At 39.6% G+C, this 60,948-nt stretch overlaps 1 protein-coding gene across 1 annotated transcript; it reads right to left on the minus strand.

Moving 5' to 3' along the window:
• Nucleotides 1-25,601: 25,601 nt before the first annotated feature.
• Nucleotides 25,602-60,101, minus strand: TTK (TTK protein kinase). The gene is made up of 22 exons (XM_039379128.1): nucleotides 60,067-60,101; nucleotides 51,178-51,322; nucleotides 50,707-50,932; nucleotides 46,413-46,519; nucleotides 42,594-42,737; nucleotides 41,064-41,172; nucleotides 40,862-40,937; nucleotides 40,680-40,780; nucleotides 40,044-40,143; nucleotides 39,202-39,298; nucleotides 36,358-36,521; nucleotides 36,123-36,259; nucleotides 34,483-34,609; nucleotides 33,272-33,364; nucleotides 31,366-31,523; nucleotides 31,124-31,275; nucleotides 29,795-29,919; nucleotides 29,397-29,477; nucleotides 27,289-27,465; nucleotides 26,640-26,730; nucleotides 26,327-26,424; nucleotides 25,602-25,862 (listed from the first exon to the last, which is right to left on the minus strand). Exons 2-22 carry the CDS (start codon nucleotides 51,320-51,322, stop codon nucleotides 25,773-25,775), a joined length of 2,598 nt encoding a protein of 865 aa, XP_039235062.1. The 5' UTR covers nucleotides 60,067-60,101; the 3' UTR covers nucleotides 25,602-25,772.
• Between the last annotated feature and the right edge of the window lie 847 nt (nucleotides 60,102-60,948).

Genomic DNA, 60,948 nt, shown 5'->3' on the forward strand with positions numbered 1-60,948 from the left:
AAATAAAGAAAGAAAAAGAAAGAAAGAAAGAAAGAAAGAAAGAAGAAAGAAAGAAAGAAAGGAAGGAATCTCAAAATCTGGATTTTCTAAAATCTCAGAGTATTTAAAAACTGATAGAAAAATCTACATGGTTTGGGTTTGATTCTTCATAATTGGTTACTGATTATGACCCATGGAGCCTGTATGTACAAATCTCCAAGTGTTCACCCAATCCCAGAGAGATTCTTCATCAAATATCTCCTCACCACAGTTTGCACAGAAGAGCCCCATTTCTTCTATCTGTCTTTGACCATGACCCCACTGTGATTGCTGTGACTTTGTTCTACTATAGCCCTGTCAAGGAGTTACCTGCTCCATTCTCTCACAGCTGGTTTCCCTTCTGATCTGAAGTAAGGCTGGGAAGAGTTCAGACATACTTGTGGTAGGGTCTTATTGCAGATCTATTTCCTTACTATTTCTTACTGTTTCCCAAAGGGGCAAGGACAGAGCAGTTCCCACATCCGGGAACTAGGATATCAGGGAGTCCCTGGACCCCAGAGGAGTAACAAAACACATTCTATTTTTGGAGCTTAAACATCTTTGTAAAAGCTGTACATCCAAGTCTATGAAAATCTTCAATTGCATGAGCTTGAATTACTTCAGATTTTTAGAAATTCTCTGGTACTAAACATAACTGATAGTCAATCTGTCAAACATTTACCTAACAGGCACCACTGAAAACCAGTAAGGGCAAGAGTTTGCCAACCTTTAGGCAATTATTTCCTTAAGAGTAGGTTGTTCTGACTAAAGTGGGAAGGAAGAAAAGATGTTGAGTTATACATACATATTGTAAATTGTAAACTAAATTCTATCTCTGAGGCTCTGTTGTCAAGATACTTTGGGGAAAGAGCTGGCTTTCTGATAACCTGCAGAAGTGAAGAAGGAAGACTGAAAACCTTGCCAAAGAGCAGTATGGTTTTGAACAAACAGGCTTGGGAAATTAAGGCTAAGGAAATGAATTTCAAGTGCTCAACCCCTAAGTAAAGTAGTCACAGTGTCTCTGTGTAGAGAGAGTTAGGATGCTGAGAGGGTAGAAGATCCTGAAAGTTTTAAGTAGTACAGGTTAAAAACTGAAGAGAGAGAAAGGAGGAAAAGGTAAGCCTAAGCATATTTAATAAGTGCAGATTATGACAGGATAAATGCTATTTGCAAATATTCCTATGAAAATGTGCATTGCCCATGGAGTCAAAGGTGGCCACAAGACAGAAGCACTTCCTCGCTGTTCACAGGTAGTTTGAAAGACATTCAGATCTTCTGGACCTGCTTCTGTATGCAGTAAATGAATGCTTTGCTCATTTAGTGTTGAAACTTCAGCGTTGTGAGATCAACTGTTGCTTACTCTGGCATTTATCTTATTTCTGTCACTCTGAAAAACAGCTCTGAGATTTTTAGAACCAAGCACATTTGCAAAAATCACATTTTTGAAAGAGAAGTCTGTCTCTGTTTGTCTCATAAAAGTCTGCACTTAACCACTTTTTAAAAAAATATTAAGGTCATTGGAAACTCCATTAAAGTGTTTCAGTAAATCATCAGCTCATTAGAGCAATGGAAATTAAAATGTATCCAATGTACTGATTTCAAACACATTATAAAACTGGGCAAGAAGTCAAGTGTGTTCTCTAGTCTCAGTGTAATGTTCTCTGTCGGGACCCACAGTTCAAGTGATTTCATCATGCCATATGCCAGTGACTGCTCCTAGCTTGCAGAGACTACTGGGAGGTATTTTTCCTTCAGAGATGCATCCATTGTCACTTCTCAGACTAGCCTTTGAAATTAAGCAGAGACATACCCTTTTCTCCCTTAGCCACCCTGGTAAACACGTGTATGAGGAGCATTGACCTCAAGACTGTGTCTGATAACTGAAATTCCCAGCTTGAAGGGAACAGACACCTTAGAGTCCAGCCATGTACTTGAAATTGTGTTCATAAAGGCAAGATTTGAAAACCAGAAATCCAGATCAGTTTAACTGTGAGGCTTGTGTGAAAATGTAAAAAGAAACAAAAGACCAAGCGAACATGTGTGTGCAGTGTTCAGGTTAGTACTCAAGAGTCCTTTCACCCTCCCCAGTTCCTGTGAGAGGACAGTAAGAGATTTGCAACAGTCCTGTGGAAGGTCACATACAAACTCAGATAGACTGAAGCATTTATACTTCTAGGACTTGCTTTCTTTTATAGCTCAGACCCAACAGCGGGGATCATTCATCATCCTGGTTCAAACCCCTCCCCCTTTTTCTCCCTCCTCCTGCCTCATATGCTTCTTGTTCATTAGGTCCAACGGGAAAGGGTCTAGCACTTCCTTCCATTAAGTCAGTACTTGATACCATCTGTTGTGGAGATGTGACTCTCCTTTGGACAGAGCTGGAGGGTTTCTCCTTGCTCAGACAGGTCACAGTGATTCCCATAACGAGCCAAGGCTTACCAAGCTTTCAGCTCATTGTGAAGTAGAAGTGAGCTGGGAAATGTCCAAATCCCAGGATAAAAGTGTTTCATATTAGAACTCCTACTCTGTACCCACACCAAATACCCTGCTCATCATGTGTTAAACTATCTCAAAAGTGTGAACAAATGACACAGCTCATTACTTGATCTTATTTGAGATTAGAGTTGACGGTACCACATGTGGAGGTGTCAGTATTGTGGAGAGTACCTCAGCCCAGTTCTCAGCTCAGTTTGGAGAGGCTTCTGGGACAAAATGTACTAAGCTGACCCAACAGGTCCCATCCCACAGCAGAAGGTCACCCCTTCAGAGCCCTGTGCTCCTGCTCCGTCCTACGCACTTCTGCAAGCAGCATTTGGAAGGACAGCATTCACCTTTGCTCTGCTGTCATCCATGCTAACATTACTAAGAAACTCTGAACTATGGCAAAGAATAGATTTGTTTTTCAGAACAAATGTAAGAATGGAACACCCAGTAGAAAACAAACCTGTGAAAATTTTAATTTCAAACACATTTTCTCTTCAGCAACTATGAACATGAGGTGTTTGGTTTATTGTGACTTCAAGTGTCAACTTTAAATCCCAAAAATCTGGAGCAAAAATTAAGTGAAAACAAATCAGTGAAAAAGTAATTCTGTTTTTATCTGAAATGTCAAAACAAGATGTCACTTTGAACACATCTAAAGTTAAAACAATCAGTACAGAATATATTAAAAACGCCGTACAGGACAGCTAAAAACATTTACTTTTGGAAGAAGACCCTGCAACTCCAATTCACGTGTCCATAGCAAGTGCTGTGGTTTGAAAAAACAGCAAGCTGTTTCATTAGCTGGTCCTTCCTCACCTTCTGTTTGAGTTTGTGTTTCAGTGTGCATGGAGGATTAGCAGACTGTTAATACAGCATCAGAAAACACACATCTAGACCCAAAATGTCATTTCAGGCAGCAACAGAAAAAAAATCAATAGACAATAGAAAATCCCACCAAATAATCATCGTAATGGGAGAGGAAGAGATCTCTGGAAGATCAAACCTTGTGAAAAATGCAACTGGGAACATTTTGACAAAAGTGTAGGTGCATAACTACTGATGTCATCAGAGTGAATGACACTTCACTGTTGCAGCAGGACTGAAGCACTCCAGTTCCTGTCTTATTACACCTCTGCCATTTACAGTAAACCCATGAAAATGATTCAGATGCCACATGGTCATGCAACCACTTTGGTGCTAAAAAGGATAGGAGTGAGATTAAGAAAAAGGTCTTGGCGCATTTTGTTACATATTAAATCCCAACACTGAAATCTCAACAGATGGAGGCATTTAGAAGAAGAGAACAACTGAGGAAGAAAACTGTCAAGTAAATAAAATAAAATTATTGGGAAAAATATTATTACCAGTTACTCATTTTCCTAGTTATTATTAAGAAATTGAAATGTCACTATCTGAGCCAGGAGCTTACTATAAAAGTTTTAATCTCAAAGAAGATAAAAAAAGAGGAATGTGGGAAGATTTTTTTCTCCTTTAATTTTCTAACACCACAATATTTTTTTTTATGCAGATAAAACATTTCTGTCACTGATGTCCACAAGAAACCACACAAGTGGTTGTGTTTGAATGTGCCTTAGCTGCAGATCTGATACTACGACTTAGAACTGCTAAAAGAAAAAATGGCATGTGAAGACACATCAAAATGGGCATTAACTTTATAAACAAATGTTTTATGCTAGCCCTTTCTTTCATGCTTTCTGTTTTGTGTGCCTCTTTGTCACTGGATGTTTGAGCAGGCAAAACAGCTGGACCTCAACCTTCTTTGGAGTCATCACAAAACAAATTAATACAAGAAATAAATGTGCTCTAGCAACTTACAGGTGCATCCTAGCTCATTTCTCTCAAAGCCCAGAATATTTATAAATGTGAAAGTAAAGATGGAAGGCAGATTGACCCTGATAACCATGTATCATTACTTCTAAGAGAGTTGTTGGGATATAGCCTCATGTATGCTTATCACATGTAACAGTTGCTACTTATGATAATACAAATAACAAGAGCAGCAGTGATGGAAAAATACTTCCCTGTTTATAGAATATTACGAAGCTTTGCTGTGCCACCCTATTTCCAAGACTTTTCCCACTCCAAATCCAGGTACACTCCTGAGTCCCTGAATGTGTAGGTGGATTAGTTACAAAAAGGATTATGACCACACACCTGCTACTTTTGATCTGACAATCATCTTCATGAGTTTATTATTTATGTTCACTCCAACTATCTTAAAGGTACCCAAACTACCCAGATGTAATTGCAAAATCCAAGGACAGAGAATTATATGCAGGTTGACTTCACAGGAAGAAAACAACTGATAAGAGACCAACATGACAGCTCACTTTAGTTAACCTTTAATGGGGATCCAGCAGCAGCATGTACTTGCTAAATATGTTGTTTCAAAAGCAAAAAATACACATAATCTCATCTTGTTTATGCAACAAGTTAAATTAATGCAAAATGTTAATCTCTGGTCTAATATGACCATGTCTATGCTATAAAGCCATAGTGCAGAGAGTACCATTTGACAGCAGGTTTCAAATAGGACTGCTTCGGTTTTGCCTTTACTTTACACTGTGAAACCAGTGTTTTAACGTCAATTTTGCAAAGGGTTTTTTAAATAATCATTTATACACACATGTATTTAAACACAAGCAGGCCTCTTTAATCAGGTTTTTTCGTATGCTTTTCTGTGTTTTAGAGCCAATCAGGAGAAAGCCCAGAGGAAGCTTTTCCCAGCTAACATCACCCATGACTGATCCCTTCTTGCTGTACTCCTCTTCAGTGGTATATAATCCTAATGCTAATTTCCCAGTTTATATTCACAGGAGAAACAGGACAGGGAAAAAAAAAAGCAAGTTCTGTAAAACCATTTAAATTTATTGACAAAGTCCTTCACACCTTCAGACCTATGTTCTACTGCTTGTAAATACTTCAGTCAGTTTGAATCAACAGGATTTTCACGTGAAACAAAAACAGGGGGTGTACAGCTTATTTTGGGAAGTGATTCAGTTCAAGACAGACCTAGAAATACAAAACAGGTTTGTGATAACCGCTCTGTGGAGACTTGGGTGGAATCTGTATCTCACTGCATCAGAGCCGGTGGCCAGGAAGACCACCTGCGATAAAGTAAGAACTTGAAAGAAACACATGCACTGGAGAAGATGTGATACTGTGCTGGTTTTGGCTGGGGTAGAGTTAATTTTTTCCACAGTGGGAGCTATGGGGATATGTTTTGGACTTGTGCTGAATACAATAACATAGAGATGTTTTTGGTATTGCTGAGCAGGGCTTACACAGTGCCAAGGCCTTTTCTGTTCTTCATAATTCCACACTGGCAAGGGGGTTGGGGGTGTTTGGGAGGTTGGGAGGAGCTGGAAAAGTGGCCCCAACTGACCAAAGGGATATTCCAGACCGTATGACATCATGCTCAGTACATAAAGTAGAGGGTAGAAAGAGGAAAGGGGGGACATTTACAGTGATGGCATTTGTCTTCCCAAGTCACCACTATGCATGATGGGGCCCTTAAGGATGGCAGAACACCTTCCTAACCATGGGAAGCAGCAAATTAATTCCTTGTTTTGCTTTGCTTGTGTGCACAGCTTTTGTTTTTCCTATTAAACTGTCTTTATCTCAACCCATGAGTTTTTTGGCTTTTACCCTTCTAATTCTGTCCCCAATCCCACTGGTGGAGGAGTGAGCGATCAGCTGCAAGGGGCTTGGCTGCTGGCTGGGGTGAAACCGTAGCAGGTGTAAAAGGTACTAAAAGCTGCCAAGCTAATGGATTTATATGAAAGAAAACAAAGAGCAAGAGGGATTGGCAGGCAGCCACTCCTCACAGCATGGATGGACCAATTGGGCAGGAAGGAAAAGGAACTGAAGACTGAGAAGCAGAGTTGAACTTAGTGCCTCAAAGGGAGAATACAGAGTTCACGGACAACCAGAGGAAGAGCCCTCAAGCCTCCAAAGGTGATGGAAACACCCCATAAAAGCATACAGTCCAGCCTAATTCTCAGTGCCCTGTTGAACTATGCAGGTGCCTATTAAATAGTCATCTCTTAGGAACCATTCTCTTCTGACACCTATATCAAGCTGCTTAAAAAGGATGACAGGAACATTGTTGGAATCAACATTCACAGAACATAATTCTGACTTCTTTACAGAAAATTGGTTGGTTAGCTGGTCTGACAGAGGAAGGAAACACAGCGACTTGTGGGGTTGATCCCTGGGCTTTCAGACCCCACTTTCAAAAGCGTGAGAAGCAAGAGACAGACCCAGCACCATTAACTGACTAGGACAGTGGGAGGGCATCACGCAGCTCACTCAGTGCAACAACTCTGTGACAGGGAGACTTCTGGCTTCCCACCGTGGAAAGCCAGGGATTTATTTCTATCAATGTTTCTTCTCCAAACAGTTCGTAAAAATCAGGTGGCGCCTGATTTTCATCCTCTGTGGGGAGTGCAGGCTGCACCTCACCCCTGGCTGGCACAAGATCACCAGAATGACTGGCAGTCCCAAATCTCACAGCCTGATCACCAGTCTCATTCAGCAAAGCTAAGAGAGATAATAGTTGGCAAGGAAGCAGCTCACCCAGTGACAGGAGGCATTCATCTTTCCCATCCTTTAGACCAACACGAGCCTGCCTAAAGCCTTTTATCAGGTGAAATTTCATCTGTTGTAGAGCAGCTCTGGAAGAGATGAGTCACTGAGAAAGATAAGATTCTCAATGAGGCCATAAATAACAAAAGCCAATCTAGACAACAGTGTCACCCTTACATTTTAGGCCACTGAACGTGAGCATAATGAAGTGCAATGTGCAGCTAGTGAAGTTTTTCACACAACCTTGTGCTAGATTTGAGACTCAAAACCATTTTTCCTGTTTCTTTGCCTGGTGCCCTGCCAGCCAGAGCCCCTTGGAGTCCTGGGCTGAGCCCCAAATTAAATCTATTCACACTCTTTCTCACTCTGTAGGACAGATCTCTCCTACTGAAGCATTATGCATTTGGGAGCCTATTCCTGTGCTGACAAGCCCGAAGTGGCCCAACCTCTGAAAAACAGAAACACTTTTGGGGCACAACTCCAGGGCCTGCAGCACTTGCCAGAGCAGCACACACCTCCTCCTTTTTATTTCTCTGAGGTAATAAGCTTGAATTCAAAGTACCCCTTGGGAGGTTCCCCCAGGCATCTCTCTGCAGTGGTTTGAAGGACTCCTGACCAGTTAGCAATTGGCCCCAGCAGGAGCAGACCACCCATTTGTTCTTTCTGGTTCAGTCCAACCCTCAGTCAAGCCTCTCTGCCAAAGGGGCTCTACAGAGGGATCTAGACAGGTTGGATCAGTGGGCCAAGGCCAACTGTATGAGGTTCAACAAGGCCAAGTACACCTTGGGTCACAACAACCCCATGCAGCACTGCAGGTCAGGGGAAGTGACTGGAAAGATGCCCAGCAGAAAAGGGCCTGGGAGTGCTGGTCAACAGCAGCTCAATATGAGCCAGCAGCATGCCCAGGTGGCCAAGAAGGCCAATGGCATCCTGGCCTGTGTCAGCAATAGCATGGCCAGCAGGACCAGGGCCCTGATCCTCTCCCTGTACTCAGCACTGGTGAGACCACACCTCGAGTGCAGGGTCCAGTTCTGGGGCCCTCATCACAAGAAAGACATGCTGGAGTGTGTCCAGAAAAGGGCAACAGAGGTGAAGAAGGGTCTGGAACACAAGTTTTATAATGAGCAGCTGAGGGAGGTGGGGTTGTTTAGCCTGGAGAAAAGGAGGGTTGGGAGAGACCTTATCACTCTCTACAGTTACCTGAAAGGAGGTTGTAGCCAGGTAGGGATTGGTCTCTTCTCCCAGGTAACAAGTGACAGGATGAGAGGAAATGGCTTTAAGTTGTGCTGGGGATAGGGAGTTAGATTAGATATTAGGAAAAAGTGCTTTCACTGAAAGGGTGGTCAGGCATTGGAATAGGCTGCCCAGGGAAGTGGTAGAATCATTATCCCTGGAAGAATTCAGCAGGCCTGTAGATGTGGCACTCAGGGACATGGTTTAGTGGCAGACTTTGCAGGGCTGGGTTAACAGTTGGACTCAATGATCTTAGAGGTCTTTATCAACTTTAATGATTCTATGATTCTATGAAAATTCAGAAACCCCCCTAAACCCAGCAAGTAACCATCCATCAGCCACTGCCAGCATTGCACTCCTTCAAGCAACCGAGCCAACATACCATACCTCTGAGGGGATGCAGGGTGACCCAAGGCTGCTTTTTATCCCGGAGCTTGTTCAGCCTCTGCTTCTCTTGGGAGTTGTGCAATATGGGGGGGACCTGCTCAGTCACATGCAAGTGACCTCATTGTTTAAAGCAACTCACTTTGCTGAGGGAATGCAGCTGCACTCAAACCTGGACTTTTCCTGTGCCTGCAGGGAATGGTGCAGAGGGCAATAACAAATATGACTGGATTAGGCTGGTTGTGGATGGAAATGTCAGAGGCTAAGATTAAAGCCGTGCTTGAAGGGAAAGAAAGGATGGGAAGCAGACATGGGATGTAAAAAGGAAGGGAGAAGAGGTTCATCATCTCAGTGACAGAGCCTTTGCCTGCTGGACTGATGGTGCAGGGGGGGCCGCATGCCCAGCCCACTTCTAATGCTGCTCACAGTGTTTGCCTTTGGCTCACAGGCCCTTCTCAACTAAATGATTTGTCACTGCCCTGGCTCTCCCAGAAAAACCGGTATCTCACAAGAGCTAAGAACTAAATTATTCCATGTTTTTTCTCCATTTCAGTCTGTTCACCCACAAAGCACATCTCACTCTTTGCAGCTAGTGAAAGGTCTCAGCATAATATGTATACCAACACAGAGAGTCTTGTGTGTTAGGGTAAGATGCCCATAATCCGGTGGAAGATAAAACAGAGCAGAAATACACATTCTTAAAGGGTGCTGGTGGTTTTAAATAAATTATGCAGTTGCTTTTTTTCCCCTAAAAGATTCTTTTAAAGTGCACGGTACATTCCCCCATGCAGTTAACAAAAACTCTGCTACCAGCAATACTGTGGTGCCCTCAAGTGGATGCAAAACACTCAGAAACGTGCTACATTGCATCCGAGTGTGGTCCCTGCTCCCTGGTTTGCTACCCCAGGATACAAACACAGCACCTGCCCATCCCAAGAGCCCTTTGCAATGCCAGAGGAATAAATGCACTTTGACATTAAGATTGCCAGACCAAAAGTTTCTCATTTAAGAGAAATTTATTTTTTAAGAAATTGATTAAGGGGGGAAAAAAATGCAGCTTGGTTGCAGCACTACTTTCCTGATATTTCCAAGGGGTAAGCAGAAAATAGAAATAGTTTTGGGTCTAACCACAGACCAAATGCCAGATGCAGTATTGTTGGTCTTCCTCTGAGAATTGGCAGCTGATGCTGAATTGCCTGACACCAGCTCTTACTGATGCCATCCAGTCACCACTGCCAGCAGATGTGAAATACCCCATTTTGCCACCTGATGCTTCACTGGTGGCAAACTACCCACCTGAAGTTCTGCTGGAGCCAACTGCTTCCTTCCCAGAAGAGTCAAGGGACAGGCACAAGCTCAGGAGAGGCATTTTGGGTGAGAAGACCATACTCTGGGATAGAAGTGAGTTCAGGTGTATGGATGTGAGCCACACAACTGGAACAGGGAGGAGGTCCTTGTGTATCTACCAGAGCAGACACAACCACTGATGCAGAGGGAAGGATGCTCCTCTGGGAGGTCTGTGTCACATGATGGTGAAGGTGCAGTCTGGGCACTGCCCAAAGCAAATCTGTGAAACCATCATGAGTCCTGAGCCAAGCGTGCTGCTAGTCATCAAGAGACACGGCAACATCTAACTGGAAACAGATGCCAATTACTACTCTTCACAGTAATGTCGTTGTCACAGCAAAAGATGAACAGAAAGCAGCAACACAGATATTACCACAGTCAGCAGTGAACTGGACATATAGATTAACAGCATACTCAAAAAAACACAGGTCCCATATATGGCTTCCTCCTCCCCATGTTTCCGTGTACTGTGCTTTTTGTCATATCATAGAATCATAGAATCATAGAATCAATTGAGTTGGAAAAGACCTCCGAGATCATCGAGTCCAACCCTTGGTCCAAATCCAGTCCATTTACTACATCATGGCACTCAGTGCCACGTCCAATCTGCGTTTAAAAATCTCCAGGGATGGTGAATCCACCACCTCTCTGGGCAGCCCATTCCAATGCCTGATTACTCTCTCTCTGTAAAGAATTTTCTCCTGATATCCAACTTAAATTTCCCCTGGCGGAGCTTAAGCCCATGCCCCCTTGTCCTATTGCTGAGTGCCTGAGAGAAGAGACCAACCCCCACCTGGCTAGAACTTCCCTTCAGGTAGTTATAGACGGTGATGAGGTCACCTCTGAGCCTCCTCTTCTCCAGGCTAAACAACCCCAGCTCCCTCAGCCTCTCCCCATAGGACTTATGCTCCAGTCCCTTCACCAGCCTTGTTGCTCTTCTCTGGACCCGCTCCAGCACCTCAATATCCTTTCTGAACTGAGGGGCCCAGAACTGAACACAATACTCAAGGTGTGGCCTCACCAACGCAGAGTACAGGGGAAGGATCACTTCCCTGCTCCTGCTGGCCACGCTATTTTTGATACAGGACAAGATCCCATTGGCCTTCTTGGCCACCTGGGCACACTGTTGGCTCATGTTGAGCTTCCTGTCAATTAGTACCCCCAGGTCCCTTTCTGCCTGGCTGCTTTCCAGCCACTCTGTGCCCAGCCTGTAGCGCTGCAGGGGGTTGTTGTGGCCAAAGTGCAGGACCCGGCACTTGGCTTTATTGAACTTCATCCCATTGGAATCATCCCATCTCTCAAGTCTATCCAGATCCCTCTGCAGAGCCCTCCTGCCTTCCAGCAGGTCGACACTCCCTCCCAGTTTGGTGTCATCAGCAAATTTGCTGATGATGGACTCAATCCCCTCATCTAAATCATCAGTAAAGATATTAAACAGGACTGGACCCAACACAGACCCCTGGGGAACACCACTGGTGACCGGCTGCCAGCTGGATGCAGCTCCATTCACCAGCACTCTCTGGGTCCGACCCTCCAGCCAGCTCCTAATCCAGGAGAGGGTACACTTGTCCAAGCCATGGGCTACCAGCTTTTCCAGGAGTAGAAAGATGTAGGGGCATGACAGGCTCCAGCAGACACCCTGAAAGAAGACAGGGAAGATTTTGAGAGGCTGGAGTGGAATCTTGACACGGAGCTCACATAATTTAAAAAAATCCCTAATTTTTGAGACTACACAACAAGCCTGGTTGAGCTTACTGCTCAGAGGTCACAGGGCATGTCATGCTACTGCTAAAGAGAACTTGAATCGTGGTTGGTGACGCAAAACTTAACAGCTGTGCTTAGGTAATTGACCTAAGCTAAACGCACCATGGGTAAAGGTTCGCTCAGAAGAGCAATGCAGGTGCTGATCCAGTCACACACATGCTCAGCTCACTGCCTGTCATCGCCCTTTCCGCAGAGCTACTCCCCAGCAGTCTCAGCCTGTCCTGGTGCCCAGGGCTCTTCCTGCCCAGGACAAGGCTTGGCATTTGTCCTTGCTGAATTTATGGGGTTCTTGTTGATCCACTCCTACAGCCTGCCCAGGAAAAGCAGCTTTGATCTCAATTGTTAATCACCTGCAAATTTGATGACGATTCATTGCATTGCCTCCTGCAGGCCATTGATGATGCTCAATAGGACACACCCCAGCAACAAGTAGAGAACTGCAGGGTTCTATAAAATACAGCTGCCCTCTAACCAATCATCCAACCAGTGTTTCAGCCCTCTTCTAGCTGTCCATTCACCCATTCACCCAGTTCCTAATATCCTATCTTGGATACAAGAGTCTTACGGGAGGTAGTGTTGGAAGCCTTGCTAAAGTAAGGGAAACATCATCCCTTGCTCACCCCTCATCCCCAGATCCAGTCATTTCATCACAGAAGGCAATCAGATTAGGCAAGCATGACTTAATCTTCTGAGCAGCTGTGGAAAGAAGTGGCAATACAAGACTGAAGCTACAGCAACTATATTGATTAGAAAGAGCATTCCTAGGTGTATAGAGAAATCATGGTCAACCGGTGTCAAACAGAAACAGAAACAGCTGTCCAGCAGAGCAGGAAGGAATACAAACCTCCTTAAAACAGCAAACCAATGTTTACCTCATTTAGAAACGGGTATCTAATTTAGCTCCCTGAAGCAGCTGCTGTAGAGTATTCCCATGCACAAGTATCCAACACACTGATACAAAACCTAGTAAAGATTTAACTCTCAAAAGAGTTAAGTAAAGTATCTCATAAAAGTAACTGTGAGGCATTGAAGGAGTGCATGGGCAGTGTACTCTTGAAACACCAGCAGGACATGGCTCAGCCCAAGGGGCTGGTAGTATGTGGACCAGGCACCACTGGGGCACAGTAAGCAGTGTGTTTGAGCAGGAGCAGCAGGTTTGCTGAAAGCCTATAGTCACAGCAAATTTTAGACCCGCTACTGACAGACCAGTGCTGTCTGACTCTGGACAAAAAGCATTTGCCATTAACAGCCTCAAGAAACACACCTTTCAGACATTGCCAAAAAGCTCTGTGTGCTTGAAGTCAACATACGTAATCTACAAACCAAATGCCAACCTAGGAGAGAGTTGGTGAATACAGAAATTTTTCCCAGCGGATCCATCAGAACTGAGTTAAAATATAGTCCGGAGCCAGTGGTGTGTCAGTATTGTACAACTCAGACAACAATTACAAGACCTGTAAATCAAAGCCCTACCAAAAAAAGTAGAGCTATGAATACAAAAGATTGTTCATAATCTCTTACCGACATATGAGGAAATTCTCAGTACAGGTAGAAACCTGCTTAAAGGCATCTAGACTCTGACTAATATTTTTTTTTAGAGAGAGAGATCCAAGAAGGTTAAAAAACTTTTCATATTAGCTTTAAATTAATAGGTGGACTGAGAACCTACCAGTTCTATGCCAAAAATACAGGTCCACACAGAGAACAGAAGGGACTGCTGACGTTACCACACCCGCTCTTATGCCAAAGGCAGTATCAATTTGACATTGACTGGACAGTGACATATTGCTCTGAAACATCATCACTGATAACATCTCAGGACAGCACCGACAACAGCATGAAAAGAAACCCATCCCACACATCAGCACTGTTCTGACCATGACGCTGCAAAGAAAGCTGAAGAAAGCAAAGCTGCATTCTGGCTGCCTCTGGTACAGATCTGATTTAAATACAGTCACAATTCACATTAAAAGCTGGCCGTCATTAATACAAGGGCAACCGGAAGCAGCAGTTACAGCAGAAATGCAATATTAAGCAATTAAAGGCAATGTTATGATCAGGGCAAGTAGTTGAGCTTGGAGTGTAGAAGATGCAGCAGAACATCCTTCAGCTAAGTCTCTTCTAGTCCTTAGTGCTCAACAAGCACCAGTCTCGGCCTGACTTCAAATGAACTTCCCAGGGCAGATCTGTGGCCGCACCATACCAGCAGCATGAGGACGGTACTGGTTTATGGTCTTGTCTCAGACCAAGCTCCTCAGGTTCGTGATTCCTTTCTGACCATTTTGATCAGCAGGTGACATCCACCTCTGCCACCCTGGGCAGCAGCACTGCCTACAGGGAAGGGCTGCTGTTCAGAGACATAGCGGCTAAACCAGAGACTACATATCGCCACCCTTTGGGACGTTGGCAGCTTCAAAAAAAGAGACAAGCGTTCAAGACACAACCTAGGGAGGGACATTTCTCTTTACCAAGTAGCTCCTAAATCTTTAAGACCAAAAGCCAGTTGTTTTCATTTTGTTAAGCAAAGGGGATCTAAGGATTGCAAGAGTCTCTTTTAGAAATAATAAGTGATCACAGAGTCAAATAAAGTGGCAGGACAAACAAACAAATGCAGATCTAGGAATACAGTTTTTGATTTTTAAAAACTGAAAAAGCATAAATTTCAGACATAAAATTTGACAACTTTATTTAAAAAAAAAAGGGTAAAAACTTTTCAAAAAATTTTTTTTAATCCAAAAGGTAAGGCAAGATTACACACTCACGGAATATGCAGAGTTCAAAGTGACCCACAAGGATTATCAAGTCCAACTCCTGGCCCTGCACAGGACTATCCCCAAGAGTCACACCATGTGCCTGACTGTATCATCCAAACACTTCTTGAACTCTGTCAGACTTGGTGCCATGACCACTTTCCTGGGGAGCCTGTTCCCATACCCAATCACCTTCTGGGTGAAGAACCTTTTTCTAATATCCAATCTAAACCTCCCCTGATACAACTTCAGGCCATTTCCTCAGGACCTGTCACTGGTCACCACAGAGAAGAGATCAGTGCCTGCCCCTCCTCTTTCCCTCACAAGGAAGTTGTAACTGCAATGAGGTCTCCCCTCAGTCTCCTCTTCTCCAGACTGAACAGACCAAGTGACCTCAGCCACTCCTCATACAACTTCCCCTCAAGGCCATTCACCATCTTCGTTGCCCTCCTTTGGATGCTCTCCAAGAGCTTAATATCTTTCTTATATTGCAGTGCCCAAAACTGCACACAATATTCAAGGTGAGGCTGCACAAGTGCAGAGCAGAGCGGGACAATCCCCTCCCTCACTCGGCTGGCGATGCTTTGCCTGATGCCCCCCAGGACACAGTTGGCCCTCCTGGCTGCCAGGGCACTGTTGACTCATATTCAACTTGCCATAGACCAAGACCCACAAGTCCCTTTCCATGGTAGTGCTTTCCACCATCTTGTTTTGATAACCTTTGCAAGGTCAAACAGGATATTCTCATACCTAAAAGGCAACAAGGAAAAATGAGGCAATATACAGATAACTAAATTTACATATAACCTCAAAATCAGCCAATTCTCTGCATCAGTTTTCAGTGAGAACCATCAAGTCTTCATGGAGCAAAGGTAGAATGGCCACTGAAATGAAGCATGGTGTTGCACAACTCCATTTTGTAACTGGAAGGGCAACTGTGTTTGCACCCAAGGGAAGATGCTGATGACCAGCTCGGAAGTATCACTGCACAACTGCCCCAGGCCTCTCTTTCCTTAGCATCCAGTACTGGCCAGAGACAAGGTATCAGGCAATAGGGACCTTAATTCTGGCCCCAATAAGCTGCTCTTCAGTAACTTTGAAAGGACTGGCATATAAGGTTCGGTGGACTCATTTTACAGTGCATGTAACATCTTTGAAGATCACCGAGACTAATAAAAATTATTTATGCAAGACTAACTAGCCTGATCTCAAATGTATGTCGAAATTTAAAAGCACATAATGGTAATAATGTAGAAAGTGACCCAAAATACAGCTTGGGTTTATTAAATGATAAATCAGACCCTACTAAAGAGTCTTTCCTCATGACAGTCAGCAGATCAGGAGGCATTGGATATCTCTTCATATGCATCTTCTGGCAAAACAACTTCTTACTGGTTACAATGGGGAAGAAGTGAACCATTAAGACAGACAACAATATACAGTACTAACGTTCTTGCTAGTCATGTGAATTTGGATGTTATCATGCTGGTCAGAAAGAAAGCAGAAGCCTGAGGAGCTCAGTGCAAAGCAAGACCAGATCCAGTAGGCTGAAAAGAGGCTCATGGGGCTCCTTCAAGCTTAAGGATCGCAGACAATATTTTCATTAATGACAAAACCAGTATTCTAAATAAATTTATCATCCCCTCTACCTTTATCATCCTCAATTCAGGATCAGTAATTCAGGTCTAGGTGGTGATCTTCATGGGTAGAGGTAAAAATAGGTTGCAGTAAACTCAATCACACAAAGATCAGGTCAAGCATCTAGAAACAAAAGCAAAGCATTTCACCTATGTGCTGTGAGCTTAGCAGTTGGAAGCGAAAAAGGGAGGGTGGAAGAGGAGTTATTCATTAGTAATTTTTTTTTTATTAGTTATGAATCATAACTAATGAGACAACAATTATGCTTGAGACAATAAAAAAGATGCACCCTAGGGATTGTACTCAGATAAGTATTTCCTAAAAAGATAAAGTAGTGTTAATATTTCCCTCTAAAAAGGTACCTGGTGAGACTTCTGAAATAATTCAATTTTCAATTCATCTTCTTTGAAAGTGGTCAATCAGGATGTGCAAAAGGGCAAAGACAGGTCAGTAGCTGGGTCAGAAAAATGCTCTACAGAAAAGCCTGACTGGGGAAAAGCTGGAGAATGGACAGGGACCCTCCCAGAGGCTCATAACAGCTCAGCAGACAGACAAGTGGGGATGCAGCACCTCCCTGTTTCTGGTTAGGCTTTTTTGCTTTGTTCTGTGCTCAGGTTTTTTGGGGGGTTTTTTGATTGGATCCATTCATACCAGGAACTAGGACATAGTTTTGCTTTAGAAGAAAGTGGATGCTTCATCTAGTCCTGCATTCATTACCATCATCTTTCTTTTATGCTTGGCCTGTCTTAGGGAAACTCTTCATTATTAGGCTGTGATGTTCTAAGAGATGCTTAGGATGAAAATCAGTGAACTTCTGTGATACCTTATCTTAATATAAACTTCAAGTTATTATTATAATAACAAAATTAAGAGAGGTATATTTCAGTAAATAAAATAAGCAAGCCTGCACTTGTAGTGACTCCTGTTTACTGTAAGGAGGTAAGATGAATAAGCTTTTATGGAAAATGTGCTTGGACTCACCAACTTTGGATGTACAACTCATGCATTAGTAATGTTTATGGACTGACTCATTACAAGCCAGTCTTTATGCACATCCCTTCTGGGAACATACAGGTTTGCAAACAATCAAAACCAGGATGTCCAATATACAGGAAAGTTTATTTTTTCACTAGTATTCCATGAACTAGAACCTCTCTGAATTCAAACACATTCTTGACCAGTGTTTGAAGGGACAAGATTTAACACCCTAATATAATGACAGGTCACAAAGTGAACAGCAAATGCTCTGGGCTCCTTATTTTTCAGCAGGCTTAGTCCAGATCCTGAAAGGACCTAAACTCCAGGACATAGAGGCCTTATGTTTGGAATTATGGCAAGAATCTACCCAAATGATACCAGGCACCACTCAAAAGTGAAACCCAGAAGAATTTGAAAGAAACACTGTGAACTCCTTGAATTGGCATTTCCCCATGAAAGCACCACTGGAAAGCATCCAGCTATTGCCCTGAAACAGGGTGTAAGGACATGCATATAGCAAAGTGTGAGGCAAGGTGGTGTGGGAAGACTGAGCACACAGGGAACTGTACAAAGGAAGGGCTAGTTAAACAAGTTTTGCAGGACTGGTTGTAGAACCACCCATGTACCAAAAAACCCACCAGAGTGCCAAAGTGGCTATTGAAACATCACGACCTGCATCGACCTAAGCTGCCGGCAGGAATTGCTGCCAGCATTATCAGCAGGCAGCGTGTGAAGTGTGACTTAGTGCCAACTAGGTCAGTACGGGCTACAAGACAAGTAGAGAAAGCCATAGGGTGTACACAGAACCTATAAGTGCATCTGCAGGACAAAATCTGAAGACGAAACCTCTGACAAGCAGACCTGAGCCCTGTTCCTACTACAAAGTACTGTAGTTGACCACCCTGCTACTTGCTTTCCTGTAGCTTTGCTCCAAGCTGACAGCCAGACAAAAGCCTTTGCCATGATCCTAGCTTCCAGGTGCCCGTCTGAGGTATGGCATGCAATCTCAGCAAGGAAGTTACAGCAAAGTTACAAAACCTGCATGACTACTTGAGGTAGTGGCTCAGGAAGAAGGGGAGTGGGAAGCAAGATAATGCTGTACAGATATGGCCGTTGCCAGTGCACAAGATGCCTGCTAAAACATGACTGCTTTTCAGTTGACACTGATGTATCTATTCAAATACATTTGAATGCTGCTTGCGAAAACTGTCATGTTGACAGGCACGGAGATTGAAATCAAGTATCTGGTATCCAAAGAAACCCAACCATTGGGCTCCAATTAAGGAATCTGTTGTCACAGTGGGTCAGAGCACAAGGCGGTGTGGTCTGATATCCTTTTCCAACATGAATCCTTTCAGGAAGGTAAGCAATTCCATTTCTGGCAAAACATCCCAGGTGCTTGAGATCAGAGGTTTAGAAGGAATTCCCAAGCCAGAGATTACATCTCACCACTTGCATCCAGTGCCAAGGATCATCCTAACCTCCCTGAATGTATTCAATCTCTTTTTGAACATGCTGATACTTTTGGCTTCCTCAATATCCCCCACTAGTCTAATTCCAGATGCACTTACATTTTGCATACTGAACTCTGGTATCTTCCTTTCATCCATTTCTAAAAGTCTGACTGATCATTTCATCAGGTCCTATCCCTACGCAATGCTGATTCCTCCTATCCTATCCTATATACCACCTCAGCCAGAGTAATAGTTTCCTAAGGAAGTCATACAGCCTTTAGTCTTGTATGGAAGTAATTTCCATCTCTTTGGACCCTTTCACTGTTTCTCTCTATATTCTCTAGCTTTATTAGATCCTTTTCAGGGAGTGCAGACAGCATTCAAACCAAATGCATTTATGTAGCAGTACACCAATAATTTGTTGTGTTCTCTTCCTTTCCCATTAATTAATAGCCTAATTAGGTCCTTCGGTACAAGGGTTTGGCAGACATTTTCAGGGAACTATGCATAATGCAGAAGAACCTTCCCCAAATACCACTCCAAAGCCCCTTGCGTTAGATGTATATTAAGATACATTCCTCCCATGTGAATTTCTTCATGTTGTGGCAACATAGGCTTTACTTATTATGGAAGGCATATTTAGTAGTCTAATTTACAAGCTCCAACATGCTTGAAGACCAGTATCACATTTATTACCTTCCATTTCTGGGTTCCTAAGGCTAATTTAAAAATCCCACAGGACCTCTAGAACATCTATTGGAAACTCCTTTAGACTTCTGCAGTCAATACCACCTAGGCCCAGAGAGCTTTATCAACTGTCCTAAAAAGCTGCACATCAATTTCAAATTGTTCCTTGGACTTACCTTTAACAGAGCATGGCTCTTACACAAAAATTTCTGAGTTCCTCAGCTCTGAACGTTGATGCAGGCGACTTGGTTTTTCTGTCAATCTTCTCTTCCCAGAGAAGCTAGAGCAGCAACAGAAGCATCCTCTAACTCAAGGCAAAATACATGACAAAAGCCAGGATTTCTTTGGATATTCATCTGATCTCCCTAAAACCAATTCTTTGTTCACATTTGCATTGCCCAGCACACACCAGTTAGGAAATGTCTTTACATTTGCATTGCTGGACCTCTGCTAAGTCCCAAGATTAGACTAAAAGATTCAGGCAACCACTCACCTTTGAGTCAGGTACCCAAGTCCTGCTGAAGAGATAAGACTCCTGCTTGTCTCATTACTGAGGTCCCTTACTGAAATTTTGGTCAGTGCTTCCTAGTGGATGGCTCAGGATTCCCTCCATCGCACAGCAGCTGCTGCAGTGCCCAGTGCTCCTCAGCCACCACGGAGGAGACTTCACTGCCTTCTGCTGCACAGAACTGCGTGTCTGCGTATCATGCCCATTGCATGAACATCCAAACACCATGTGGATGACAAATTTTATGCCTGTTAAGAATATTTCGAAGTACGATGCCTCTCTGCAATAGCAGCATCAAGAGCTTTATCCCCCGCCAAGTCACTGAACACAAGCAGCGCTGTACGGGGTTCATGGCACTGAACAGCTTTCTGCCAAACTCTGAACAGACGAGACAAGAAATGTAAAGAGATAAGACTCACAGAAATATATTAGCCATGATTTGGCAGAGCTAGGTTCAGTTAGAATTGATCTTAAAGGTCCTAAATGATTCTATCCAAGATTAAAAAGGAAGCAAGAATCAACCTAACTCCTTAAATATAGTTACTTCATTGTATTTTTAATTGGTTTTCAACAGTTATTTAAGATAGAGAAAAAACCTGAGACATAGACAGAGCATGTAACAATCAGCTATTCAAAGCTTACCTGCACTTATAACATAATTTGCATATCAAGTGGGTATAGAGACAAGGCAGAGATCCTTACAATACTGTAAGAGTTAAGACTAATGGACTGAGACTGTTTAATAACTGACCTATTCCTTGTGTTTATTCAGGGTTCAGAATAGTAGTACCACTATTCCACATTAAATTAGTCATATCTTTCATTGCAAAAGCTGCTTGGATTTTAGCAACTCATCTGATTAGAGCCAGCATGTTGGAATTGCATCACGTTTAGCTGTGGATATTCTACTTGCCAAAGGGAGGAATTGAGGTGAGAAGTCAGATTTTTATCTCAGGTTTCATTTCAGCAACTCCCATGAAAGTGTATGGGTAGGCTGTACAAAGACTCCTTCTGTGCCCATACAGGTGTACACCTCTATCTCCTATGAGTAAATCACACTGCATTGCCTGCTCCATTCTTTATGGCCTTTATCTTGCAAGATTTCTCTCTTAATTACTTTATGTGAAGCAGCAAGCAAACAAGGGCACACTATACCAGCTCCCTGACAAAGCTTCATGTTCTTGGCAGGTGGGTACAGATAACCAAACTGGGAGGAGATACATGCATCCAGCAAGAAGAGAATACTTCTCTATTAGCTGAAACAGGATGTGTCTTAACCATAAGAGTGTCAAAGAGAGAAATATGATAAAGTAGTATTTGTTTTATCCTTGCTGCTCAGAACTCACACAAAACTGAGGGACCAGCAAGGCAATAAGAGCATAGACAACCAGAAGGGAGAAGCAAGCAGTTTTTAGTACTTAGTTGCCATAACTGGCATCTGCCAGGATTAGCCAGTGACCCTTGCTGAGGAGCTCAGGAGTAAGTTAGACTTCTAGGGGTGTACTAGAACTCAAGTTTACTTCAACTATTTATTTTTTAATTTGATACTTATCACCATTCCCAGAATCAGCTGTTTATATCAGGAGCTTAAAGAAAGAACAGAAACACACAGGAGTGACCAAAACAGAGCAACAATTTGACCACTTTCCTTCAGACTAACTCATACACTGCTCTGCACTTTCGATTGTTTGGGATTTAACCATTTCCTTCCCGCCTAGCCACATGTTCGGCAGTAGGACCTTAGAGTTCCTTCCCCAAGGCTAGATAAAGCAGGAGTCTGACTCCTCCAGCACCATGAGGATAGATTTGTGCATAGATTTGTCTTGCTCCTTGGTCAAGTGTCCTGGAAGAGGCAGCAAGCAAGCAGCCTCCCTTTCTTATATTTGTCAAGAACTCAATTCTGGGTGTTGTCACACCAAGACAGGCTACAAGAGCAGAGCCTTCAAAACTTGAACTCCATTTAGTGTTTGAATTCCAACTAATCATACAGCTGGTCAGGCTGAATCACAGAATCACGGAATCATACAATGTCCTGTGTTGGAAGGGACCAACAAGGATCAAAATCCAACTCCTGGCCCTGCACAGACCATTCCAAGAATCACCATGTGCCTGAGAACTTTGCCCAAATGCAACCTGAACTCAGGCTTGGTGCCAGGACTGCTTCCCTGGGGAGCCTGTTCCAGCACTCAACCACCCTCTGGGTGAAGAACCTTATCCTAATATCCAACCTAAACCTCCCCTGACCCAGCTTGAGGCTATGTCCTCAGGTCCTGTCACTGGTCACGAGAGAGAAGGGATCAGTGCCTTCCCCTCCTCTTCCCTTCATGAGGAAGCTGGAGACTGAGTTATGCTATACCCATCCATAAATAAAAAAGCAAGTCACCCTTCTGCAGTTAGGTTTTTTTAGTGTCAGCTGAATTTACTTTTCTACTCTTCATGTAGCTGTGGTAACTCAATATTAGCTGATACAGTATTTTAGAGAGAGAGATATATACTCTAGTTTAGTCAGCCATCTTCCCTCCCATTTTATACACGCAAAATGTCCTGAAACATGGCCTTGAGGGTGACAGTAATACACAACGGGTATTTTGTAACCTTGAGAAAGCTTCAGATAGCTACCTGTTACTTGACATTTAAGATGGCAGTTCTGGTATTTTCTGTTCTTTAAAGCTAATCACACATAGCTATTCTGTACTTCCCTTACGCTTTTCAGATCCAGGAGAATCTGAGAAGGGAGATGGACGTTTGTAAAGCAGAAAAAAACCCTGGAATAGATTGAAGACTGGTAAGTGGCAGCTGCCAACGTAGACAGACATCTTGTAGCGTACCACTGATGTGGGGAAGAAGTATAAATCAATTACTCATTTGCAATGGAAGAAACTTATTTAAAAGGGATGACTGATAACAACCCACTGCCTCTCATCAGCCCGAGGCCTCTTTCATAAGCTCCTTCTCACATCAGTTTTATTTCCTGTGGGTTCTTTAGCAGTCATGCAATAAAAGAAAGGTTTGATAAACCATACAGTACAACAGAAAAATAAGGCATGCAGCACTGCTTCTCAATATTCAACACAAACAAGAGAAGCAAAACCGGCAAAAGATAACAATTACAACATTAGCATAATTATGCAGAAATTTTTCAAGATCTGTAATCTAGACAAGTAGTTGGGAAACATTTCAATAATGACTCCTTGAAAAGATGTTTCTGTAAAGATTTTCTTCACAGAGTTTTCCCTGAAGAGACTGATACTCTCCCTCCTCTCCTGAGAATGCCAGAAATAGTGTTTCAGTTCCCACACCGTAAGTAGTCTCCCAAACAGTTTAGAATGAAATGTGTAGAACAATAACATTTTTTCTCATTAGCTGCAAGCTTGAGAACTTATATAAATACTAAACAGACAACTGGAGTACCACTAGCATTTGTATTCATTATGCATTAAAGTCTGGGATTAAAAAAAAAAAATTCAGAAAGAACAAGACCATTAAAGGGAAAAATTCTTTTTCCTTAGAAATATGGGATAATTATCTTCTACCCCAACAGATGACTAATTGAGATTCCACACTCTGTTTCATATAGTGACAATGAGATCAACAACAAAGTCAAGTTTATCATTCCAAGTTTGCCCTTCCAAGGGAGATGTGCTGTTCCTGCCTGTGCTCCAACACTGGGGTGAGCACACATTCTCTGGCGTCCCCTGCTTCAGCCCTCCTCCCAGACCAGCCTGCTACCGGGAATAATTCCCACCCCTTATCATATTGTCTGTGTAAAGTGGAAAATCACTCTTAACCTGAAACAAAGGAGGGCAGGTGCTGAACAGACACAGGAACAAAGAATAAAGCTCTTTTACAAGCATTTGCTCCATCATAGGAGGATAGGCCTAACTGGCCTATAAAGGTGAGGGCATAGAGTTTTGAAACACACGTTAAGCTGAGGTCTGATAAAATTACAGATATACAATTCTTCATTAAAGACTTTTTTAAAAGCTACTTCTTCAAATATATAGTTGTGCTGTTTTCAATATGAAATAATTAAGAACAAAGTTTCCCTTCTATCAAGCAGTGCTTTTATTATATTAGCAAGCTCCGAAAACCTCATTTGAAAAGCAAAGCTACTAAAGTTTGGGGGAAAAAATACAATTCTTATGAGTTTCATGTTGTGCTCTCTCTCATGTTCTTCTCCTTCATTCTTCAGTTCTTACAGGCCATAAAATCATCCAGCAGTGTTAAATCAGTGGCAGGAAAGATAGCAAGAACACACTGAAATAAAGTCTTTCCTCCAGTATTGCTGTCCAGGTAGTGAATTGTAAATATCTCTGTTCTTTGCTCCAGATCTAGACATTGTGATAGGGCTCTGAGTGATACTAATAAACTATTACTGCTCAGTATGCAAGCATGGAAAATGGTTATGCTGTGAGCTGAAGAATCATGCAAAGCACAGCTGCCATTCTGTATCTGGACTACTGCAGGAAGAGCTGCATTCCAGTATAAAAAGTAACGCATTTCATTTAACAGATGTTGACAACAGTGATTCCCCATAAACACTAATGGCAAGCAGAAGAGAGCACGCAGCAAAATATGCCTATTCCTATAAGATAATCTTACCCAGACAAAGAGAACAAAGTTCTCAGCCCTGCTAATACACATGGCAATGGCTGTAGCAGTTCCCCTTTTATAGGGTCAACCCAAAAGTTCTCAAGAACAATACCCCTATCCTTAGAATATCAAACTACCACTCGGTATTTTACAATGCTCAAAGTAGATTATTAGAATTCTCTGAACTCCAGCCATATCTTCCCAAGGGAGCAAAATGTCTTGGCTAAAGTAAAATTCCGGCAGCAAGAATGATGATTCTCTCCCAGCCCCAGACAACTGACCTGCCAGGCAGCCTATGGATGGTGGAACTGCTATGAGCATCCACCTCCACCACAGAGTCAGAAAGAATCTCCAGGCACTTGACTTGCACTCCAGTGTTTGGGACAACATGGCAACTGCCATGAAACTGAAGTTATTGTTCCAATTTAAAATTATTGGTCATTATTTTAACATCTTTCAATTATCTAAATAAATCTAAAATTCATACATTTTCATCAGCTGTAAATGAGTTAAAACAAACCTCAAAGAATCCAATAAGAATCACAGTAAAAAACAGTTCTGCTACATTCAGTGCAATTTAGAGTGTGGTTAGTATTAAAGCTTTTAAAAATCCAAATTAGTGATTTCTGACCATCATAAATCTTGAAGGGTTTTCTAATATTTTGGAATTGGAAAAGCATAGTAGATTTATAGTAGCATTTTTAATAGAACAAAAGCCATTTTATTCATATAAATTCATAACAGCACTGATGCTTCCATCATACCACCTAACCACAGGAACAGCTCAAAAACTGGGTGACATTTATATCTATCATTAATGCCTCTCTTAGTATTATAACTGATGGCTTATACAGAGTGCTTATTTCCTTAGTTATAGTCAAAACTGGACACGAGGTATTTCCTGGCAAAGGACAGAAAAGCATAACACTCTGTTCATGCCATAGGAGATCTCAAGAGATATTTACATGTTTTTTGTGTACATCAATTGGCATTTTTGGAATTTTTTTAATTTTAGCTTCAGAGGGATAAGAGAACTCAGACTCTTATACAAGTTTTTGTACTCCAGACACTGTAGTGCTTTGTAAGTAAGACTATAATCACCAAGTAGCCATTGTCTTTGTTCAACCCAAGTAGTATTCAAGGAGTGAAAGAATCCATGGTGAAAATCATTCAATTTTATTCTTTTTAATGACCTGCAAGTATTATCAAAAGAACACAAGGAACATATAAAAAGGCAAACTTCATGCTGAGTGTCCTTTAAAAGCTAGCAGCACAAAATACTTATCGAACAGACCAAACATGTGTTGCATCCTGAACTGTAGGACATCATTTTGTTGTCCGTGTTTTTTGACTGCCAAGTTCCGCAAACGCTGATACATCAAGACTTTTACCACTGTTGCACTGTTCATATAAAGTCTGAAAGTCAACAAACACACAAATTATTCAGGTGAACATGGATTGCACATGGATTTAAACCACATAACAAACATTGCCATAAATCACATACTAAGGTATTCCACACCAGAATTTCTCCAGAAAATAAAAATACAGTTTTAAGACAGCTCAGTTGTACCAGTTGTAATGCAAAATAGTGCCTAAGAGAAGACAGATGTGCTGAATTAGCAGTGTGAGCAAAGTTATAGAGCTTCACAAGTCAGCAGAGAACCAACCAGTTGCAGAGATTTAAAATCAAGTTTACTCGATTACTTGTCTCTGATATGGAAACACCAGCATGGAAGGAGAGAGGTATTTGTCTACTCAGGGTGGGCAGGCTTTATATGATATGAAAATCAGTGGCCACAAACATCACGATATTGTTAAAAGGATAATTATTTGTTCACCCTCATATTAAAGAAAAAAAAAATAGAAAATTTACTTACCCTTGCAGCTCTAGAAATAGAGTTGGGAGAATTCAAGCCAACAAGCTGGCCAAGGATGCGTTTCATTTCCTCTGTTGTTCCTTTTGCACTCGGGACATCTGCAGTTAATTTATAATTATGTTGAAGTTGTATACATTACCAGTGCACTTTTTAAGAGGCTTAAGAACTAATATACTGAAGTCTTTTCTGAAGCAGACATAGGCACCACATAAAATTGAGTTATGACAACAAGTGTAAAGTACATATACAAGTAAAGCCTTTTTTAAGCAGATATAAATATTATTCAATAAAATGCATTTTCAAATAAATGTACCTGTTTGACAATGACTTTGAATTTGAACATAGGGATGCACCAGCAACTCCGAAACAGATATTCTTTGTTTAGGATTTCTTATTAAACAGCGCTGGAAATGAAAAAAAGAGGAAGAATGCTTTACCTATAAATTAAGAATTTTCCTACAAATTAACAGTCAGGACATTTAAAAGACCCCATAGATGCATGTCAAAACTTCTTACTGCCAAACTATACAAAATGACAATGAAATTTGAAAGTTAAGGGGATAAGTGTTTCTGGATTTTAATTTGTTACCTGCTGAGCAACACAAATAGGGCGAGCAAAAGCACAAACAAATATGCAAAAAGCAGGCAAATATGCAGGGTGAGGGAAAGGGATAGCAAGTACAAAAACTACTGTGTTTACTTGGAGCCAAAGGAGTTAAGTCAGACCACTTTAAGTATTTATTTAGTATTAAGCTGAAAATAGACTTTAATATGGAAAGTATATGAAGTAATTCTAGCTTCATTAAATCTTCTTTTGGAATAAGATCTGTTACTACAAGTATCAGTGAGCATTTATTTGTGAAAAAAGTCTCTCAAGCACAACTCATTTAGTTTTAGAAAATACGCTTTAAATAAAGAAATTGCCATTATTTAAATTAAAATTAACCTTAAGGGAAAGTTACCTTTAGCACATCTTGAAGATCCTTCTCAGGAATATCTGGGAATTCTATTTCATAACTGGGATCAACAATAGCATGTAGTTTATTTATTGGACTTGTTATGTGTTGAAACGGAGTCCTTCCGTACGTCATACAGTACAAAATGCATCCCAATGACCACACATCACTTTTGGGACTTATCTAATATTAAAAAAAAAAAATTAAAGATTACTTCTCACTTAAGAAACTGCTCCTTCAGTCAATTTATCATGTAATTGTACAGTCATTTCATTTAACAGCATATCCACTTTCCATTGGATAACACATCTTAGTAACTATCACACAAAATCGCCAAGGCAGCATGCCATTATCTACTAAGACAGTGATGTGGCATCATTCACTGATATTCCATAAGAAAGCTATTCTTATTATTTTTGAAAATCAACTTACTTGAAGAACTAACTTAAAATAAAATTAAAGTTAGTCCTTAACAAGCTGAGCAGCAGAATTTTAATTTTCGATTTATAAATAAACACAAGTAAAAGCATACTAAATTAATTCAATCCAGAAAACAGTGAGACACCACAGCTATGTCCCTAAAGTTGAAAGCCACAGTTCAGTTCCTTGGGGTTTCAAGGATTCAGATCCATATTTCAACCACCACACCCCGGATGTTCTTTGCAGGACGACTCTCCACTTCTCCTGTTGAAGCTGAAGTACTTTAAGAAAAGCACACAGAGTGGGGGAGAGGAAGGACATGGGGAAACCACAGAGAACCTGACTCCCAGTACAGTGGTTACATTTTTGCTTAGATGAGCTGAGCTCCAGAACAAGCCTGCACTTTGCATGCAATTTTTAAAAGGGTAAAGAAGGTAAAAAGTATCATTCTTAAAGAAAATCCACTTATAAGATATTCTATCCTGTGTTTAGAAAGACAAGATTGCATTTCACTATGTAATACAACTTCCATTCAACTGTTAAAAAAAGTTAGTCTTTGTGTACATGCACATACATATGGATTTCTTTTTTTTAAATACTTTTTCACTTAACTGTGTACCCCTTAACTGAAGTTTGACTGCCAGCGTAAAAATGCTTCCCTTTAGTACTTTCCTCATCATTCACATTCCATTGCCCTGGTCATGTTATAAAAATTTCTACAATTCACAGTATTCTGTAGCATAGAAAAATTCATAGGATACACAGAACTTGTATGTGTGGCCCTAAAATACTAGACTTCATTGTATCATCTTTTGAAAGACTTTATTAGGTATTATTCACTACTTGCAAGACCTGCCCCTCACTCAAAAGAACTAAAAAATATGACGATGACACAAGCATCATCATAACTTGTTTAAGCAAACATACTAACAATGGTCTGTATCAGAAAGAAAATTTTCTTGCTTTCAGAAAGAATTTTCTAAGCCAAGGTTATTGATGCAGAATGCTGAAATGTAGCTGTGTAGCAGCAAACAGTACCATAAGAGCTTCACAATTCTCGGCAGAACAAAGCTAAAACAAAAGGACATAAGCAGCACAACAGGCAACCAAGAAGTAATTGAGGACTGATTCTCTCATGTGACTCCATGGAAGATCCTCCCAGAAACACACCCTGAAAACTCTAGCCTGGAGTGATTTCAGAGGTGCACAGCATGGTGGGCCCTTAAGATGCTCAAAAGACATTTGTAACATAAGTCATCAGTACAACCTCTGGTATGTGAAAGGCTCACGTATTTCACCGTATATTACTGTTTGATGCTATTCACACTGATAACATAGTGGAACTCTTATATTTCTCCATAAAAATTGATCTTAAAATATTTGTGTTTATTATCAGTTTAGATATTATCATTTTATTATTAGCTCCTCTAATGCCCAAGACTGTGCATCTGTTTTACTTTCAATTTTACTTATTCATTGAGTACTTATATTTTTCTAAACTCTATCTGCAAAATGTAAAGTAGTTAGGGAGATTAACCTTAGCCTTCAATCTCTGCCCACCATCATCACAGCACAAAGAATTTTCTTGTGTTCAAGTTTCAATGGAAGATTTTGAGAAAACTAAGTGTTAAGATACATTACTGAATTACTTTCTTCTTAACATGGAGGGAATAGGATAAAAAAGACCATGTTACCTTAGAACGAGACTTCCCATTTTCTCCATAGGAAGACATATCTTTTATTGCTTCGGGTGGCATATAATTCATTGTCCCAACCTAGTCATAAAAAGGTAAAACCATTCCTTTAAGTGAAGCACGCATTAAATTGAACTCACTTAATAAAAACTTAGAGTTTTGTCCCAAAACACTGAAGAGCATTTTAAAAATTTGTTTCTATTACAGCTGAAGGCCATTGTTATTCTGTTCAATAAAAACATGTAAAAATCCATATACATGAATATTTATATAGACATATAAAACCATTCAGCGTAAAATTTCAATATTAATTGAAGTTATTACAATAATCAAAATTATCAGCAGGTACTATAGCACTTTACAGAAAAGTGCACGTGGATTTTCCAAAAGTATTTCACCTGAGAATCTTTAACGATGCTTGTCACATCTGGCTGCATTTGGTTGGCAATGCCAAAGTCAATTAGTTTTAACATTCCATCAACTATCAGAAAGTTTGCTGGTTTCAGATCACTGTGAATAATGCCTGTAAAAAAAATTTAAAGTAAATCCAGGTTTAGTCAATCCAAGATATATAATGGTGTTTTCTATTCTGAATTCCCATAACTCTTGCACAGAGAGAAGGTGCAAAACAGCTTTAACCAGCCAAAACCAAATTATTCTCTGCAGATTCCTTAAAATGCTTCCATTTCTTTTTAAACAGTTACGACTTCTATGAGTTTACACTTTTAATTATTACTTATTCAAATCTGCAGGAACTCCAAAACAGCTCCAAGAGATTTGAGTTGCAGTTTCCTTTAGTTCAGGACAGGCCCTCCAGTTCTGTGTGCACGCTGCTGCACAGAAATTCTGCTCTGGAGCAATTCAGTGGCCTGTAGCTTTCTCTCAAATAATTAGCTAAGCAGGTACTTAAAATAAAAGAATATTATTGCTTAGTCTAACCATTCACTGAGGAGTACACGTGACTGACTTCTCAAATGACTGACTTATATGACTTAAGAATTTTGGTTATCTACATAATTAACCAATCCATTCTGATATTTTACAAAACTATTTGTTTCAAAGACATCACATGTATGTATGTAGCCTGAATTTTAGTAGGTTTTGCTGTTTGCCACATCACTGAATGTTCTAGTGCTGAAAAGAAGTGATGATCTCTGCTATATGCACTAGTCTTCACTCTTTCCTTAAATAGGAAAAGGATCCAAATCTGCCCTCTCCTTTATGTTATACAGCCAAACAGAATATGGATGTATACACTTCAATGACATAGGCAAAGATGAAAGGAAGGACTGAAAAACTAAGAAGAAGCTGACACACTGTCAAAGTAAAGATGACAGTGCTGCATATTAGCTGCCATTAATGTCAAAGCTTCTTTTGGATAGAATGAGTGGCTAGAATTTGAATCTAATGGAGAACAAGTAGAATTTGGAGTATACACTGTAGTACAATACAGAAGATATTTTCTGGTTGTTGTAAGGAAACAAAAAGCATTACACAAATGGTGTTATTTGTAGATCCCCCTTGAGTTAGTGAAGTCTGCCTGGCATCAAGATTTACCTCTGTCTTTTGTTTCACTGAATTTTTTTTTCCACAATACAGTAAATACCCATCTTTGAACATCGTTAACTTTATACCAATATTAAGAACAATACCACCTCCAAAATTAGAACATATTCATATTTTCTGCCACATAAGCTATACAAATACCGAGAATTATTTAAGAATACCATATTCATGGATTGTGTGAACAGCTTCCAGCATATTTTTCCAATAGCTCTTTCGTTCCAATGGATCAATGTTTTTTTTCTTCTTAAGCCAGCTATTGAGATCGATATTTCCACACTCCATTACCATGTAGATATGTTGATCAGTAATTTCACTAAAAATAAATATATATATTTATGTTAAAAGTTAAGGAAATATCTTTTTATAGAAAGGCACTGGTTAGATAAAACTAGTGTTTACTCACTAGCCATAAAGGCGAATGATTTTATCACTATGCTGCTGCAGTTTACTCAAATGAGCAATTTCATTCTTATAGCTCTGAACAGTCTGTTGATCAGCTTCCTCTAAATTCACATATTTGACAGCATACAGCTGCTTCTTGTCATTCAGTACTTGAAACACCTGCAAAACAGCATCAGTTAATAACTTCACACATTCCTAGTTCTGATTTACTATGGTCCTTCATCTCAGCACAGTCAGAATATCAAAAGAAAAAGTGTACCTTTTCAAAAGGAAGAAGCAATGCAAAGCAGTTCACACAAGTCAGCAGGAAGAAGGAAAAAAAAAAATCAATAAAGAAGGCACCACTTAAAAAAGAAACAATCCTCTACCAGAAACCATCTTGGTGCCACACTGTATTTCACTAGGTGTAGTACATCACAAGTCTGAAGTGTTCCTAACATGAAGATTACAAAATTACACTTCCCAGAGATACAGGTTTGATCTGCCAGTGCACATTCATTTTGTCGTACCAAGATCATTTACAGGTTAGACCACATGGTACATAAGAGGCTGTGAGCACCAAATCTGTTCAGTCTTAGGATGAGAAGGGTACAAGGAATCTTACTGTTGTCTTCAGCTACTTAAAGGGAAGGTATGAAAAAGACTCCTCAGGAATCATTGAAGTACGAGATGCAACAGACATAGCTAACAAGAAAAATTACAATTAAATATCTGGAAATTTTTTTCACTGCCATGTAGTCCAACAGGAAAACAGCTTGTCCAGAAAGGTTGTGGAATCTTCATCCTAAGCAATACTCAAAACTTAAATGCAAAACCATGAGGTCCAACAAAGGTTGTGAGATGAGCAGCCTGCTCTATTTTGGCCTTGCTTTAAGTAGACTATTAGACGAAGTGACACACAAAGGCCCCTGCCATCCTACCCCATTCTACAACTGTACACTGCCAACACAGAAAGCTCTTCTTTCTAGAGGTCCCTGCTGACTGGCTAATAGTATTCCAATTTACAAGAAGGGCATGAGGGAAGACCCAGGAAACTACAGACCTGTTAGCCTAACTTCAGTTTCTGGAAAAGTTACAGAGAATTTCATCCTGGGTACGACTTAAAGGCATTTAAAGGACGATGCAATGATCAGGTACAGTTAACATGGGTTCACAGAGGGAAAGATCTCTAACTAATTTGATGCCTTTGGAACAGATCCTCCCAGAAGCTCTGCAAAGGCACATGGAGGACAGGGAGGTGATTTGAAAGAGGCAGCACAGCTTTACCAAGGGCAAGTCCTGCCTGACCAACTCAGTGGCCTTCTGTAACAGAAGGACTACATCAGTGGACTTGGGAAGAGCTACAGATGTCATCTATCCAGACTTCTGTAAAGCCTTGGACACAGTCCTCCACAGCAAAACTGCTTATGTTGTTAAGAAAATAAAGAATTGTAACAAAACCAAGAGATTTTGGCAAAATTATTTCCCAAGCTCCCATGAGCCCAAATTTCCTTATAAAAAGCTGCTCACTCACCACTTCAGACATAGCTACAACTCTGCTTCTCACACAAGTTACACAAGTGGTGAGAGACGATCTTTTCACTTCAGGAACTCTCAATCAACCTTACAAGTCACTCATTTCCCAACCATGTTAACACATCGCCCTGAATTACAGCCCCTCACATTAGGACATATATAATCTTACAGCACATCTTACAACAGAAGAGCTGATTTTATTAGGAATTTTAAAGCTCACTCTACCATAGAAATTATCTTCAAAAGCAAAAAGTCTAAATAAAACAGCAAATTTCTAGACTCTCTGGGTCAAACACTTTGTACATGTTAGTACTATGCACTCATGTGAGTTTACAATACAACTACTACTGTGTCAACGAGTGATTGCCTAAAAGGCTAAAGGAGCATCTTACCTTACTTGAGCCTCCACTACCTATTTGCTTTAATACTGTATAAACTTTTCCTTTGATGGTAAGACATTCATGCGAAGGTAAAGAAGCTGGAACCTGTGTACATACAGAAAAGGTTAGAAATAACTATTGGTATACATGCAACAGAAAGTAGAGGTTCTATTGTTTATTAAGTTAAAATGCTTCAAATTGTCTTGGTCTTTCTGAACAGGATAAAACTGCTTGCCAGCAGTAAAGCTAGACTTTAAATGAAAGCTAAAAGATCCCTAAAACAAAAGTATTTATATAATGATCATCACTTGGAACGTAACACCACTGAACTCTTGCAAAAGATACCAATGCTCTTCACAACAGAAATCAAGGAAAGGGTGTTCTTTAACAAGGCTTCCCAGACCATTAGAGACACCTCCCTCTTCACATATATTGTCAGAAACTAGATTATCTAAGAGACTTTCAGTTCCAGCATGAAATTGAGAGCTGTACTCAAACCATCTACTATTTTATTTGAAAGTAACTACTAGCCAGGAGATTTCAGTGTTGTGAAGTTGAAACAGCCTGTCTTGCCCATATCTGCTATACGAAGCCATAGAAAGGTCTCAAGTTTTGTTTATTAATTTATTAATACTTATCCTCCAGTAGGAAGCTTAAACCTATCCCCTAGTTTTATCTACAGCTGGGAAGATTCCTACCTGAATGTGCAGCACATGTAAGGTAACCCATTTTTACATGATCTCAGGCCACAACAAATGCATCCAAATTTGTGAAATCTAACAAAATGGAGGAGACATGCAAGTCTTCGGGTTTTTTACCTCCCTCAGACTCATGGTTTTCAACACACATTGCTTCTCTTTATTGGTACTGCACTGTAGTGGGTAGTAGCACTACAAAAGCACAGCAGAACAAAAATAGAGACTCTAGTTCTTGTCTCTGTCATTAAGTAGGATCTGAAAAGGCTTAGGCTGCAGACATAAAGGCTTCAGGATTTTGACACAACTGAACTGATTTTTCAAGAGCTGACTTATTTCATTTAGATTCAGACATACACATGAAGAAAGTTATTTTGAGAATAAGTAATACAGATTACTTTCCATTACACATTCAGAAAGATAAGTAGTAATTTTAGATTAAAAAAATATATACATACATTTTACCTAAAGTAGTCCCCAATGAAAATATGTATTTAAAAATGACAGAAGACAGCCTAAAATTGTTACCTGCAAGCCAGCTTGATTTTGAAATGGAGTTGATGGAGTATGTGGTACATAAAAAGGAAACTGGCTGAAGGGAGTAGAAATTTGAGTTCCTGGTAGAAAATTGTTCTTTACAACTGGTGTGCTGAAACTAAAGAAAATTATGAACAATATCTGCACTTAGTTGTATTTTTTAAAGATTATTTTAACAACAAAGTTGAAATCTTCAGTGCTTCTTGCAAGTTAAACCCTATTGACTAGCAAGAGCACAAGCCTCCACTACATTCAATAATTAGCATTAAGACCACATCACCTTCTAAATCAAGAAGTTCTTCAGAAGTAAACTGAAACTATAACACACTTAGAAAATACTTTTTAAAACACTAACTAAATCCCCATCTTCAGACACTAGTTGGCACTTCCCAGCAACTGAAACATGAAAGCACTCTAAGGCTAGAAGAGCTGACCACAAGACAGTTTGAGCCACACTTAGTTTTCTCCAGCATACTGTTGTTTATTTAAAACCTTTTTAGATTACCTTTTTTTTAGGTAAGCATATTGAGACAGACAACTTCAAAAATCCTCACATGATTTCCTTGAGAACTTTAGCTCATACTGCATGTGAGCAGAAAGATTATGTATTTAAGAAAATGAAAGATCACAAGAAATCCTATGGGTTTTTCATTTGTTCCCTCGATGTATCTAACATCTATTTACTTATATTACCAAATATACTTTATTTTTCCCCACAGTATTTACTGAAAGTGATGCCAAGAACAGAACTGGAAAAGAACATATATGCCTAGAATTTTTTTGTAGAGTAAAATCCCAAAAGTTAAAATAAAAAAAAAAAGGACAAAACCAGTCAAAAGGATGGTTCTCATTGAGCACAGAAGCACTCAGCCATTCTGCATATTTACCATGTGTATACATACTGCATGTAATGAGAATTTTTAAAATTTCTGTATTATCAAAGTTTGAAAGAAGCAAAACCAATCTATTCAAGGGCTACTTTTATCAAGTTCCTTCATGAGATGATGTACTTCATTCCCTACATATACTCTAAATTCTACAGCTACAGAGACAGGTCCTACCAACAAGAACAGTGCTTACTCAGCATACAACTTTGACCTAAATGATTCATCCCAGAGACTTATGAAAATAGTAAGTAATCACATAATTATAAAGATTTGCCAACATAGGTATAGGGGTTTATGCATAATTTAAGATCACATAGATAAGTTAGGAAATACTAGCATTTTTTTAAGTGCTTAATTCCGCAAGCCTCTAGATTCCTTACAGTATTTTTAAAAACCCTCAGACACTTGCATCATGGGAACTAGACTGATACAGAGCTATCAAGCTAGAAGGCTTGTCAGTCAAAAAAAAAAGTCATCTAAAAGAAAGCATTACATAGCAGGGGTCAGAGAAAGGCAAATGCTCTACTCACGGATGTGATGGTGTACATACAAATACTGAGAAGCTGACAGAGAAGGCAAAGGTCCCTAAATACGATCTGAATCTCAAAGTCAGGCACTTCACAGAAGCACATGGAATGTTGGCTATCTGAACAGAAAAACTTAAGAAACCCCATTAAAACCTGCTTAAGTCTTTCGAGAGACCACCTACCCTTCATGAGCATGGAGCTCAGAGACATGGCTTACCAGGCCATATAGTCACTAGACATGGTGCTTGGTGTTCCCCGACCATGTGGTGGATCACTTCTCTTAGAAACAGGATCTGGTGGTGATAATCCTTTTGAAACGGGATGACCAGACTGTTCAAGGTTCATTGGTTTTCTCTACAAAGGACAAAGCAAGCTTTTAATTTCTTATTTCTTTAATTTCTTCAACACGTGAAGGCTGGTGCTACATGCACTACATATTCCTGTTACTTTACCTCTCTATAGCAGCTTTTCTCTGATGCTTCTTGAACTGGCCATTTTTTTCTGGTGCTAACACAGTTTAGTTTAATCTGATCTAACTGCTTTCTATAGCTTTTATCAAAACTTTCCAGTCTCTTGGACTCTAGTATTTTCTGCTCCTGACACTGAACTTTATTTTCTGGAAAAAAAAACACAATAGATTATTAAAAAGACTAGATATTTCATGCTTGAAACAGATTCTAACAGATTTATCCCACAGTTTCTAGAACAATTTTACCCCATTTTCTAGATCAGAATAAACAGATGATTTACTGGAATCAGACATTAAAAAATATTATAATCTTCAGGATTCATATTCAGTTCAGTGTACAAACCTGGCAACTTTCTTCAAAACCCTAGGATGCTACTGTGACAGCAATAGATACCACTGTTTCCTTCACCAACACACAGAATATGATTATGTTAACAATTTGTACCACAACATCCTGGAGCACTGAGCAGGTTTATAAAGCACTGAAGATAAGCTTATTGCAACATTTCCAGTTAGAAGTCTGTTACTTGTGACAATAGGCAGCCTATAACACAGTGCAATGACTGAAGCCAGAAGCCCAAAGGGACGTGGCATGCTCCACCTCAGGATTCCTTTTGCAGAGGTAACAGGACATTGCATTGGTGGGAGATTACAGGGCAGGCTGCAAACAGCACAGTCTAAGTGTGTCCCTTCACAGGCTTGTTCAGTTTTATTTTCAAATGACTAGAAAACAGCACCCCATGATGAGCAGTTGAGTGCAATTCAGCTGGAAGCTTGAATGAAGTACAAACAGAGAAAGTATGACCTGAACCCCAAACTGTTCCCAATCCAAGTCAGCTAGAAATATTTCAATGGGAAGTTGAGGGGACACTGAAGTTGAGGAATCACCATTTTTCAAATGAAATCCTTTTTTTTCCTATAATACATACATACATATACATAATCCTAAATCCAACTCTTGCAACATTAGACATTTTCACCTAATTTCTTCAGCAGGATCAGAAAGCCACTTTAGGGAACTAGATTTCTGATGAAACACTGAAGTAGCAAGTAACTGTAAAAGATCAGTACAAGCATTCCATATTGCATGGTGCTGGTGGAAAATCATTAGTAGCAACCTTCTGAACTTTTCTAGCCCTGAAATACTCGCTATAAATCTGAGTTGGTCATAAAATTTCCCAGAAAGATCACAATGTAAGGTGCTCTCTTTGCCAACCGTATTTGTATGTCATAAGGTGACTTCACACAATAATCCAAACCTATGCATTAGATAACCCAACATCTACTGAAGTGTTAATTTCCTCAATAAACCAAACTGCCTCTTTTTAAAAGAACTTTAAAATAATTCCCCAAAAGTATGTTAATAATGCAGTAAATATCTCAGTCATTCAAATGATAGTAGAACCTAGATTTCTTTAAAGGATTAAAATTCTAAAAATGATAATACAGTTAAGGTTGAATCAACCTGTTTAAAGCAAAAGCATTTACAGTAATTAAAAATGTTAATAGCACATTTGATTGACACTGAAATTTAATAAGCCTCTAAAGAGTACACATTTATTTAGTACAAGTGTCATTCTTTCAAACAAATGGACTCCTGCAACATAATTTAACAAACTAGATTGCACTGAGTATACGGAAAAAAAAAGGTGAAAATAATTCAGGATTTTTTGCAGGATATAGGAAAAAAAGGGCAATTTGCCTTTTGACAAAGTGCTTTAATACTTTTGAGAATCCTCATAAGAAAGTAACTATGACATTAAATTATTTAATGTACACTTAGCCCAAAGATTAAGATGTATGCCTATGCTGTGATGAAACTCAGGTGAGGAAAACACAGTATTACACAAGTTAATGCTCAAAGTGACATAAATTAAAAATTGATAAGTAAATGTGCATGGGGCAGTGAAGTTGACCAAAGACAACAGACACTTAACAGATGAAACCAAGAAAAACACAAGAAAGGGCTGACTAAAGTAGAAATAAGTAACTCAAATACATGAACAATCCTAAAATAAGAAAATAGTCTCCGATACATAAACAGCAGCAGAAAAAGCTACCTAGAGTTTCACAATCTAATGGGTAAACAGGACAAAAAGAAGAGTGCTGAAAGCAACAGATAGTGCAGATATTCTGCATTCATAGAGAATTGTAGGAGTTTTGCACCTTCTTAAGTGAAAGACAGTGTCTCACCTTTTTAAGCTTACTTTAGCCAAAACCATCTCAAGATTAAGCTTCAACAAACCAAGTTAGATCTATAGCATCTACAGGGTAAACTAGGAGCATACACAAGAAAAGTCATAGGAAAAGCAAACCTGTCTCCAAAAAAACCCACCAAAATTAAAAACTAAACAGACCTTTCAAGGATTTTATAGTACTTCATTTGAATTTTTCTAATTTTTTTCTTGGTAGTATAAATTAGCACTGTAATTTGACACTCCTGACACCACTCTCAGGCTGGCAAATCTTAAGATTGCACTGTTGCTATTTTGATGCCTATTTCTTATATGTATTGCAAGAGGTAAGGACATAGTGAATTAGCACTATACATTGGCATTTTACATCAAGCCCAGCACTCCAGTTTTAGACAGTGTCACAGCTGGGATTTTTGTGGGCTTTGGGGTTATATTTTTCCCAAAAAAATGCAAAAAGCCAAAATTTAATTAAATAATCCAATTCCAATCAGATCAACTTCTGCTTTTTGAAAAACATTTTATTTAGCAATTTATTTATTAATTTTATTTAGAATTTTTTTTAAAAATACAGGACAGCATATTCTCAATGCTTCTTGTATTTCAAACTACTCACACATCGCATTAATAGTTACCTTCTCTTTTCCTCACAAGACTGGTATCCACTTGGGGGTTGAGGGTTACAGTTGAATTGTTAGCGGTTTCTAAGCTGTCCTCATTCAACAGCTGCAACTGTAAGGAAGTTTTTTCTTGTAAGGACTAAAGAACATAAAAAGCATCTTAAAAGCATCAAAGAACTCAAGAGCAGTATCCAAAAGACATTTTTTTATGGTAATTAAATGAGAGATGCGCCACAAAGCATCTTCAAATATGCTTCAGAAAACAGTGCAGGTTACACAGACAAGTATTACTGATGCTACTTTGAAATACATCAACCCTCTGAATTTCCATAATCCAGTTTCTGTAATAAAGGCCCAAATGCTTTCTATTCTGGAATTTTCTTCTGGGAAAGGAGGATATGGGACATGAAAATGCAAGGCTATAGCTGAAAACTAAGCTCTATCAAAAGCCATAATTTACAGCTCCATAAAGCACTTAAAAACTCAGTTAAATGGAATTCATTACATAGAGTACTTCTCATGCTAAAACTCCTGACAACATCTGAAAGAGTTCCCATAGTCAAGTTAAAATCTGCTTATCCCCTCTTCACAAATCATATAATGATTTCTAACACTACCCCTATTGCTCCCATCAGAGGTACTGTTTAGAGAAAGTTCTTAATGCCTGATTAGGCATAATAGTTTTCAAATTTAAAAGCCACAATGAAGGTTTCTATCTACTACTGATTACTCAACAAAGGGAAGTTATACCTTCTTTCTTTCTTGAATTGAAAAAGGTGTTGTTGTATCTTTCTTTCTAATACCATAGGACAGCCAGAATGAGTTCCTTATATATATTTTAAAGATATTTAAGTTACCTGTAAGTCTCCCAGGTCATATGAATCACACCCATCAGATTTTGGTTCTGATGGTGGAAAAGGTGCAACAAAAGCGGTACATTTGGAGCTGGATGTCTGCCTATTGAAGTAACATTGTTAATTACAACACACGCCAGCATACAATGGCCTTTTTGTGAACTAGATGAAAAAGGTAGTTGTGTGAAGACTTTTGGCTACAAGCTTCAAATATACAGAAAAGTGGGTCTACTCTAATACAGAAGTGAGAAAGAATACAAAGAAGTCTGTTAAAAATGAGGATTTAAAAATATTTTGAAAGTTATAAGACTATCTTTTATCTAATTTTAAAAACTGGAATACGCAAAGACGAAGATATTTTGGACAAAATTTATTTTTGCCTGAATCTCCATTTCTTTTGACCCTGCTGATTAGTTGGAACAAGTAATTTATCTTTGTATGCTTTCATACAAGGAATCTGAGTAGTAAGATCAGAAGTAGGTTATACTGCCATATCTCTTGCAACTACAATGACTATTTGACCAGTATCTTCAGGTCAATTTTAACCTTCCTAGCATTTGACATTTCCATTAACCAATAAACCAATCTTGAAAAGGAGTATTAAAATCTGTTGTGCTGTAGTAAACCAAACAACCATACCTCTTCATAACACTAGCCGTAAGTGGGATGACATCTGAATTCTCCACATCATCACCATCATCACACAGTAGTTGAACAGGAACCCTCCCAAATGGGCAAGTCTAAGAGCAAATGGAATGCTATCAGGTGTGTAAAGCAGAACGAAGAGTTGAAGATTTTTAAGAAAACATTACATGTTCTACCTGGTTAGATTTGTTTAGTGGTCTCAATGGATTGTGATAATTAACTAGAGCACCAAGTTCCTGGGACTTTTCTTCCCTGAAGAAAAAAAAAAAAAAATCACAAAAAATAAACACAAAACCAAACAAACGACACTGTAGTGTGCTTGTTTGGTTTTGGTTTAAATTATGTTTTAAGAAATTAAATAAGAAATCAAGACATTACCCAGAAAACAGTTTGTTAAGAGTAGAAGAATTTTCACCAGAATCATTCCTTTTTATGCTTCTGTGATTTCCAACTATATTCTGAAGCCCAGACTCCTGTGTGCTTGATACTGTAAGGAAAATAGTTAGAATCATTCAGATTAAGACACTTGAGAATAATCCCTAATTCATATCAGGTAAACTCAACTGAATTGTTCTAAGCAATTATTTGGGTTAAATTAAATCAGTTGATTTCATTGATAGCAAATTTGAGAGTGGTCTTATGAGCTGTGTGAGGTCAGGGAATATCAAGCATTCAGATCATTCACCAGCCCATGTTAATCCAGTAGAAAATCTTGCTTGGTTATTGAAGTTCTGGCAAAAGTTATATGAAGTTGCACATTAATCTTATAAGGAAGTGTCAATTAAACTCCTGCTTACATTACTAATGGGTTTTGTGAAAATAAAACATATATTGAATATTATCTCTAAATAACTCAGCTACGATTTAGCATTTTACAAAAATACCTAATGTTACAAGCTCATGTAGGTGAAAAACTAAATAAGCCTACACTTGCCCCAAAGTTCACTGCTTCCTAATTGGCACACAGGGTTTTGCCATGTGTTCTCTCAGAGGCATTCCCTCAGCTAAATTGGAACAGGACAGAAAATAAAATTGATTAAAAACTAATACTATATCTGAATATTACAACTGTTCCTAAATGTTTGAGTTTCTCCCTGTACCCAACTAGCATTTCACTCAAAGGTTAGTTCAATAGGAGACAGGCAAATCTCAAACCACACTTGTGAAAATATATCCCTAAGGAAATTACATTCTGTCCTTATACAATGCAAAAACATGGAAGTGTTTGACAACACTCTTGGAAGAGTTAGCTACACACACTTCAGTATTTAAGTCAAACCACGTGTTCTGCTCAATTCCACTCCAAACAAATTTATCTCCTGAAAACTTCAAGAGATAACTATTCCCTTATTGAATTATATACCCAGCAATCAGGATCAGTTATGTTTTACGATATAGCCAAGCACTTTAGTACTGATAAACACATAGGTTTTGTCCATATGTAAAATAAAGTTGAAATGGATTATTTTTCCCAGATTTGACTTCACTGAAATGACCACCAGCACTTCCTCAGTGTGTCAGAAGATACACCTCCAAGTAATCTATCTGTATGGTTTAGTCTGTATGCTTCAGTTCTATTTCTTCTCTACCAAGAGCAGCTCTTATTTCACACTTCCAGCTGTAAGCCTCTATTACAAACTACAAATATGTAATGACAGTCAGAGGAACACCCTCTGCAGAATTACAGAACCCACTATCCCATGGCCACTGTGAACTACTATCACTGCACTGAAGATAAAAAAAGAGTACTGATGGAGTAAGATTGATAAGATAAATAAATATATCTGTTTATTAGACAATAGCAGATTCTGAGTTCTTATCTGGAAGGGAAAAACACTAGAGATTTTTTTCCAATCTAATATTACAATAGGTATAAACTCAACTAATATTTTAAGAAACTGCAGTTACCTGCTAAATTCTCCTTGTCCTCATCTGAAAGTAACTGCTTTTTTTTCAAATGAAAGTTTTGCAGAGCAGTTTCCAACATTTCTAGTGGAACAGCAGAGTACTCCACAGCTTTCTGAAGGATCTGCTTACACTTCTTCTCATTTTCTAAGTAGTAAGAAACACAGAGTTAGAAATCAAGTAAGTGAAAAACAATTACACCAGGGCAATGTTGTTTTTTAATGAGCTGGTTATATTCATGCTATCTTATATTTACATCATTCTATGAAACCATTGTTCATGAGGCACTTCTCCCCTTACATATTCACTTTAAGGATACTGCCTGGAACAAGTTAAAAGTGAATCATGTAAGTCAATTTTTCACATTAAGTTGAACACCATGGCACAAAATATGCATTTTCAGTACTTTTTAGTGTTACAGGAACTATAAAGAAGTACAAAATATTCTAAAATCTACTTTTTCTGTAGTATTGGCAAGGAAATACAACTTTTATGAACTTCCATTTAGATCTGACCACACAAAAATTTTATTACATATATAAAACATCTTTAATGCACTTAAAAGAAACCAAATTTAAAAGCAGCTATTAAATAAAACATCACTAGTCCAGGCAGCATTACAGTTAAGAAAAGAGGAGTGAAAAGCAAAGATATGGTTTCATTACAATTTCAGACATTGCTAAATGCCATAAGCAGATAATATTGAAGAGAGCTGGGAGGGAAAAGGGAGTGTTTTAACAAAACATATCAGAAGCCGTCAATTTACACGTACGCACACAACCATTAAAAAAAGTAAAAGTCAAATAAGGAAAGAAGAGTACTGCAACCATAATATGTTCCCTGGTTTAAAGAGCATCAGTGCAAAATGATGCAATATTTTGTTACAGCTGTCAATGCCCCTGAAATCTCAAATGCTGTTCTTCCTCAGTTTCAAAGCAGCAGAACATCAGCCACTTTGTTCTTACCGGTACCACATACATTTATACTTAATTATTTCTAATATTATACAGTAGCATATTTAAGAGCACCATGTCTCCAGCACTCAAAACCCCACCAGTAACTCAAGTTAGATGTCAATGCTGCCTGCAGTTCAGGTTGGGGGAACTGCAATGTATGTATTAAGAACTCATGCTTTAAGTAACCTATTTTAAGAATACTAAATGGGTGATGTCAGACACCAAAACAAGGAAACACCAAAATTAGATTGGCTATGTTTCCATTTAAATCTATTTTGTGCTTATTTGTTTTAACTTGGTTTTAACCATATAGTCAAACACTGTTTTTTCTCTCAAATCATTAGCAAGTGCATGGGCTTTAAGAATCCTTAACCAGCATTCTGTGGTTCTACCTTTGGCTATATTTAGTAACCACACATTGCTTCAACAAGACCTGCTACTCGAAAGTAATCCCTCCTATTATTATATGTCTCATTGAGTAAGAAAGAGCGTGACACCAACACCCGTGTGAAAAATTAACTGCTTCATCCCCCTTAACAGATGAGGATCCACAGCACAAAAGTCAGAAGTATTTCTGAGTTTCAATCAGTCCACTTTGCCACATACCAAAAGCCTGATTTATCCACCTTAGCATAACATTTTACATAGCCAAAAGCAGAGTTTTATCTACGGTTACGAGTTCTGACCAATTCACAGCAAAATTTGCTTCAAGTATACTATCCAAGTCACCCAAGTAAGGACAAGACAGATCCTCATCTGACCTATTTAAATGAAATGGTAGTTAGTATTTAAGTAAAAAAAACCCAAAACCAAAATGGTACTCCATTTTCAGACCATCAATATTCAATTATTAAGAAATCGACATCAATTTACCAACTCTAATTTCATAACTTCAACTTGAGCTTTATCTGGAGCAAAACTGTGAGCCAAGGAAGTGAATGTACAATTAACTTTGCATTCTTAATGCAAAGGGAAATACTGACAGGTGTGCCAAAACACTGCTGAAATGACCGGGATGAGGAGGCAACAAAGCAGTACTTTCCTCCTTTCCCTCTGGCCTAAGCTGGACACACTCAGTGAAAAAGGACCCGCACTCTTAAGTAACACTGTACAAATCACATGTTCCGTTAATCCTCTTTGAAGCACACAGCAGGGACACTACAGCTTCATACACATTTCCAAGTGACACCTAGATCAGCTCAAGGGTAACAGATACAAATCAGAGAGCACACCGGAGACACAAAGCCAATCATAACTGGCTTATTTCCTTTGGGATTAGGACTTCATTTTACGTTAACTACTTGCTGTCAAAGTAAGATAAACTATTGCATGAAAACATCCCACAGCTACAGGATGAATTTAGTCACTGGTAACCTGTAGCAATACTTCTATACTTAAATTACACAATAGGTTTTATTACACTTATTTAACAATATCTTTATTATTGCAGTATTAGTGTCTTATTATCTGTTTAAATAAACATACAGTGCTCACTAAGCAAATTATTAGCTACACTAAGCAACAATTAGCTTATTTAATACTGTTTAGAAGTTCAATACCACAAGATTATATTAGAACAAGACTGGTCAGATAACTGATTTATGTGAAACAGAGAGACTGTAATTTCAAGTCACAATATGCAAATTTTTGTCTTCTCCCCATCCTGTAGAGTCATATTCAGTAAACTTCCTCCATCAATTATTTTACATAGCATGTATTTGAGGAGGGTTTCCACAGACTGTCCTGCTCCATTACAAATAAACTTATCAGTTAAGAAAAACTGGAAGATGTGAGAGGATAAATGAGTATCTATTATTGATTTTAACAAAATGGCTCTGTGTCATGGGACACCTTTGAACATCTAAACTGTATCCTAAAATACAGTTAAAAAGTAGTACTGGAGTGAAAAATTTATAGAGAAAACCACTACCAGTGGAAAATAAACAGAAGTAAATGAAGAGAAATAAAAATGTAAAATGTATTCAGAATCCAGGGTGTAGAATAGGCAGATTAATTTCATTTAATTATTTATTGTAGCTAAGTTTGGGGAGAAGTTCTCATACTAGGCAGTATACAACAGCTTGCATGATACAAAAAAAAAAAACAAACAAAAAAAGCACAAACAAACAAACAAACAAACAAAACAAAAAAAACCCACCAAAACGAAGAAAAACAAATCACAAAAAAAAAAATTAAGATATATCCACCAAGCCTTTTCTTTTCAAATAAGAAAACAGCTTTAATGGGATGTGCTTGTCTTTCTGTATAGATAAAGATGTTAAAGGAAGAAATAAAAAGGGTGACAGAGATCACTGTTCAAATCACCCATGGAAGGAAAAGAAACCCAAAAATACCCTACGGGCAGGCAACACAGCCTTGCTACCAAGTACCAGGCAACCAAATTGCACATTGATAGTGTATTCTGGTTTAAAAAAAAACATATCAAGAATCTACAGTTGCTGTTTGGAAGAAGACAGAATTTGTTCCACAAGCAAACAAAGTATCTAAGGGAAATCACCACCCAAATTTGAGCATTGCTCTTCAATGCAGCAAGAGCCTTGTTCAAAAACCTTCCACTGCAAGATCTAAGCTAAAAAAATAGAAAATACTGACAGTTTTCATCTTGTTTGAAAGTTATTTCTAAAAAGGAAAAAAAACTATCATGAACACTGCTGTGCATATTTTCATTCAAAAATGAACTCACATTCTCAATAAATTTCATTCAAAAAAAGAAAATCCAGCTTTTTTTTCTTTCTGATTTAATACTTACCAGTTTCCTTGCAAATAATGTAACAGAGAAGAAGCTGATGACAACAAAACCTAGAACAACACAGAACAGCAACACCAAACAAGTTTTTTTACACACCTTGTGATAGCTCAAACTGTGCAAAAGCCACGTGCACAAAAGCAAATTTCTTGCAGTTCAGTCTGGCCAGATGAAATTGGTCCCGTGCCTCCTCTGGATCCTGAAGACTGTAAAGGCAGCATATTAATAGTTATAAAAGGTGAAGAGCTTGAGAAACAAGTTTCATGTGTTGAATAATGGCTTTAGATAACTCTGGAAAAACAATCCATCTATAGCTAAAGATTTTCCTCTCCCTTAGAGCAATCAGTGTACTACAAATACGCAACATACCTTAGAAAGCTAATAAATGAAATACGTAAAGCTGAACCTTCCCAAAAATCCAGAAAATGCTCAAACCCAGAAGAGAAAGCTGAAGGACTCATTCCTTGTCACTGCTTACATTATGCCTCAAAATATGCCGATATTTTCCCTCGGAGCGCCCACTAACCAGTACAGAACACCCACCAGTAGCCCTTCCAGAGAAACATCACCATTCTTGTAGACACAACTACTCCTATACAAGGAGGTTGCAAGGCAGAGGACAAGGAGATTGCTTTAGGAACACCAAGAATGCAAAAATGTATCATATTAATCAAGTCAGAAGAAACATTATATACACTACTAGTTATAGCCTGCAGCAATTCCTTACATAAAAGCAATATTGAACTCCAAACTTCTGCTAGAGGTTATGAGCTGTTCTACAATGAAGAGCCTCTGCAACTGTACCCAAACAGTCAGATTCCCTTAGCAGAGATGTAGGTCATTGAAAGAAGTTATTTCTGCAGGTACATCTAAAATACCACAGGACCAGAAAACCAGGACACAATGAGAGCATTTATCCAATAACCACCTCTATTAAGGGTTCTGTGGGAACACCAACTCCTTACCAGATGTAGGTAACTCACTGTTTTCCCCCTACTCCTAGACAACACAGTCTCATCAGTGAAATTCGGTAGCACAATGTGGATTAAGTCTATTTTCTGCAGACATGCCAGAAGAAGCAGTGGCAAGCATGGTATACTTCAAAACGTAGAGACTAAGCCACAAAGTCCAGATAAGATATTTCACACTGCATAGTTTGTTTACTTTCACCAAATTTTAATCCTAGTTTTACATTCAGCCATAGATTGCTAAGTAGGATAGTGCTCGCACACAGTACACCAACATTTAAATATTCTAGAGGAACTACAGCCTACGTTAATACTAATCAAGATACAAAAGGCCTAAATCTACATCAGTATGAAATAACAAATTAACCTTATGTTGCAACGAACTCACTCTCTCTTTTTACTATTATTAAAAAAAGGAGCATAACACTTTTACTAGCAACATCCATAATCAAGAGATAAAGGAATTCTTTTCAAAATTCCACCTGCCTCAACAGGTAAGCAAAGGTACCACTTAAAAGTGGGAAGATGAAAAGATTTATGATAATGGTTCAAAACAAAAGTACAGAAAAATACAACATGGAAAACTAAAGAGAACATATTTTCAGCAGAATTCTGTGGAATTAAGAATGAGATAATCTATCATAGTTTAGGCATGTTACCAGACTCCAGTAGGTTTAGTGAACTCATCTCTGATCACCCAAAGCAATAAGATAGGCATGGAATAACCCATCTGCAGGCAGTCTGAGCAAAAGAAATAAGGCTGTAACATGAATTACCCTCACTTTCCAAGAGTATGTTAAAATTTAAGTTCCAACAGAAAGCAGCAACAGCTTGGACAGCAATACAAACAACAAGACCCAATGCACTAGCAATAGGCATCAAGTGCCACACACTTGGTGGCACTGTGCTATAGTCAGAAGCATTATGTGAGAGCAGGTCTGGCATGATTAATGTACAATACAGATGCACTGTTTGCCTTTGACTATTTCAGAGTACATTCAAAGGTTCTTCAGATAACCTTGCTATCATAATTGGTCAAAAGGTACCGGCAAAGCAGACTGCAGCTAGAGAAGATACCAGGACAATAAAGGTCCAGTGCCAAGAATGGAATAATCCAATTTCACACCTACTCATTGTGTCGAGAAAGACTTGGGGGTGGTGGTTGATGAAAAACTCAGCATGAGCTGGCAGTGTTCACTCACAGCCTAGAAAGCCAAATGTATCCTGGGCTACATCAAAAGCAGTGTGGCCAGCAGGTCAAAAGAGGTGATTCTCCCCATCTAATTCACTCTTGTGAGACCCCACCTTAAACACTGTGTTCAGCTCTGGGACCCCCAGCATAAGAAGGATATGGATCTGTTGGCAAGAGTCTAGACAAGGGCCAGAAAGACAATTAGACAGCTGGAGCACCTCTCCTCTCAAGAGAGGCTGAGAACATCGGGGCTGTTCAGCCTGGAGAAGAGAAGGTTGCATGGAGACCTCACAGCAACCTTTCAGTGTCTGAAGGGGGGCTACAGAGCAGTCGAAGAGGGGCACTTCACCAGGAACTGTAGTGATAGCACAAGGAATAATGGGTACAAACTCAAAGAGGGGAAATTTAGGCTACATATTGGGAAGAAATTCTGTACTATGAGGGTGGGTAAGATACCGGAACAGGTTGCCCAAGGAGGTTGTGGATGCCCCAACCCTGGAAGTGTTCAAAGCCAGGTCGACTGACGCCTTGAGCAACATGGTCTAGTGGGAGGCGTCCCTGTCCATGACAGAAGGGGTTGGAACTAAGTGATCTGTAACATCCCTTCCAACCCTTAACATTCTATGATTCTATGATCAGAAGAAAATGTTGATGGCAATAGACACCAAAATCTCAAACTACTGCCACTGGTGCTGAAGTTTGTGATGCTGACTTTCTTTTCCACCTTGTTTAGATGGAACATGTGGGAGAACAGCAAGCAGAACTCTATTGAAAAGTGTATTTCTTCTCCCACCAAAGGCAGCATCATCAGAGCACCTATCAGTGTTGCTTTACTTGCAATAGCTAAAAAAATAAACCAGAAGCACTCTAGGAAGTCATGAGATGACAGGATTTTCTTTGATAGGAGCTAAAACCAAGCGGAGACAAAATACATAGTACTAGACAAACTGACACATTAACATACATATTAACTGGACATATTAACTGACAGCATCTTCAGTTTTACTTTCTGCAATACAACACACAGAATACTGAACTCTTACATACACCTTAGAAGTATTTGCTTTTCAAGTCATGTTCTAAGGATCAAGTGGAAATAGATCCAAGTGACTAGGGAAATAATCTTTCTGAACTTAAACTCTCCTATAACGAGACAAAAGATGTGACTGGATAAGAGCTTCCAATTTCTGTTCTGGAAAAGAAATTCCACAAAGTATGATCCAGAAGCCTGTGTTACACAGTTTCTGTTCTGAGGAAAAGCAACTAACCTTTAAACTAGAATGCTATCTCTCAGTATCTTTGGAGTCTTTCTGGAAGAGATTCTTTATTCCAATTACACATAAACACCTTACTTCTTCAAGATACTAAGGTTTCACAAGAAGGCCACTATTCAGTTCTGTTTGCTTCTCAACAGGGGATTCAACAGATTACTTCCACTGTACGCTTTTAGTAAACAGATGCAGCAAGACCCACGTAAATGACAGTACAAAGAGTAGACAATTATAAAGGAAGACAAAGCCACATGCCAAAGAGTCAAATAGAGGAAGGACGTACAAGAAAAAGACTAGCCATGTTCACTGGAAGACTACCTGCTCAGCAATAATTGTTATATTGCTGCAATATTCAACTGCAGTTCTTCATCAAAACATTTGCTGTGATGATATTTCAAGATAATTCAGAAGAACCCCTTATGGAAAAAAATCACATTATAACCCTGCCCTAAATTACGTCTGAACACATCTGAACAACCACACTGTTCAAGTCTGGACTGAATAAAGCAATAAATGACTACAATCAAAATTAATTTTCCAAGTATGGAAGTACAGAACAGTGTTCTGAGACATTCTTCCTATCCTAACCTAGCTAATTTAATTTAACTGTGCTGAGTACTAGCAAGGGAGAAAGCATAGTAGTATAAAACTGAAAAAACATAGTCTCCTGCTTTTTCCCATGTACCTTACATATAGAACCAAGAAAAAAGAAAGTGTTAACACCTCTAAATCAAACAGCTCCAAACAATCTTTGTATATGCTTATTAGCATATACAAAAAATGCAAGCACTGTGGAGACAACTGATAAGCTGACTCACCAAAGCTGCTCAGTTTCAAACAGCCAATAAGAAGACATACACACTCGATGATAATTTGTTGCAGAAACCACTTACAAAACAAGGTATTTTTGTCATAGTTCAAGCACAGAACGATGAGTTCTTATATTGAAAATTTATACTTACGCTTTCAACTCAGCAAATCTCACGAGGATGCGAGCATAGCTCTCATCTTCACTGTACTTTTCTGCAGGCAATGCAGTCACCGCTTGACTGTAACGACCAATGAGTCTATTCAGTAGGCTAACATCCATCTGACGAACACCCTTTTTCTCTAGTCTAAGCAAAAAACATAGCCAATCTTCGGGATTATTTGCTGTCATCATTATTTGATTAACAGTTCCAGAGTTATCTGACATAAAAACAAAAAGTGATTGATTAAAAAGGCATATATGAATGGAAGAAAATACTTCTTATAAGCTATCCCACAAGACAATTACTGATTTTATTTTTTAAACAAGATTTGAGCAACACAGTTAAGAAACAAAGAGGAACAAAATTTACTCTGTGGTCCTTAATAGTGAATGCTAAATCTTTTCACTCAGTCTAAGTTAAGATCTGTTGCCAGAATGACAAAAGAATAACAAAACCAAATACCTGTTGTATCAGCTGAGATTTTAGTACAGTTAAGCTCATCTGTGATATTGTCTTCATTTCTGTATTTGTTTTTCAAGTTTCTAACTCTATTCATGATTGATGCAATTTGCGGCAATCCTCTTTCACTTAGGTCCGCCTCCTCCATCTGCAGACACAAGGTTAAAAAAAAGGGAAGTTACTAAAGAACCCTACTGTAGCTCACCTTCACTGGAATTACCATGGGAAAGCCTCTCCTGTATAATTTGCAGCTTGGCCCAGAAACAAGAAGGTAATGCACTTTGGACAGATTAAATAGGTTCAAAGAAAGAGTAAGTTTAGTTTTACAGTGAATTGTTGGTCATTGTTCCTTTGGTACTCAGGTATAAAAGGTCAATGAAAAGTTGCCGGAAGGCTCAGAAACGTTAGATCTACTTTTAGACGAATTATTGATAGAGAAAGAATTGACTGGGACAAATTAAGTTCATTCACCTCTGACCCCACTATTTAAAAAATAAACCAGGCACCACTCTCAAGAATTCTGACAATTAATTTTTAGAGCATTAGTCACTACAAGATGGCATTATTTTAAGAGCACCACTCAGCTTTCCACAAGCAGAGACCATAAATCAGAAAGATTATTGTACTTATAGAGCTTGCTTATCTAGCAATAGTAGCCATATTTCATGTTCATCCTGTACTAGAAATGGCACACCAAGAATATTAAGCCTGCTCTTGTCTATATAGAAGTTTTGCAGGTTCAAAGTACAGTTTCTTTGTGTAAACTCCAAGACTTAATCTGGCAAAAGTACCATCTATGAAGATGTCTTAGCACCTTAAGAGTCTGGAGAGACATTTAAGACCTAACTTGAATATTTTTGCAGAAAAGTAAAAAATGCACTAAGTTCTGAAAATGGTCCCTTCCTTCACAAAATGAAATATTTTCAGTGGTCTAACTAAAGCAGAAGCAAGCATCCCCCCAAATATAGCTGCAAGCAAGACCTGGACAGAAAAAAATAATTATGAAAGCTAGAGACTATATGCTAAATGAGTAGTATCTGAAATAAAATTTTTATTTCCCTGAGCTGAGACAAAAAAAAAGAACCCTCCTCATTTATCTTCAAAAACATAAATTATTAATTATTCATTATTCAATGTAATTTTCAATACTTGTTTGGAACTTCCTTTAATATCTGTTTCTCCCTAAGAGTCAACTTAGGCTGTTCTGAGAGTGGGTCTGTAAACTGCCCCATCTTCTGGAGATCATGTTGCTAAAAATTATGTACATGATTACTACAGCAAAGACTGTCCACATGCCATTCTAAAGATGACAATTATTCATTTCATAAGGAAAATTTTGGTACACACTGCAGTTTTGCCTTTCGAAAATACAGTAGAAAGGACTACGGGGAATCAGATACTCCAATCTCCTCTTTGTGGGTGAGAATGTCCTTAGAGATCTGTCCTTGAACACTACCCATTCCCTCCAAGTATAGGTGAAGTCAGATTCTCCATAACCTGAAGCACCAAGATAACCAAAAGAGAGTTACTTCATGTTCAGTAATACCTCAACCTCTCATTACAACTGTAATTGCTTACAGTTGGATGGATTTTGTTTTTTTTAAACAGACTATATTTTCCTCACCAATGTCAAAGGTTCATTATTCTTGCAGTGATAGTTTGCCAAATACAGTAGACAAAAATAAATTTCTGCATAAATTTGATTTAAAGTCGCAACAGTATGCATCAAACTTACATTTCCAGTGTGCTGCTTAACTGCTCAAGGTTCAATGTGTACTACTATGGAGAAAATCTTTCCTGAAGAATGGATATGCCTTGTTGTAAGGGATAAAACTTGATAAAATTATACTGTTGTAATGAGGAGAGCTAATATGACACCTCAAGTAAACATTAAGTTGTTAGTATTTGGAAGGGGGGAGTTGTTTGTGTTTTGTCTCCCACAGGACCCTGCTGGCTTACAGCATGTTTGATGAAACCTTATCATGAGCGGCAAGAATTCTGGACAGAGATCAGTGAATGCTGAGCAGCACAAGACCAGCCCGAATATCACATGGAAGAAAAACATATCCTAAATATAATTAATTGTGTCTACTAACTTTTGCTAACTGGTGTAATGAGTTATCGTGTACCTGTCTCTTGTGTGTCTTGTCCACACCTGATGTTGTGATTCATGTAATGAACAATGTCCTGGCCAGAGGCTGGGAGGATATAGCTACCACAACCATGATTACTCCTGCATTAGCCTACTCAGTGCAGGTCATGTATCTTGAACAACAAGATGGATTGGTTATTCTTTTCTGCATAGCAGGTCTCGTGTCCCAACGGATCCCTGGATCTACTATTCCAGAGATAAGAAGGTTTATATTTCTTAGATGAGTTGCACCAACAATCTGTATGCTTTGTTTTGTATTACTGGTAAGCAACAATCAGAATTGGAATATTATTCCTGAACTGTGTGCTGCCAAGTTGTTCTGGCAGCAGTGTTAAAGGTAAAGGTTAAAGCTAAGCCCTGGCTTCAAGAAGTGAAGGACATATGTGATGCTGTGTGCAGAAGGACTGGAATTGTGCTTGGTTTTGTCTCCTGGGATGGGGCAGACATGCCACTAAGGGGGGAAAGAAGACAACAGAAAACTATAAAACTTGTAACATCCTGAAGCCTAATGGTCATCACTGTATAGAATGATCCGTTTCTGTGCTATTCATGTCACACCAGTGATGTTTGTGAAGATCAGGCAGAACGGTGTGGTTTGGGAATTCTAAATCAGACACTGATTGTTTTGCAGCGCTCATATTTGTATGTGTTTTGTCCCAGTAGTATTACAGCAGGTGGCAAGAATTATTTGGAATCAACAAATGACAGAAACCTTTTGGCTTACAAGTCTATACAAGAATATATGTGACTGTGAAATAACCATGTGTGAGGTGCTGGGCCTCGCAGAAGAAAAGCTTATGTTGAAAAGTTGGTTGGCAAGACTGCAAATGAAGGACTGATGTTTGTGGACCTCCCTATGGGCTCTGGCTTGCATCATGTTTACAATTTTCTTATGATGAATTGGTAATATTCTAGTTAAGTGCAGAAATGATTTCACACTCAATGGTATAGTTAATGTGAAGATAGATAAAATTCTTTTATAGCATGGAGGCAAGAGATAACCTGTACTATCACTCCATGAGGTGAAGGGGGATTGACTGCAGTCAGGGGTAAACTGGGGCAGGGCGGTTTGCCCCCGATGAGGCCTGGAATCTGTACAGAGAGTGTAAGCTTTCTGTGGGAGTGGTTGGTGAGACCAGGATGTTGTCTGGTGTTGCATCAAACTCCAGATATACATTGCCTGTGATGGCTCCTAACAGGCCTATAAATGTGTGACTGGCAGTCAACCACTTCATACTATAAAAGATGAATCCAGACTATAAAATTCTGAAATGAAAAGTTCGGTTGTACTAGACTTTATATTTTGCAGAAATTCCTGAGATTCATTGTGTTGTCCGGGCCCATACGATTAGACACACCTGTTCACCTGTCCAAACTTAGAAACTAAGTCTGCCAACCAGGAAAAGATTATCTCAAGTACTGTTGACTCCAAGTAAATGACCACTGTAATCCACTTAGATCTCCTCACTGGGGATGGACACGATTATATTATTGTCTGTATTTTCACTGTTACTCAGTTGTTATGTTGTTTACATTTTTAGAAATGACACTTCATCAATACGCTGTTCCAGTCATTCACCAGTGTCACGGTCCAACCATGGACCACGTGGTGGGATGGAATCCAACAGCCCCCAGGAGCTGGTTTCTCCCCTGAGGGTGCAGAGCAGCAGGGCCTTTTCCAGACCCAACTGTACCTTCCAGAAAGATACAGCTATACTTTGCTTCTTTGCTGACTTCTGTTTTAGATGTCAATGTGTGGACCACCCTGGCCAACGTGACGAAGATGGACGTGATATGTGTGACCATGGTAACTCCCACGAGTCCTTTTCGCACCTGTCTGATTAGAGTACCCATTGATAACTACTGGTGGGGAACTCTGTGTAATGAGATCGTGTTAGCAAACTGCACACATCCAGGAACTCAACAACCTCTTTGGTGGTGCCAGGCATCGTAGCGAGTTAAAAGCGGAAAGGACGCTATTTGGTATATTAAGTCTTTAGCATACATGCATAATTTTCCTGCTTTACCCATTCAACCACAAAAGCTGGACATCTTAGGGACGTTAACTGCAACTCCATGCTTTTACCTAAACTATACGTCAGGTACCAAGGTTAATGAAGGAGGAGTTGACATTTTTATACCAGAACGCATCAGCTTGGTGCAATAAGACTGCAAAAACGATTTATTTCTGGATCTGATGCGATAGGTCTCCCAAATGATCTGTTTCTCATTTGTGGACAAAGAGCATGGAAAGGTATTCCGGGAAAGGCTGTAGGAGGCCCTTGTACCTTTGGACAATTAACCTTTTTTCATCCTCGCAGTGTAACCTTGCCTAAACTAAGAAGACACAGACGTAGCACACGGCGATTTACTCCGGACTGTAACTCTGATGTAGAGTTTTGGAATAAGGTTGAAAGAATAACTGCTAGTATAATATCTCAGATAGAGACTGCTCGTGCTTTGGCTTCTTTAAATAAATTAGGATGCTGGCTGGCTAAAGAAGCTAATGCTACTTCTGCTGCTTTGAGTGCATTGCTCACAGATGTAGACTCTGTTAGACATGCAAGTTTACAAAATAGAGCTGCTATTGATTTTTTATTGTTAGCCCAGGGACATGGCTGTCAAGATTTTGAGGGCATGTGCTGCATGAATTTAAGTGATCATTCTGAATCTGTTCATGCTAGCATCCAGAAATTAAAAGCCCTTACTCAACAATTACATGTTCATGATGAATGAAACCTCTTTGGTGACTGGAAATGGGGATGGCCCTGGTTATGAAAAGCGTTAACAGGTTTGTCAATAGTTGGATGTATAATAACATGCATATTGTGTATGATTCCCTGTATACTAACATGTGTACGTCGAATGATAAACACCAAGCTAAATGCATTACAATCTCGAGTAGTTCGTTATCAGCCTCTTGCTACCACTGATCACGCGGTGGTATGTAAGGGGGGTACTTTTGAATTAGATGATCAATGGAGCATAGAGGCGTGAGAACGGAATCATATTAGGATGTGAAACCAGCTAGGGTATGGTACAATGTAACTTCATGGCACAAGCTAATTGTAAGGTCCATTGTGCTTTTTAGCAAGTCAGCTTGATATCCCCTATTATCAGAGCTGAGTTCTTCCTTGGGTTTGCTACATACTGCAAGATAGATATATCTACCCTTGAAACACAATGGTAGAGGTCATAAATAGCGGTGAGAAAGATGATGATGGGAGGAAGATTATGTGGGCAGGTGTCGCTCGCCCCTTGCCCTACAAGTAGGGCATGCGCAGACTGTTGCCATGAGGTAATGATTAGGTGGTGTTTGGCTGCCATTCAGGCATCACCTTATACTACGTACTGGCCCTACGTAGTGTAGTGTGGAACTGATAAAAATGGGGTGTCGGGACTGCTGAGTTGAGCGATATTCATCCTACCACCGAGACTGTGTTGCTCCGCGGGGACGCCCGCTAAGCACGGGCACCGACCAGCTGCTGCAGATCCTGACAGCCCTGGCCTGTCTGTGTGGGTAAGCACAGTTTGATAGGAAGCAACTGAGAGAACAAACTTTTTAATATCCTTCTAGTGTTCCTTTAATTCCCCTTTTATGTTTATAGTATCTTTCCTTTAGCTTCCCTTTTTACTAACCAGTATCGTGTTATCCATAATATTGTGTTAAGATCCTTTTTTGGTATCCCTTTTCACTAGTTAATACTGTATTAAATGCTGTTTGTAGTATTTGTTTTAATGCCACCCGATAAGGCAGTTATTTTGTATCCTTTTTTAGTTTTTAATTCCTCTTGCTAAGTTTATTACCATTATTATTATTTTCACTGTAATAAAAGATATTTTGTGTGCTTGAGTATTTCTGGCACTTGTCTTTATTCCAGACATGTATCCAAACAAACTACTACACTTGTCAAAAAGGTAAGGTGGATGAGGGTTAGACTACCTCAGATGATCCCATGAGCCCCAAGAAAGGCAGCTCTCCAATCCTGAAGAAGTGCCTGTGTATCAGAAATTGAATGGTTAGACATTGAAAAGTAAATGAATCAGTAAACCCTGTAATCTTGCCTCATGCTTATGACATCCCAGAAACACAGTTTTCATTAAATCAGTAAAAATATTCCTATATAGCAATAAAAACAGAACAAAAAAGCTTGAAGATTACTTTGTGGATGAGGGCAAGCACTTCTAAATGTATCAGCTTGTTATGATGTTTGGAGATTAAAAAAATACACTAATGGCATATTTGCCTGTGTATTGTCATGATTTGCCAGTAGTCTTTCTACTCATGCCAAAGTTCAACCACAAGCAAGTATTCAAAGTTTCCTTTTTTTCTTAATCTGCTGCATGATTACCTTTAAAGAAAGCATTTGCCATCCATTTCACTGGGCTGTGTGTTCAAAATCTGAAAGACAGCAAAGATCTAAAACAGCCACAGGCTGTTACACACACACTCAACAGGAACTGAGCTTCCAACTGCAACAACTACACTGCAGCACACCCAAGATCCAGAGACAAAGTTAGGGACAAGGAACCAAGAAATGGAGAATAAGTATGTAAAGATCAGGAAGATACAGAACTACCTCTAAATACAGTGTAGTAGTTTCAACCCTTCACACAGACCCACTAAACAAGGAGCCAAAGGACATACTAAAAAGCCATATACATTGCAAATGGATGAAGGGGCAGTACAGGTTAGTCATAAGATTTCATGTGTAACACACTCAAAAATATTTATTGATTAAAAAAAAGAAGTAATAGCATCCAGTCTTGAAACAGTTTCACTATTTGCTCAGTTTCCAAATGAAGCCAGATGCAGTTTCTCACCAAATGCAAATTTTAAGAAAGTACAAAAACACTTTTTAGTTATTGAACAAAAAGGTACACTGTTCTTACCCCTGGAATCTACTGATATTTTGCATTTGTCTACCCAAGGAAGTATAGAGGGCAGTAAGAATTTTAACCAAGTGCCCAAGAGTTTACCTGGCTTTTATCCTCCAACTGAACTGATCAGCCTAGTAAAGGAAATTAACGTTATCCTATTACTTATATTTTCTTTATATGTTCACACCATTGTAGCTACACCGTTACCTTAAGTATTTGTTTAGCTTTGTTCATATGGCCTGATTGAAACATCTACTATTGTCAAGATACTACATGATGAACTTCAAGTAAGTCCTCTATGTACAAGAGGTGAAATGACACCTATTCCTCAAAATCAGGAACTTTAGCCATGCATATGTTTTCTGACACCCTCTCCCACACCCACCCCCCCCACTATCCTTCCCTTCCTATCACAAACAAACAAGAGAAAACTCACTGTGGCCACCTTTTTCTACAGCACTTCCATTATTCTGTTTGCATATTCCAGTAATCATTTACTAGTGCCCACCACTTAAGCAAAGGTACATATTCTTGCATGTAGTACAGGAAATCCTGTCTGTTACAGGAAGCAGAACTATCTCCAAGTGCAGTTACATCAACATCACATAAATGCACTACAGTATTACCAAGGACCCTTCCTGAACATCAGGGTCTATTATATGGACATTTCAGTGTTTAGAAGTTCCTGCCTCCAGGATCTTGTCACCTTGGTTCAAAGCAAGAATGGGAACATGCTAGAACAACATACAACCATCTTCAGAAACACACAGCATCCATCCAATTATCAAATAGTGTTCTGTGGATATTACCTCAGAAGCTAGTATTTATTAATGATATGAAGGAGCAGTCTTTACACTGCTGAATGTCTTTAAAAAATCCATGGGAGTCACGAAAGTAGAAGACCTTGTTAAACCATACAAGCTTTTAGGCTAAATTCTAAAGAGCAAATTGCAATGGTAAGCATATGAAAGAAATCCTTCAACTTTTCCTTGATTCAGACAGATGTTAAAAAATGGTTATAAGAAAGAGACAAGCTAAATTCTTCCATAAGCAGTCATCAAAACATGACTTCAAATGAGTAGCAAAGCCCTCCAAATCCTCTCCAACTTCAGCTTCCCTCATGCCACATATATACCCTGATCCCACATACCATCCTGATCCCAAGACTGGATTCTACAAGATTAAAAATTAGCTCCCTACCTAGATAGAGTTGATAACTCGCTTCTACTGCAACCACTAAGAGAAGCCTCTCCTTTATCCAGCAACTATTTCCCAAAATACACAGAATCGTGGTGTTTCTGAAGCATCTACTCAGGCTTTAAAAAAAAAACCTACACAAGTATATAGTCTATCTTTGATTTTGTTTGCAAGTCCTAAATCAGGATTTTCTTAAAAGGAAAACAAAACCACCCAATGCTAAGAGAAAACACCATCGATTTAAAAAAAATTAGTAACACTACCTATGAAAAGAAATAGGAAAGCATTAAATTCTAACGTCGGACACAGAAAACATAAAACTCGAATATGCAAAACAGGGCTGGACAGGGAGAGGCTTAGCAGCAGCGCGGCAGGTGATGCCCCGCGGCATAAACAAAGGCCGCGGGCAGAAGCGGTGCGGGAAGGGAACAGACACACCAGATTTCCTTGCCCGCAGGGCCGCAGCCCCAGGGGGTGCCGCGGAGCCCGGCCCTGCCCAGTGCCTCTGCAGCCCCACCGATATATCAGCACCGCCGCTGTCCCGCGGCCCGGCCGCCCTCACCGCCCTGCTGCGCTCCCCCGCCCGGCCCGGCCCGGCTCTTATACCTCTCCGCCGGCTTGTCTGCTCTTACCCCCCCACTGCCCGGCCCGGCCGGTCATACCTTGCTCTGCTGTGCTGTACTGTGCTGTGCTCTGCTGTACCCTGCTCTGCTCTGCTCTGCTCTGCTCGGCCCAGCCCGGCCCTCCCTCCCCGCGGCCGAGGGTTGCGCGCGCCGCTCTCCGTTCGAATGTGACCACCGCCCCTAGAGCGCTCTTCCCATTGGTCAGAGCGGGGGGAAGCGAGCGCTGATTGGCCACAGGAGGGAAACACGCCCCGCCATTGGAGGAGAGCGGCCGCGCGCCCCCGCCCGCCCCGGCGCCTTGTGGGGTCCGAGCGGGAGAGGTTCGTGCGCAGGCGCGTTAGGGACGGAGAGGTTTTGGGTGCAAAGCGCAGGGCACGGAAAGGAGTTAGCGGGACCTTATTGAACTGTGTGTCTGAGAAAGCGTTCCTCTTTTAGCGATGGCAGGTTATATTTTGAAGCTTCATTAGCTGTAACAGAACAGCGGGGTTGTGTGCCCTGACCAGCTCCTTAAGGTGACGTCTCTACCTTTTCCTTCGAGGGATCCTTCATAAGCCGATCCCGTGTCTGCAGTGTGCCTAAGGATGCTAAAAGCAGCTCCTTCTCTGAGCTGTCCCGTTCTTGGATTATAGTAACGCAAACGCACTAAGTTCGGCCTCTCTGGTTTACATTCTGATTGTACACAATAATTATTGTATTCTTTACATGGTCCTCTGATGCTTACAATATTTTCGATATTACGCTTATAATATTTTCAAGATTGATAGTACACTATAAAAACCAGTGAAATGTGTGTTTATGCTTTATTAATTCGATTGGTTGCTAATCATTAGCTTTCCATAAACACCACATATGATGTATTGATAATGTGACACCTACGCTGGTATTTAACTGTAGTTTATCTTATTCCTCTTTATTCAGCTA

The sequence above is a fragment of the Pipra filicauda genome, unplaced genomic scaffold, assembly GCF_003945595.2.
Source record: "Pipra filicauda isolate LSUMZ 115617 unplaced genomic scaffold, ASM394559v2 scaffold157_size4220110_pilon, whole genome shotgun sequence".
Classification (NCBI taxonomy): Eukaryota; Metazoa; Chordata; class Aves; order Passeriformes; family Pipridae; genus Pipra; species Pipra filicauda.

Coding starts and splice junctions, on each gene's coding strand:
- TTK (XM_039379128.1), bottom strand. CDS start 51,322: ATGGAGGAGGCGGACCTAAGTGAAAGAGGATTGCCGCAAATTGCATCA. Junction 46,520..50,706: donor AGATTTGCTGAGTTGAAAGC/GTAAGTATAAAT, acceptor CTGCCTTTACAG/TCTTCAGGATCCAGAGGAGG. Junction 29,478..29,794: donor GCATCGTTAAAGATTCTCAG/GTGAAATACTTT, acceptor TTTTATGACTAG/GTTGGGACAATGAATTATAT.